General features: G+C 45.0%; 3 protein-coding genes across 8 annotated transcripts in view; 1 reads left to right on the top strand and 2 right to left on the bottom strand.

Annotated features, from left to right (window-relative positions):
• The window catches only part of EMP1 (epithelial membrane protein 1), a 14,741-nt gene extending 4,561 nt beyond the window's left edge, over positions 1–10,180 (bottom strand). The window contains exon 1 of the mRNA XM_038155026.1: positions 10,002–10,180. The gene's annotated coding sequence lies outside the window, so the exon portion shown is untranslated. The remainder of the gene's footprint in view (positions 1–10,001) is intronic.
• Positions 10,181–16,238: 6,058 nt separating this feature from the next.
• GSG1 (germ cell associated 1) lies at positions 16,239–47,577 on the top strand. 6 transcript variants are annotated; one of them, XM_038154504.1, is made up of 7 exons: positions 33,828–34,107; positions 34,816–34,990; positions 40,285–40,603; positions 43,098–43,145; positions 45,210–45,362; positions 45,479–45,590; positions 46,808–47,577. In XM_038154504.1, the coding sequence occupies exons 3-7, from the start codon at positions 40,285–40,287 to the stop codon at positions 47,118–47,120; spliced, it is 945 nt and encodes a 314-aa protein (XP_038010432.1). In that variant the 5' UTR covers positions 33,828–34,107; positions 34,816–34,990; the 3' UTR covers positions 47,121–47,577. The 6 variants fall into 6 exon arrangements, with proteins under 6 accessions (XP_038010434.1, XP_038010435.1, XP_038010432.1 ...); XM_038154506.1 differs by lacking the exons at positions 33,828–34,107; positions 34,816–34,990 and adding an exon at positions 16,239–16,371; XM_038154507.1 differs by lacking the exon at positions 34,816–34,990 and having other exon boundaries at positions 33,827–34,107.
• A 314-nt stretch (positions 47,578–47,891) lies between these two features.
• On the bottom strand, positions 47,892–69,989 carry FAM234B (family with sequence similarity 234 member B). Its single transcript, XM_038154502.1, has 13 exons — positions 69,908–69,989; positions 63,913–64,305; positions 62,851–62,949; positions 60,431–60,619; positions 58,431–58,561; positions 57,587–57,734; positions 57,101–57,242; positions 56,339–56,482; positions 52,896–52,977; positions 52,513–52,668; positions 51,807–51,924; positions 50,443–50,669; positions 47,892–50,017 (listed from the first exon to the last, which is right to left on the bottom strand). Exons 1-13 carry the CDS (start codon positions 69,942–69,944, stop codon positions 50,012–50,014), a joined length of 1,872 nt encoding a protein of 623 aa, XP_038010430.1. The 5' UTR covers positions 69,945–69,989; the 3' UTR covers positions 47,892–50,011.
• Between the last annotated feature and the right edge of the window lie 590 nt (positions 69,990–70,579).

The following is a 70,579-nucleotide window of genomic DNA, read 5'->3' as shown; positions in this document are numbered from 1 at the left end:
GATGCTGTCACCCTTTGTACAGGGTGTGGCAACATTGTCATGAAACAACACACTTTATGATATCTTTCACACAAACTGTGACAAAAGGCTTTGTAGTGTCCCATTCATGTGTCTTTTTCACTTGATGTCTCCACCTACTCCACTACTGTCTTTCCTCTCACTATGGCCATGAGTGGGAGTGTATTCCTGTAAAATGCTGCAGCTGTTCCTGGCATTGCTTTGTACACAGTTTCCCAAACCACAGCGGGTAGGCAGGCTTCTCCATCAGTGGCACTTTGACCAGTTCCACATTAGCTGGTGACCAGGAAGAACTCCTTGACTTTAGGATCTCAAGGAACCAGTTCTGTTAGGTCACTGCTCCCACCCAAACAAGGCTACTCATTAGTAAAACAAATTAGGTTTGGTGACTAGTCCCATCTCCTCAGCAAATCTTGTCTACTTTAAGGTTTCCTTCACCTCAAGAACTCTCTGGAGATGTTAAGCCCTGACTTGCTGAATGTGGGCCAGGTTTGCTTGTCTGCTTTGGGGTGTCTTAGCAAACTCTTGCTCTAGAGCTTGGTTTGGCTGGACAGCCTGGTCACTGTGACCTCTCTTGTCAAAGTACCTCCCTTAGTGATGATCTTGGAGAAAGCACAGCCTTCCTAGGACTTTTCCTCTGACTGTAGTGACAGACAATAATGATTTCAGCACTGCTAAAACTCAGGTTCTCAAGAGTATTTGCAGGCTACCTCATGAACATACTTGACCTAAGAGTTAAACCCCTTCTTTCCATTGTAAAAGGAATGAGGGTTTCAAAATGCTGGATGGCAACTGATGCAGATATCACCACTGCAACTCAAACTGAGAAACTATTGCTGTTGCCATGACTAAGTAACATATCTGCAGCAAACTCTTGAGTCAAATCTTCCTGTCCCTTTGACTACTACTCCTTTTTTTTTTTTTTTTTTTTTTTTTTTTTTGTTACCTTGGTTCTTACACAAACTTTAACAAGTGCTCTTGACACTATAGGGTGCTGGCAAGCATAACCCAAACTCTGACAAATTTACGTGCTCTGAAATTTGCCTTTACTAAACAGTGGCTAAACTTTCTTCTTTCTTAGATGGATGCATTTTTCCATGGCCTCTTTAAAATCTCATTCAGCACATTTTTCCCCTTATTATTTTTTAGGATGTTCAAACAAAGCTTTCTACTTGAAAGATTAAAAACCTACTTTCATGACATCCTTCATGACATCCTTTTAAATGCATCTTTTGCTTGCATTCAGAAATGAAAATGAGGGATAAATGTTACTTTACAATGTAAAAAAAAAAAAAAAATCATGACCCCACACCCAGGACTTTGACCAACACTCTAAGAAAAAAGTGGAATCCTTTATTCCCTTTGCTTTTTCTGCCTATTTTAGCACTGCAGGAGAGCACTGTTAGTTCAGGTGCTTTCAGTACACCTACTTCCTGAGAACGTCAGCACCTCTCCCTGAATACACACGCTATCAAATGCAAACTCCCCCAGGGGATATGTGCTCACAGCTTAGTTTTGATTCTTTGTGAGTTAAAGCACAAGCCTCCCTCTGTATTCATTTGCTTTCCTCTTTCTTCATCTCTCTCTGCCTGTTAAATAAAACACGAGAGAACAATCCCTGAGGAGCCGTGGGTGAAGGAATGGCACTGAAATAGATTCACTTCTGTCTCTGATGCTATGGCGTGGACATTTCCTCCCACTAGACAGAGAAATTGGCAGAGCATCAGGGACTGACAGGATACCGTTTCCATTTGTTAAGTGTGAGACATCTTTCTCCACTACAGGGTGGGGTCACATTGCTGGAGCAATAGGACAGAATTGCATGCAAATGCCTTTTCTTCCATTCCCCTACCTAAACTGCAGCTGCATTTGGAGTTCCTCAGGCTCTTCCTGGGCTATGAGTCAGTCTAAGCTTTCCTAGAGCTGCTAGCTTTTTCCACTGACTCACCCCAAAGCTCTCAAACCCCACAATAATTTAACCCTGAAAGAGTAAGTGCTCAGGACACTGTCAGTTTTAGGACTGCTTCTCAAGAACCCGTCAAGCAAACAATTTGTGAGTCTTCCCCAAGCATCCTTCAGAGGAGAGACCCTAATTAAGCCAAGGAAAAAAGTAATGAGACATAACAGTAGAAGGACTACTGAGGTAGGGCAGGCTGGTGGGGAAGTGAAGGTCATGCATGTGCTGAACAGCCCACATGAGTCAAGGGAAGATCCTGTGCTTATAATAGCAGGCTCACTTTCCTTTTCATGGGGTAATGGATGAAGAGAAATAACAAGCCACACCAACAGTAATCATGAATAGGTATCACCATAGCAGCCTTCAGTACAAAAACCTGCAGATAAGCATGACAGACTCTTAGCTGTGTAGGGACTATTTCTCTGACCATGCAGGAGTACACATACTGGGGAACAATACAGAGCTCTGCTGCGCCCCAGTTCAAGTTCGAGCAGGCTGGTACTATCTATTGCCTAAAACTAAGACAAAGTCTTCTCATGGAGGCAGATTGTTGCCGCCTGTATCGCCCCTCTGTCTATTTAAATGTTTTGGATCCTTCTGTCTGAGGGCAATACAGAGAAGTGAGTCCTTGCCCCTGGTTTGCTTCTTAGCAAAGGATCAGGATGGAATGTGTAGTGCCACTTGGAGATATGATAAAGGCCAATAGTATAGTTCCTCAAATACAGGGAGTGAGTCACTCAAGAGGGTAAGCCAGATTAGGTAGAGGTCCTTTGCTTCTGACAGAAAGTGCATTGCAGTGATAGGACTAGACGGTAAGTGTACAGATTGTTTCTGCAGGAACGGTGGGGTTGTTTCGGGTGAAAAATCAGGGCACTCTCAACTAAATTTGAAATATTTCAGATCTCAAGTATTCCTTAATGGATGTAGCTCATCTGACTTCCATTTCCATCTTCCTCTTTGAACTGAGGTCCCTGCTTGGGAGTGCCTCTCCCAGGCTGAGCTGGTGAGGTGTACTGTGAGAGATGCTGGCTGAGGTGAGAACCCATTCAATATCCTGTAGCTCCCTAGAATTTCCAGGGAGAAGAAGACAAGTAAATTGCACTGCCTGTGCACACTGGTGACCTCTGACTCCTTTCAAAGTGAAGTTTTCAGCTGAGGACCTTTCCGTTTGATACATTAGATTTCTCAACAATGGAAAGATGGCTTTTTGGGGGAAAAAAACAAATGCCTTTAGTTAGAATGTCAACAAAAATCTCCATAGATTGAAAACAACTAACACAAAAGAAATTCTGCCTTTCCCAGCTGCCAGTACAGAGTATAAGGAAGGCAGTGGTCTGACTCTCCCAGTCTCTGACGGGGACAACAGGAGGTCCAATATTTAGAGAAAGCATGTAAACTTGGCCACTGTCAGAGTGGCACAGAGTCACAGCAGGAATACTGGTGGTTCAAATCAGGGACAAGGCCACTTGGAAATGAAAGATAAAACTGGACAGTAATGTACAGAAAGTAAAAACTGTCTGGTATTGTTTGAGACAGCCACAAGCTTCCACCTCCGTTACCAGTGCATTCCTCAGTGCAAAGCCACCCCACAAAGAGCAACGCTGCCATGTTGCTACCAGTAAGGGAAACTTCAGTGTGGGATAAAACCTTCTGCAGAATTTGTACACATGCCTTTTGTCTCATCTGAGACCATCACTGCATCTTAGACCTGACACAACTGCACACCTTGTCCTTGTGTGGGCTATGAGCATCAGTCCTCATTGTGCCCAGAGTAATTTCACAGGATGCAAAGATGTGAATATCTCTCTGATATTTCAGTGGCATGATGTCTTTAGACATGTCACATTGTTACTAGAAAGCTCATTACAACTTTAAACAACAGGGAAGAATCCTTTTGCTTCCACCCTTTGCTCTGTCTCTTGCTTCAGATCCTGATGAATCCAGAGTCCTTGCTGACTCCAGACTTTTACAAACTACTGTATGTCAGCACTGCTGTTGACAGCCTGCTTTTGACAGACCAGCCTGACTCAATTTACAAGTCAGATGCTTTTTATAGACATGTGGATGAGTAGGCTGGTGCCTCTGGAAAGAGATTTCACATGTGTGGGAGACGGGTTGGGCAGGAGGTGTGTGTGGGCACACGGAGACTTTGAGCCTCTGGCTTATGGCAGTGAGATTTCACGTACACATGGGTAGTGGCTGTGATGACCACATAGGGTAGAGCAAGGCTGTAAACCCAGCAGGTTAATGTCAACCAAAATGAAAGTGTAGACCAGCCTGAGGGGCTACAGCTGAAAATAAGTTAAAGTAAATGGAAGATTTTGTCTGGTTCTTGTGAAGCCTTTCCTGGTGGTATGGATTGTTCCACTCTCTCTCCCAGAGATCAGTGGAATTGCCTTCCCAAGGGAGTGGTGAAACACCAGCATGTGAAAAATTTCTTATGGGATCTGACAAATTCCTCAGGAATCCACCCTTGGTGATGAAGCTCCACTCACTGAGAGATGCAGAGGGGAGTCACAAAAGATGACACATAAGGGTTTTCCAGCTCTCATGCTCATGATTCATATAAGAGTGGGGAAAATATCAGAATTCCTGGGGCAGACAGTGAGAAATTGGCATTTTCTCCAGAAGAAACCACCCTCGAGTGCTCAGCCATGTGACAACATCAACTGAAACTCCAATGCTCACTTGGTAGTGGGAAAGGGAAGAGACAGCTGCCTGGGGCCTGGCAGGCAGCCAGCAGCTGCTGCTGGAGGAAAACACTGTCACTCCTCACACTAGGCACGCCAAGGAAGGGCTGGGACGGATGGGCAGCAAGTAAGAGGGAGGGGTGGGGAAGGGAACCCCAGAGCTAATGCAGGCACCGAAGTGTTCCTCTGCACCTCCAGAGGTGCGATGCAGAGCACTCTCACCCCTTAGGGCGCTGCATGGTCCCTGGGTGGGTTGATTAGACCCCTGAGTTGCTGGCAGGGGTTCCAGCAAGATTCTGAGATACACGAGAAATATTTGTGGGAGGACTGACAGTCTGGGTGTTGACGTGTTGTGTGTAGGGTGTGCATCTGCAGTTCTGTGTGGCTCCCCCTATGAATGGGAATGTGCATCTGTGGGCTCCCTGTGAACTCTGTGTGTGTGTGTGTGTGTGTGTGTGAGTCTGTGTGCGTGCACAGCTTCCTTATGGGTGTACGGATCATCTACCTGTACCGCACTGGCAGTGCCCATGTGGGAGAAACTATCTGACAGCTCTGACAGCAAAGCTCAGGTTACAGAGTGGTATGACCAAAAGTATACAGATCACTTCTGGTGGGACTTCCTGCTTTTCCTTTGTGCAACAGCACTTAAGACAGAGGTTGAAGGACTGTGAAGCCCACATCAGCTGTGCTTTTGGCTGCATTCTTGGATTAAAACTGCAGTCCTATGATTTGCACAGACAGTTTAGTGTAGATATTCCTTTTTTTCTTTTCCAAAGGAGGGTAACTCAAAAAAAGAAGTTGTATCTTACAGTGTGTCTGTCTCTCAAAACTGCAAAACCTCTGAACATGCAAGAACAGCCTATGAGAGACTGAGGAAAGTGTGACTGGGGCATCTAAAGAGTGTGAGCTTTTGGGTCAGTTTGCCTTCAGGGTGCCTTTGCTTCTGCAAGCCATCTTGGAAAAGACTGTGCAGGATTCAAATACAAAATTGTGTGAAAGCTCCTTCTTTCAACCAAAGTGCACAAGTGATGAACTGGGGGGAGCATGTGTATAAAGCAGACACAGGAGGAGGCTGTGCAGGCTGGAGTTGGCCAGTGCTCTGTGCAGGGTGGGATAAAGGTGGTCGTGGTGTAAAATACCTCATCTGGCTTTCAGAGGGCTCCTTACACCTGTGAGCAGTACGGTATAAGCTGGTTCATGTTACGTGTGGCTTTGGAGACCTCCCCTGCTGAGGGCACACCACACTGGCCCAGTTGCAGGCCCTGGAGGCCAGCTCGCAGGCAGGCTGCCTCAGCTGCCTAAGCTGTCACAGCCAGTGGATGTGCCCAGCTCTCCTTCAGCAGTGGCCCACATTCCTGGAGCTGGTCTTCAGCAATCCTCTGACCAGCCTGCCCTAGGATCTGATCATTTTGTAGCTCTCCCCTCTTGCTCCCATGGCTCTCACTATCCTTCCCAGAGGCTGGCTGGAGCCAATACAGGGAAGATATCTCTCTGGAATGAGAAGAATGTGGACAATGGACCCTGTCATGGTGGTTGCTTTCACAACTCCCCTCATTCAGCAGACTCTGCCCTGCGAGGGCAAAAGGACAACAAAGGTCCTCACCCTGGATTTCCTCAAATACAAAAACATATTGCCAGGTGGCCTCACATCACAAGAGCTCAGCCTTCAGCATGAGTCACTGCTCACCTGTGTCAGCCACTCCAGTGCTCAGAGTTCAGTGCATTTCCTGCAGGACTGGGATGACCCAGCCCAGATCTGTCCCTGGGCTCTCGTCATGGGTGTCTCCCCATGCCTCTGTTACAGACTTGTTTTCACAGGGTAAAGGGGATAGATCTCAATTATGATCTTGGCAAACTTGTCACTCCTTTGGGCAATGTGGGTTCTGGAGCTGAGTTGTCCTAACCTGTCCCTCCCTTCTATGACAAGGCATGGGCTATATTTGGTCTAACCAAGAAGCAGCTTCCATATACTTTCTGCCCTCCTGAAAACAGTTCAGGAGGAGCAGGATGCATGAAGCTGCAAATTTGGCCAGAGTTTCCTTTGCTCACTGTCAAGCTGTTCTAGCTAAAGAGGTACTTTCCAAAACTCTCCCAGCAGAGTTTGAAGAAATCACACTCCAGATGGCAGCCCCGAGATGTGCTGCTTTGCTGCTCTCCCTGCAGTGTAATGGCAGAAAGCAGCTTAAGAGGCACTCCAGATTTCCCTCTGGGCAGTTTATACGGGGAACTGCTGCTTCACCCTGTGTCATGCTGTGGGATGATTGGGTGTGGACTGGCCCTGACAGAGGATCAATACAGGCATAATTGAGATGTGCTTCAGCATGTTTGTTCACTGCCACTGTTAGAGCACTGTGGCTATGAGTTAGTTATCAATCCTGGCAGGGCCATGGAGAAGAGCCTCCTTTTCTGTGAATGCTGCTTTGCCTCAGCAGAAAAGACCAATGAAGTATTAAACATCCATCTTCAGATGTGAAGACTGGAAATCCCCTTCCTTGCCCTCCGTTTTAGAGGAGTAGAAGACCAGCTCCCTGCCTTGAAGGAAGGGTAAATAAATTTCGTTTTTTAGTTTTATCTCATTAGGTTTTTTGCTGGAAAACAGAAGGAAGGAAAAAGAATTAGGAGTGCCATGCCTTGCAGCCTGCCTTATGATGTGCTGGGTGACAGTGCTGTCATTTGCCTATTGAAAGGTACAGGCACAGGAACCTGTTGAGATCAAAGGGGTCTAGTAGTGCTATTTCTTGCCTTATAGGCCACTTGGGCATCTGAGGGCAAATTCCAGCCCAGCATCGCGTGTCTCCTCCTTTGCCATCCATGTAGCACTCAGCGAAGGGAGCACTAAGTGACCTGGGGGCTGAGCAAGGGGAAACATGCCATGGGAGGGGTGTCCCAGCAGCCAGCTGGGGATCATGGGCCCCGTGAAGCCCCATGGGAGCAGGCAGGACTGTGGAAGCAGGCTCCCTCCTGCTTTTGCTTGTTTTGAGGAAACAGAAGCGGGCACAGGCTGAGTGCCATGTGCGAGCCTTGTGGCTGAGAGGGAGGGTGACGAATAGAGAGAAGGATTAGTGCTTGCAGCAAATCTCCCCAATCTCATTATAAGCAAGGCCCTGAGGTGGCTCTTTTACCAAAAACATGCTGGCTGTTATCAGCAGATCTCCCAGAACTGTTTCAAAATACAACCTCTGCTCCACCCCAGACCACCAAACAGTAACTCCTGCGTGCCCCGCTCCCACGCTGCAAAACTGAAAGACCACCGGCTAGGCCAGAAGGGCTGGTTTTCCAAGCCCAGGGCTCTGTGTCCTCAGCAGGGTCTCACTGGGGGAGCACTAGCAGCCCTGCAGCTGAGGCACCCACTCCAAAACTTGGCGCTTCTCCGCAAGATCCCACGTCACTCCTGCATTAATGTGTCCTTGGGTGTGGCTCGACTCCCTAGCTGTCAGAGGTATCCTTGGGGATGGCATGTGCCCAGTGGAGATCCCTGCTCTCACACAGGGGTAGCCGGGATGAATGGCTCAGACCGTGTGTCACATGTTTGGGTGGTTAGTCATAGCTGAGGGAGCTTCCACAGGAGCCTACTGACAGGAATTCCTTAGTGTGGGTGGGTGTGCAGAGCCTCCCACCAAGGCGCTGCATTTCAAGGGGTGCTTCCAGGCACTGCAGTGTTAGTAAGGTACCTCAGTTTTGATCCTTTTCCATTGCTAATCCCCACGGGAGCAAATAGAAATAAACTGCCGTCAAGCCCTCAGTGTCTCAGTGCTCACAGTCCCCAGGTAGACTGGGTGGAGGCATTTGGCTGGCTTAAACCTCTGTTATCGTAGGAAGAGTAGCTAATGGGCTTCAGGTTTTCACACCCTTCATGCCCACCTCTCTCGAGTGTTTGCTCAGAAAAGAATCCCACTACATCCAGAAATGTCGAGTGGGCAATTCCTGTGCAAATCTGCTCTCAGAGGTGCCTTGAGGAATTCAAAGCTTCTGAGTGAAAGTTGTTCTGTGGCCACAGCATTTTTTTAAAATATCAATATGATTCAATTGTTAATCATATTAAATGACAACTTCCAAAAATGCTTTCTTCCCATTCCAGTTTCTGATGCCCTGGAAACACTCACTGCCTCAGTCAGTTTCCCCACCACTCCAAACACATTTATTTCTTCGTCAGGAAGCACCACTGCATAACTGAGCTACAAGCAGCAGGGCCAGAGAGGACTTAAAAATTCCCAAAATCCATCCTTTTTCCAAAAAGTTATGGTCAGCTCAGCTTCTAGTTCATTCATATAGTAATTATCCACAGTCCCAGCCTGAGCCCCACCCATTCCTGGACATATTGGGCTAAATACTGTTCAGTCTCTTTCAAACCCTTGAAACTGTGCAGGGGCGGGCTGAGTTCCTGCAACAGAAACCAGCGTGGTGCCAACAAACTGGCTTTGCTTCACTCCCTCTCGCAGACCTCAAAAATAGTTCAGATTTGACCGCAGGATGCAAACCACAGCAGACAGACGAAACGAGATGGAGAAGGGAAAGAAAGAGGGGGTGGTTGTGTAGAAAAAGGCAGGTGAAGAGGGAGAATTGCCAGTCTCTGCAATCGTACACTTCCCATCAGTGTCTCTATCTCCTTGACACACCCTACCAGCAGATAGTGGTGCTCCTAGCAATTCCACCCGCTCCCCCACTCTGCCTCGCAGTGCTCCCCGCTCCTGCGTCTGCTGCCAAAGAAGGCGTAACAGAAATTTCTGCCCTTCACGTGGCTTTGCTCAGAACTGGGGCTTGGATTCAGCCTCAGGAGCCAGAACCCTTAGGAAAAGAGAGATTGTCTCCATTGTACCCCGGAGTCTGCAGCTTTGGGGCATCTCAGTCTTCACTTTGAATGATTGCTATTGTTTTAAATTAGAGCTTGGCAAACTAATTATGGAGGGGAGAGAGACAAGCAGAAGTATTTGCGCGCCAGAAAAACTGAGCCTGCAGCCCTAATTCCAAGCAGGCATTTTTCCACATTTGTCAACAGTGGTACTCCAAAAGCACACAGAAGCTCCTGAGCGTGAGCTGGCCCAGGCTGGGCACCCCATGCCTGCACCCTGGCTCCACGTGTCCTGGAGGTGAAAATAACATTGCTGCTGCCAGCACTCAGAGGCTGCAACCAGGGTGCATTGCAGCACACCTTTGACCCGTAAGGCAGCTGGATTTCGAAGCAAAAGATGAAATTAAGGTGCGTGCCATACCCAGCTTGAGTGCCAAGATGAAGAGAAGTGAAGGCGCAGAGGAGAAAGGCAGACTGGTGCTGTTAGGAGAGGGGAGCAGCCACTGAGGGAGAAAAGTTGGTGAGGATTTTCAAGAACAGCTCTTACCGTGTGGGCTGGGGCCGGTGCTGGCACCTGTGGAAGAAGGAGCGTGCTGGGCTGCAGTGCCGCTGTCCCGGAGCGCAGAGCTGGAGTGAAGGGGAGTGACCTGGTGGTGGTTTAAGTTTCCTCCGGTGGTGTGGGAGGGTGGTGTCTTTCCACTCTGTTTTAAAGGAGTTACTATGAATCAGACTGCCTTTAAAGAGAAGGGAAAAAAAAAAAATTAATGAGCTACGCCCTGTTTTGTTGGCAGGGTGTCAAGAGTCTCTGGGAGGAAACCAGCGATTCAAAGAAATCTGTGCAGGGCTGCCTGTGACTCAGTGTGCAGCGCAGAGACCACAGCCTGGAAAAACGGCTGACGATGATCCAGCTGAGTAAGAGAGGCCCACAACAGCATCTGTTTATAAAACTGAACTTCTGGTTGTCATAAAAAAAAAATAAAAACCGTATAGTTACAAATGTGGCAACAGGGCTTCAACAATAAAATCACTCAAACAAACAGTGTGTTGGCAGGGGGGATCCCGAGGCTGGGTGAGTCACTGCATCCCCTCCCCGTGCTGCGTGGAGAGAAGCCGCTGAGGCTGACTGCGCGGGGGAATTCAAATCGGACCTGTGAGGCTGGCATGGACAAGGCTTTTGGGAATATATTGAAGAGTAGAGATGCTCAAAATGCAGCTCTGGTCTGGTGGTGACTCTGGAGTGATTTGGCCAGATAGTGGTGGTTTGCTTCCACAGAGAGAGCTGGCAGGGAAGAAGAAATAAGGAGCTTGTTATTCACAGTTTTCTGGGGTCAGCATTTCTTGCTGTCTTAAAGACTTCTAAAAATAGATCCTTTACATTTGCTGAGAATTGGCTGGTGGATTTGTCTCATAGATGCTACAGGCAAGATTGAATAGGGATGTGCTTGAGATGTGGGTGAAAGGGGAAGAAGTTTGTCAGGAAGCATCCGTGTTAAAATGCGATCCGTGCTGCAATAGAGTTGGAGGTCTGTTACTGCAAGGAACCAACCCTGCCTTTGCAAGGCCCAGCAAGAGATAAGCAGATACTGACAAAATACCTGGTAAAGGCCTTTCAAGCTTTAATGAGGATGACATTGGATTGCCTTTATTTGAAAAATGAAGCTGGTTCTCTTTGAAATTGTACAGATTAGAAGATCTTACTGGTTTTCAGATTATTCCTTCTGTCTGGTGTTATTGATATGTGTCTGGTCTAATTTTAGACTATAGCAACCTGCTTAGAAAAGAGCTATGGATAAAACTGCAGCAAAGATGACACATATGGTGGGCAAAGACAATCCCGTGGGAATTTTTCCACTGATGGAAGGTAAAGACAGTCTTTTTTCCCCAAGGATAAAATAAGCCTTACTGTGTTTAATACCTGTGAATTAGAATGTGCTTCTTGTTGATATATATGAATACAATATTCAGGAAAGGAGTTTATTTGGAAAGGAAAGTTTATTTGCTTTCCCTGCAGTAGAAACTGGCATTTGCATTGTGCTGCACCATCCATTTCCCCTGCTCTGTTCCCCTGGCAGAGTTTATTGGAGTGAGGGATGCTCAGCTCCATACAAAATACTAGAGTGCAGGATCTCAAAGCAAACTCTGTTGACCAGAGTTCAGCTGTGGTGAAGTACCCTCTGCCCCAGAGCTGTTCACAAGTGACTGCCCACCTGTCAGGGACCAGCTGCCTGCAATCACAGAACTGCTTACTGGCACCCAGCAGACAGAACCCCTGCAGGAAAAAGACACATGGGGCAACAATAGAGCCCGCTAAGAGGTTGGGTATGAAGTGAGCCGTGACTGCAAATAGTGCTGTTTGTCCTAAGAGAGCAAACTAGTTTTGTCCAAACTGCTCTCTAACCTGGGAGGCCGTGACAGGCAATGGCCAATATCACAGGCTTCACAGGGAGGTGGAGGTGTTCTGCAGCATCAGCATCAGCTTCCCCACAGGAGCATTGCTTCCTAGCTCTCCATCTGGAAGTGCTGGTGCCCAGCCAGCAGAGAGAAGAGTAACCAGACAGGCCACACAGGCTATGACCGTGGCCCTGGAGGAGCACTGGTACCCTGCCAACCACTGGCTTCATCCCTGCTGCTAGACCTGTCAAGGGTATGAGGGGGGTAACAGCATGTGTCAAGTGAACAAGAGTGCAGATAGATGCTCCTGTTTGGAAGCAATGCTGCACATCAGCAAGATGGTGGTTTAAAGAAAAGAGGGTATGCCTTTCATGCCAAGGTACAATGAGGTCAGGGGAGAGTTCATCTTCCATTGAGCAGATTGGTAGCTCCTTGAGATACTTCCACCTTTCATCTGGATAGAGAGAAAGGGTAGAAGTGAGAAAGCTCCTACCAGTAGGTTAAGGAAGGAGAAAGTTTCAAGTTGATAAGATTGATCTCATTTTCTGTAGCTCTTTCTGTGAATGAAGGGTTAGCTCAATAAGTGTCTGTGTGTGTGTGATGGAGAACCAGCTCTATCCACTCATTCAGAGAAGAGGCTGGTCTTGCTATGTGTCTGCAGCAATTTCTTCCTGTATGGTGTGTGGTTTCCACAAGGCAGGTTTCAATAGAAAACCCATGACATGAGAAGTCTCAATATGAGATCAAAAGTCTTAAGCATTCTGCAGGTTTGACACAGTAAGGTTGAATTGCCAAAGATCCCCATGCCGTACTTCATGGTGTCCCTTGGCTTAAGCATCACTCATTTCACAGGCTTTTCTGAATGCTTGCAGTTTGTTAATTGGAGGTAGTCAGGTCAAAGCCATGAGAATTTAAGATGTGAGAATCTGCATTAGCATTTCCATGGGCAATGAGAAGGTGAAGATTTCCCACGCGTGCCTTTGCTGAAGTTCTTCCCAAACAAGCAGCTTGCAGCTGCTGAAACTCTGCTTGTTTTGCCATGCCCCACACATTTGCAGGCATTACTACTGTCTGTGAACAGTAGCCCTTGGCATTAAAGGTGAGTGTCTACAGTGACATTAGATAAGCACTAAGCCTCTGCAAGCCCAGATCAAGGGAGGATTGGAGGATATGACTGGGAAATGGGGTGTGAAGTTAGGAGTGGGGGAGGCATGGTCAGTCTTGGCTGGAAACATCTAGAAGAGATTGTTTTTAGAGACTGAGGTGCCAGGAGAAAAAGATCATATGTGATGTCTCTGCACATCTGCAGATGCAAGAATCTATGCTTGGAAAAGTTCTGTAACTGAGTTCCCATGCTCTCTGGGATGCTCTGAACAGGAATTTAACTATATGCCATTTGGATGTGCTTTTCTGGCTATCTGCCAACATGTATTGCATATTAAGCCCCCCTCAGTCTAAAGAGCATGTCTTTCCACCTAAAGAGTTCCTCTCTCTTATATGTGCCATTTACTCTGTGCAAAATCTTTCTGGCTGGTTGCGGGGCAAATGGAAGTGATAGGATGTTCACTACTTCTACACTTGTCGTGACATGGAGAAGGCAGGGTTGAGCCTCAGCTGGTGTGTGGGTTTAAAGAAATAGAAACCAGCGAGTTTCATACTGCTCTGTAGTGGTGTAACTGATGTGTTTGTGTGTGTTGTGTGGTTATCCACGTGATACAATAATTTGCAGAGACATAGGATAAATCTCAGAGCCGTGTGATAAACTGCATTTGTCACACCTGACTGTGCAGGGCTTCAAATGTGAGCAGGCATCCACTGGAGAGGAAAGGGCGGTGGTTCCCTTATTTATAGCTTCACTCACTTTTGAGGAAGCAGTTATTGGAAGTCCCACCTCTGTGGTTTTGGTCATTCCTCTAATGTGTCTTGTCATGTTCCTGTTCCTCCAAGGACTGCTAGATGTCCAGTACTTTGGGTGGCTGACTTTGCAAGCTCAATGGTACAAGAAAAGGGTGGATTACAATCAACACTGAACAGATGTAGCTCTTCCTGTTCACAGTTTAGTTTTTGGGTTGGGTTGCTGTTTTGGGTTTTGTCGGGTTTTTTTTTGTTTTGTTTTGAAGGTTTTTGGTTTTTTGTTTTGTTTTGGGTTTTTTTTGGTTTTTTGTTTGTTTGTTTTTGTTTGTTTGTTTGTTTGGGGGTTTTTGGTTTTTTGTTGTTTTTTTTTTTAGTTTGGTTAGGATTTTTTTGAGTTTTTTTTATGTCAGGGATGATCTCTGTCCTAAGTACTCTGGTAACTGTATGATGAACAAAACCCACAGAAACATCTACATATGATTTTTCCAAAATCACTGAGGGTTGCCAGACTGACTGATCTTTTGAAAGTGCAAGATAGCTATTGAATAGAAAATGCACAAAGCTTTAACAGGTAAAAAATGGAATAGTTCCCTCCAGGACCTGAGCAGTATGAGTGGGACCTGTGACAGAATATGTTCCCCACACTTCACTTATCACATCTGGGAAGGCCCGAAAGTTCCCTTGTTTCTTAACAGGAATAAAAAAATTGATATGGACATGAGATAAGGGGATCATTCCTACCATAGTTTCATAGTGATTGGAATTTAGTTTTGTCCTCCCATTTGGAAAGGACCATAACTTTGTTCTTATGTCAGAAAGGGGGTTATGATTCTGCTGTGCAGTGGGTGGACTTGCATCTGAGACTGTCTGACAATCACATTGTAGTCACTGCAGAAGATTCTGTGGGCTTGGGTTCATGGCAACCCATTTGGAACTGGTGGAGAGGTTTAAACATCTCAGGGGATGGGTAGCCCAAAGGTGCCTTGGCTTCCTAAGTGCTGTTGGATGGGATGAACATGATCCTTAGGCTGAGGTTCTAAACACATTGAGGAAGCAGCATGAGCTGGCTGGAGCTAGGAACAGAGACCCAAACCTGGAAAAAATAACTTTTTTCTGTGCTCTGGTGTAAAAAAAAAGGCATGGTGAGAGCCATCTGAAATGTAGTGGTTTTCCCCTGCTTCTATAAGAGCAGGAGAACTGCAGTCCCCATCTCATTTTCCTTTACTTTAATCTCCATCTTGGTCTCTTTTTTTCCATTGGTAACAGCTCAGCTGAAGGTATTTGCTTATAATGTGCAAATGGTACCTCTGCTCTGGCAGACCCATCTGAGCTGGCACTTTCCACAAGAACCTCTCCCACTCCACATCAAAGGGTTGGTGGTTGGTGGTGTTCTCCACCTGCACATGAAGGCCTTTCTTATTCATTCTGGCAACCAAAGAGGTTTTCTTTATTGCTCTCTCCTGCTCCTGGATAATTTCTAGCTCTGTCTTCTGAGACTGTTGTACTGTGCACTGCATAGTACTGATTGCTTCACCAACAGGTTTTACCATATTAGTAGAGGGAAAAAAATCCTACAAGCACCAAGAAATGGCATAAGTTGACAGTGTCTTACTGTTCTTCTTTCATTCAGTGACAACAAAGTGAATTAGCTGCTTGACTGTCCTGCATCCTAGACTGCAACTGTGTTAATTGTCCATAGAAATGGACCTTGGTTAAGAGGCCAAAGCAAGGGCAAGGTGCCATTTGCGCTGTGGTTGAGGTTTGATAATGGGACATATTTCTATTTATCTGCTGCTCCCATGTGCTGTATGCATGTGTTAGCTCTACTCAAGGTTTGCTGGACTTTCTTCTTGGAGCAGTTGTTGTAGAATCTCCTTTAGCAACCAGAGACAAGGTTTGGAAGGCACATGAAGACTTCTGTACTTGCTTCTCACTCTCCACAGTATCTTGCTTTTTTTGAATCTCAGCATTCCTTTATTTAAATAATGTTATAGTGTCACAGGCTCTACAGATATGCAGGAAGAGTGCTAGCCTGGGAATATAGATGGCAGAGACTGAAAGGGACCTGGCATATTAACAAACCAAGGAGGCAGATCATTTCCACAGCTAAATGGAAAGAAAAGCCCAGGGAAGGCTTCCTAGTGGTTACCTATACTGGTCTCCCGTTGAGGAGAAGGGTTGATGGGAGGGGGAAAGGCACCAAGCTGAATTCATAGTAAGAAGAAGAAGGAAAAAAAGGAAAGTGTCTCTGGGATGGAAAGACGGCTGAACATTGAAAAGGTCAGGGCAGGACAGAGAGGGCTGAACACCATGGGTGATGCAGCCAGTAAGGACAACGCCTCTGAGCTTCAAGTTCCTGAAGAAAGTGCAGACAGCTGGCAGGAAGCTGGGAAGTCCTCTCCTTTCTGTTGCCATTCATGGAAGAGGGAGGGGAAAATCTCTAGGTTTGCTTCTTCATTCCCTGAGGGGAGAGAGAGGGAAATGATTCCTGTGACTGCAGAGCAATGGTTCCCTTCTGAAAGAGGAAACATCTGCTTGTGTCACACTATGGGCCAGCTTCTGAGGTCATTTGCAGCAGGACAGAACCAGAACAACTTGAACTGACTTCATGGCAGTTTTTCTGATTAGTGAATCAGGGATTGAAGCAGTGCCACCATGTCAAGAAACTGGCGGTAAGGAGAGAATTTGTGAGGGGGAAAACCTCTCACCACAGCATAAAGACTGAACATTTAACTAAGCTCTCTTTCCTTGCTCCCTGCCCTCTTTGCTTCTTGCCAGCTCTTGATTGGACTTTGGAGAAGAAAAATAAATTGTACTTCGCTTCCCTTCATGCATACCCACTCCTTGTCTGTGCATTCTCAAACACAAAAATTTTCATGACTCCATTCCTTCTGCTTTTGTAATGTACAGTCACCGCTTGTGTGTCTCCCTCGTGCTTGAGGCAGGATATGGGCAGGAAATAATAGCACAAGATTCAAACTGGAAAAATGCAAACCTATTATCTGGGGGAAAATAAATTCAAAGTTAGCTATTCAGAGGGTGTGAGCCTTTGGAACTTGTAAGAGAAATAAAGCTGGAAGAAACTTAACAGGGACAGAAGAGAGAGAGCTGGAGAGGAGCTTGCAAAGTGATAGCACAGAAGAACACAGATCATGTCATTTAGAGCTCTTCAGATGTTGATGTCCCTCTGACATTCACAGATCTCACAGCCATATCTCACCCCCAGATATGCCCTACCAATGGTAATGACAGTGAAAGCTAAAGGTTTTAATTTTTGAGAGATTTCACTTAAATCCTACGACAAGGGATCTGTCTCTAGTGTAGTCACAAACGGTGCTGTGGGCCTAAGGAATTGCCTGGGTGGTCTGTGATACTTTCATACCAGTCAGAGTCAGAGGCATCATGTCCCTGTGCAGCTGCGTACTGGGAATATGGGGGAGGAAATGAGTTAGCAAGAGGAAGGAGAAAGGGAGCACTCACCACATTGCCAGGCTCTGAGGGTGATTAGAAAGCACAAAGTATTAAAAGCTTGGGCTTTTGGATTTCAAGTGTGCTTATTAAGGATGATGTTTTGTAAGTGTGAACAAAATTCAGCAAAACATCTCGAGGTCACAAAATGATTGCTTGGATTTGATAGATGTCACAAAGTGATTGCTTGGATTTGATAGGTGTGTCTGAACACCTCCATCCCTGTGAGATATATGACAGAAAGTGAGAATTAGTGAATTGAAGCAAAGAACATGATACAGGTAAAGAGTGCTCACAGGTGAAGAATAAAGACTTCTGGAGGTGAACTGAAAAAATGCAGATTTTTGAACCTTGGACTGAAGCTTAAGTGTTGCCCTAGGTACTGACTTGATGAGAAAAAAATGTTACATCTCCTGTGATATGCAAAAGAATGAGTCTACTTTATAGTACTCATCAAAATTGGACTAGAGGGTCAAACTGAGCTAAATGAGGCACAGGATGAAAAACCTGCAACAACAGTTTTGTGGTGGCCAGGTTTGGTATGAATGCTGAGTTTTTTGGGCCAAGTGAAGCACAGAGGAATGAGAGACACCATCATTTTCATCAGTTCCAGAAGAACAGGGCAAAAGTTTTCTGAGTGCGGGGTCTGATCCTCCCCACGGTGCTGCTGTGAGTGTGTTGGGGCAGGCAATGTGCCGGCGGCTGAAAGGGCACTCCAAAGTTCTATTTCTGTTATTGCAGCTAAAGAGGCAGCGAGACACGTGTTAGGAACTTCTGTGTGGTACTTGTGTTACATCTCTTATAGCTGGTTGTACTCCTTAAAATGACAATGTTTTCTACGATGGTGGGGAAAGAGGCCCTTCTGACTCATGCACCACTTGCAGGACAGCTATTCCTGCCAGATCACCACAAACTCCATCTGGCTGGCTGTGGAATCCTTTTGTCTATAGGAGAACTGCTCAGGGTGAAGGAGAAGGGAGGTATTGATGTCCTTTGAAGTCTCCATATGTTACAGCAAGGATGGACTCATCATGTGTCAGGAGCCGTAGTGTGGCAGGGCAGACCAGGCCTGATCATGCAACAAACGTTTATGGGTTGCAGAGCTTGTGGGGGTCCCTTGTGCTGCCTCCTATCCTTTTGTTCCAGTCCAGTGCTGTCACCTTCATGGCTCCATGCAGAGGTGATCTCCATGCTGTGGGACAAAGAATGGGCATGGTGAAGTGTGGTATGGTAAGTTAAGAGAGATCTCTGCATGCCACAGCCACCAAAATAAGTGATTGCAGAGTGAAAGCAGGATGGAAACAGCAATGACAAATGGAAGCTGCAAAGTCTTTGGTTGCTGATGTGCATCTTCATCTCTCAGAGGGAGAGAGAAGATTGTTGTCTCTGCTGTCCCCTTTTGAGGGAGCAGGATATGTGGCTATGTTGGAGACATGAATTCCAGCCTTTCTCTTTGCTGGAGAGTAATCCTGCCCAGCAGTCATACAAGTGGCCACTGATGGTTCTCCACTGCACTTTGTCCCAGCAGCAGCTGATGCTGCTCGCCAGTGTGGATCACTGGGTATGCACTATGTCCCTCCCAAAATGCCTGGAGAGGGTTGCCAGGCTGAAAGGCTCTGAGTCAGAGATCTGTGCAGGTTTTTGCTTCCTAGGAGAGCAGTCTCTGAAGGCAGGCTGTTGCTCAGCCCATGACTTGCTGGGTACCATGCAAGCTGAGTTCTTAATACAAGAAAGGCCAGCTTGTCACTGTAATTTAAAAATCCTTTTGCCGTCTAGGGAAATGTCAGCAGGCAGGAACAAGTAATGGGAGGGCTTGACCCTTACACAAAGAAGCTTCTGTTTTTTGCCTGTTCTGGCTGTCAGTGGTGTTAGGTTGCTCAATGCTGCAAGGAAAAGCAGCTCTGGAAATTCTCTGCCTTCCATGAAGGCTGAAGACTCGTAAAATGAAATGCCTCTGCCTGAATAAACACCTGTCATGGGAAGAGCTGGGATGCTGAAGTGCAGCAGGGTGAGAACTGGCAGTAGGCCCAGACTGGGAGTTGAGGAGAATCTTCTGGCAAAGCTGACACCTTGTTTTTGATTGCTTGTTTTCCACCTTCAGGTGTAATCGATACCCAGGTGCTGCAGTGACTAAACTTGCCCGCTGTTGCTGCTGCTGGTTCAGCAACTGCACAAAGCAGTGTGGAGGAATAGAGGGAGGGGATGGGTGTGAGAGAAATTCCTGTCTTGAGAACCACTGAGGCATTTTCATGCCTGGGATACTTTCCTATTTGCTTTCCCCCAAGGTGGCCCCTCTCACCTTGGAGACAGTGTGGCACCTGAAACCATGGGGCACGTGACCGTGAGGTTTTTGGCAGCTGCAGAGTCAGGAGCAGAAGGCATATTCTGCAGTTTGGAATTCTGACTGGGGGATTCTGAGGGGCTAAATGTTGAGGAGCTGAGGTACTTCAGAAGAGGATATCAAGGAGACATCCGGGCTGAGCCTGTGGTTTGGCTCACACTTGGCTCACTGATCTGTTTCTAAGCCATCCTTTTCTTGGTAGATGGAGGTGAGGGGTTGCAGTGGAATGGTGCAGATCTGCAGCCAATCTTCCACCGATGTGAATAGCCTCAACTTTCCTTGTGCAGTAACCCTGCTTTTTCTGTGCAGCCCTCAGATGCCCTGAAACTCAGTGACACAGACACCAGCAAGCATCTGGGCTCAGTTTCTTGCATCCCTGGATTTTTTTGATTTAAGGTCCATGCCATTAAAGCAACTAGGTCTAATTATCACAGAGTGGCCTCACATACCTGTTGTCTGAGCACACTGCATCTGTAAGGGCTGGTGCCAGGCACTCGTTTGCACTGGACCAGTCTCAGAGGCAAGCCCTGGCTGTGGAGAGCTCTGTAAATGGGATCATAAGTAAGAAAACAAGCGTCAACCTGAGCACTTCAAATGTCAGTCTCGACAAAGAGCTCATCAGAAGGACTTCACAGGGCTCTGTGGTAGCACTAGTGTTATTCAACACACTTGTAATGGTCTGGACAGGAACATGAGCAGCGAGTTTACTTGAATCCCACAGTTATTCAAGAGAGGCAACATCAAGCTGGCTGAAAAGGGTTGCAGAAAATCTCCTGGCAGTGAGTGCCTAGGCTCTCCCTGGTAGACGAAATTAAGTGGTGGCAAATGAGAGGGAATTCCACTAGGAAGAAAACAGTCTGGCTGTACAGATATATTGAACGTGTCTAAGTCAGCTTCTACCAGCAAAGAAAGAAATTCTTGGATTCATTGCAGACAGGCTGCTGAAAACAGTCTCTCAGGGCTCTGTTGAGGTCAAAAAACCAAAAAGAAATGTTAGGAATGAGTACAGAAGAAACAAAGAACATGATTGTGCTTCTGTGTACTTCATGGTCTGCTGAAAGTCTGAAAATTGTGAGTGCTTCTGCTTACTACACTGAAGAGCATAAAGAAACACTAGTAAGAGAAGAGAAGACATCAACAATGATCAGAAGTAGGAGAAGTTTCTGGGTAAACACAGATTGCTAATCTTGAAGAAGAGATGCCTGAAAGGGAATCACAAATGGTATGGAGAATGTCAACAAAGAACTAACATTCATGCAGTTCCATATCACAAAAACTAATGGCACCTGATAAACTGGTTAGGCAACAGGTTTAAAATAAACAAGCTATGGACTTTTCCACGTAGGCATCAAGGAATAATGGAACTCTGCCACAGACCGTTGGTGGAAGACAATCCATGAAAGGGTTGGGCACATCTGTGCAGCGCATTTCTTTTGAAGAGTGTCAAATGCAGCAGCACAGATGTTACCTCTGCATCAGAAGTGTCCTAAACAACAGGCTGATGGGAGCTGAGAAGGCAGGCTGGGATACACAGTTTGTATTTCCTCTGTTTCTCATACTTCTTTCCTAAGTGAGGTGATTGCAAGACAAGAGATACTGCTTCTTCAGTCTGGGCTAGCACAGGTCATCTTACATTTCTAGTAAAGCTGTTTCTTGGGGTTTTTGTTCTACAGTAATTTCCATAGTATTATCTGACCACTGGTGACATAATGCACAAGTGGAAAGTGAACTGATGAGTTGGAAAAGAGAACAGACTTCCAGATGAAGAGCTGACATCTCTTAAGGACATTCCTAGCACTGGTATGCGAGGACATGCCATAATCCAGAAATAGGTACTTTTGAGTGAAAGTAAGCAGAGATTATGGTAATGTCCTTAAAATGAGGAAAACATTGTTTTCCCTATTAGTTTTACTTTCCTTAGATTTCCTTTGTAGATTTCCTGAGACATTTAGAAGATAGAAGAGACATAGTCTTCCCTTGCAGTAAATGTACTCTGTCTGATCCAAACAGTTACACCTGTCCAAGCAGGAAATACCAAATTTTGTATCAGCAATTAAATTTGGATTCTGTGTATTTGCAGTTGGGAGTAGTACATTTGCAGAAATAACTGAGAGTAAAATTTGTCCCCAGGGATGTTGGCCTTTCCAGCTTGCACAGATTCATTGCTCGGAGACAAATTTCAATTAAGGAGAATAATTTTGCTCGAATAAGCTGAGAGGAGGTAGAAGCTGTCCACAGACAATCTTTGCAGAAGAAAAGATAACTAGATACAAGTCCAGGACTGTGGGGTGCTGGTAAGAGAAGCATGTTGTTTGTGGCTTAGCACAGTTTCACCTAGAAGCTGTCTTAGACACAGCCTCCCTGGAGGTGTTTCCCAGTTTAAGATCCTGTCACAGCTCTGGGGAAGGAACGAATATTCTCTCTGCAAACAAAGCTATGTTTTGGTTTATTTGGCCTTTTCCATTTCAAATGCCTCGATTGCTGATGCTGCCATATTGTTTAATGACCAATCCCTCCTCAGAGAATACAGCTTTTAGGATGATACACATCCTGAACTATTTCAGCTGTGGTCCTGCTTTTTTTTTCCTATTCTGTTCTGCCCAGTTTCTGACTCCACCTTCTCTGCTGCCCAGCCTCCTCAGTAGACAATGTTTTTCCATTTAATTTTATGAGACTAATGAAAGGAATTTTCATCCCCTCCCCCAGGACTGGAGAAGAAAAGCCCACATCTGGAGGCTATTCACAGCTGGAACATCTCTTCTGACCTTCCTTGCTTTGAAATCCAATCCATGTAACCTTCTGTCTAAATACTCTGCTGCAGACATGGCAGAAAGAGGCTTTGTGAGGAGAGTCTGTGAAGAAACCAGTGACTCTGACATCCTTTTCCAAATGAGAGACTTCAAAACTTTCTTCGCTACAAGGGAATTTTTATTTGGGTTTAGGGGTTTCCTTGTTTCGAGGTCTCCAAATACACATTTTGGAAGCAATTAGAAAAGGGAGCCTTATTCTTCTGAGGTATTAAATGTACCTAGAAACAGTTAAAATCAGTTTTCTGAAACATTGCATAGGCTCCAACATCCACAACTGACTTTGTCCAAATGGTCCAGCTAGTGGCCTGTGGGTTGCATTTTGTCTGTAGAACAGTTCGCCCAGGCTTCTGGTGACTTCCACCACTGAAGAATAAAACTTCATGTTTCTTGAATTGTCATTGCCTCCTTAGAGTAACTTGCTGTAATCTGACCCCTGCTTGCCGGGAAGTTGGATAATTTGTAATTCAATTTTAAATACCTCAGAACAGAAACTTACTTGTTATCGCTGGGTTTGCTTAGCCTGTATAGGCTTTCTTCTATGACTACATGGCGGAGTGCTTTACAATGCATACAGCCACTCATCATTGTCATAAATGCCCCTGTCATGACTAATAGGACAAAGATCATAGAACTGGTGGTCTGGAATTTAAGGCCTGGCACAGAGGACAAAGGTGTATCTTTTCCCTAAAGTAATTTTTTAAAAAAGCAAGGGGGGTGTCCTTTTTTTCCCCCAATGGGACTCTGGCTGGTTTTATGTCCTGAGAATGGTCCGCAGCTCCCTGTGCCCTTCCTGTGGGAGTTCACTGGTTTTCACCAAGAGCTTCAGGTGATTCACCCTGCATTGGATCTCTGGGACCTGAATGGGTCCAACTACCTTAACTTCTGGCACCACACTAAGGTACTGCTTGCTTCCTTGCCTGGAAACATCTGCCTTGATGTTCCTTCTTGTATTGCAAATATGAACAGACTAGAGAAGCTGTATTCTATGTTAGTATAATTTGGGACCATTTGTGGCTGGTTGTTGAATTTTTACTCTTAAAGTAAGTGAGCCCTATTCTGAAAAGAATAGATGTATTGTGTATGTACATGCACTCAAGAGCTGGAAGAATATATTATAATAGATCTGTCTCAATTTTCTAGTCCTCAGTCCCAGAGAGACTAAAGGCATCCATTCACCTTTTGATAAGTTAACTATTGCAGGATGTGATTTATGCTGTTCTGTTTCACGTCATACCACTACAGGCACTGTTCAGCTCGTGTGTCATAGCTCAGAGGATAGCAATAAACCACTGAACAAGAGTGGCTTAAACCACGGCAGATTTTATAGGTACTTGTCTGACTCAATTTAGCTTTCCAGGCTGGCCCACAAATATAATGTAATTTAATGGTCTGCACATATCTGGGCCATATTCAGCCTATGTGCTACCTCAGTTTGACTCACATATTGTGACTGTTTCCCTGGTAAGCCTGCTGAAGGAACAAGGGATTAATAGCTCTGGAGAATGTGACGATTTATTTTCTTTTCTCAATCTTGAATTGTTCTTTTAGTGAGACGAAACATGTGGAATAGATATGCATTTTGGGGAATGTGGCTGCTTGTGCCTAGAGCTAGTGTCTCTATATCCTCATAGAGCCAGGTGAATACCTTTGTAGCACTGGAATTAAATTTGCACTGGCATGAAAGGCAAGCACAATGCTCATTACTCTTACTGACAACTTATTCTAACGGTCTGAGGAAACAAACCAAACCATATTATTACTAATGATTATTACTGTTATCTGCTCTATGGAAATGCTGAGAAGCCAAGCCCCAGCCAGTGCCAGGTGCTGCTCAGAAATATAATCAGCCACCACTGCCCTTGGAAATCCAGGTGATGTTGAAAGGCAGTAGTCATCACTAGCATGGCTATCACGGAAATCTGTGTCCCTGTTTTGGAGTGCAATGATTGGCCTGAAAGAAAAACATTTTATTTTCATTGTTCTCTTCAGTTTTGATACTTTGGGGAGTATCTCTATACATGTGATGCTGACCTTCGTACCGCGGTTATTCTGTTTCTGGTGATCACAGTGCTGTCATCAGGAGCAGCAAGACCTGCTTCTGGAGGTACCCAGTCCTGTCCCACCGGGACTGTAGCCTCTTTGCCTGCTGTGGCAGCTGGACATGGTCATTGCTGCAGCTCCCACAGACTGCTCTGGGACTGTGATTCCTTAATAACTCTGAAAATCTGAGTCTTGCTCCCAGCACTGCAAGTGCTGTGCTTCCTTTTGACAGGGTAGTGAACCAAGGCAGGGCAGGGCTGGACAGGCAGTTCTGCTGAAGAACTGGATTTGCATATACAGTGATGAAACCTTGTCTTGGAAGGACAGAGGCACATGGAATATGCGGCTTAAGGGAGAAGATCCAGAAGAAAGTATCTGGTGTAATGGAAAGAAAGGAAATTTTTAGTTGAATATCAGGACTGACTTTTGTTGGTGTGTGGAGTAGCTTCCCAAGGGAAACCCAGTAATGGAAGCCTATTGGTTCTGGTCTCCAATGCTGGACTGGACACTGTGGGACATATTGCAGGCCAGGAAATTAATTTGCTTTGTCTGGGATTAAGACTGTGGGTGTCATTCTGCACCACAAAAAAAACAATGTTAGGGTTGCCAGTGACCTCAGGGAACACAGCTTCCTTCTATCCAATAACCCAGTGCTGATTTTCCATCTCTCCTCTGTACTCTTAAGGCATTTCTTATCAGTGCAGCTGTGTCATGGGTATATCCAAACCCATGCCCTTCCATTCAATTCTTCAGGCAGATGTTAAGGAATGGTTCTGAGAGTTTCAGATGCACAGAGTATTAGAAGAAGAGAGCCAGATATACTTCTCACCTGCAGGGATGGGAGGGAGCACATCCCTGTTGTGCATGAGGCTTGCTACACTGTGTTTATTTCACAGAATCATAGAACGTTTAAAGTTGGGGATGACCTCTAAGATCACCAAGTCCAACTGTCCAGCTAGCACCACGACCATGTTCACCACTAAACCATGTCCTCAAGTGCTGTTGATTAAGTGAAACTCACCCAGGCCTCTGATGTGGCAGAGACAGGGAAAGGCAAAAGCAAAGGAATTGATGCCTTGCTACCAGGCTTGGTCTTACTTCCCTTCACTTGTGCCCCCTGCTGCCCTGGGGCTGCTCTGCCCAGCAGCCCTTACAGCAGAGGTAGGTGACTATTTTTGCTCTTTTGTGCTAATGACTGTTCCCAGGGAACATCTGTCTCTTGCCAGGTGCATCCTGGCACAGCTATCCTCCTAGTTCTTCCCAGTGCTCCCAAATGTTAAGGTGTGTTAGTAGTGGGGTACACAGGGCAGTGGTGAGAAGGGTGGAGGCAAATAACTGTGGTTTTAAAAGTAAATAATTTATGCAACAATAACCTCTCCACCCAGGTAATCACCTCGAACAAACATTCTGCATGTCAAAGGTGTTTCTGGAGATAAGGGTTAGCACAATGAGACTCCTGCTTTCTTGGCTTTATCTAGTGCTCAGAACTTAATGCCACCTTGCTCTCTGCTGAAGGCAAAGTTGTCCCTTTAAGTGCCCCAGCAGAGGTTACCAGTCAGAGGCAAAACTTGAGGGGGAAATCTTTGCACTGACAATAAGGACAGTAAGCTTCCAGTATTGTGTGTATTTTCCAAGAGGGCTGAACATAGTCCCTAAAACTTTGCCCATGGTATGGATAGTGAAGTATTTGCCTTGGGGAGAAAATGGACAGATACGGAGAAAAATACATTCTGATGGCTGGGAAATTAGGCTCACAGCTGCAAATTGTACTTATGCTCGCAAAGCAGGCTGAGGCTTTCTTTTTTTTCTTTTTCTTTTTATTACTAACACAAATATTGGTTGATGGAGATAATTTCTGTCTCCTGGGTAACCTGACCAGGGAGAGCTCAACAAAAGAAGTCCTGGAGTTTGCTGCTGAAGGTTCAAGACTCAGCCTTGTGACCTTCCCGTGGTACATTGACAGGCCATTACCACGTTGTGATGGTTGCCTAGCAAGGTAGTGACACTTGTGCTGAGGCACAGTGACAGCTGTGTCACACCTGCGGGCTGGCGAGGCTGAAACTCCGCAGTATTTGTTTTGCAACAGCGCACAGCTTGCATCAGTGTATCCCTAAGTCAATGGGAGCTGGTGTAGTGACACGGTGACACTGTCTACGTGCTTACCTAACTTGTAGCACAGAGTGCCCTGCCGTGGCTCCCTGGCTTGGCGTGACCAGCGGCCCTGCGAACAGAACTGACAGAGTCTTGCCGCAGTCGCAGAGGCAAAGAGACTGAGCAGGAGCTATTTTTGCTTTGGGATGGAATGAACAAGACCGTGGCGTGTAAGAGTCTGTGGGCTGTGATGCAGAAACGTTCTTGTGGGTGTCAGGGTTAGAGGCAAATAATCAACACCACTTCTGCTGTGCGGCTGGAAAGCGTGTCGATGGCTAGACCTCAGAAAGTCGATGGCTAGACCTCAGAAAGTACCTGCCAGGGGAGATCCTCTTGTTAGCAAGTGCTTCTAGGGGGGTTCCTATGGATGTCATCTTTTATCATCTCCTGAACTCATTTATCAGGAAAATTTAATTTCTGCAATATTTGTGTATCACATAAATGACAGGGAGGAGGACAACAGCAAGTAAGGTCAGCTCAACCTGACAGATGGATCTCTTAAGTGCATTTAAACAACAAAATGCTGTGGCTACCTTCTTATAGCAAAGTGTGTATTGGGATGTGACAGGGAGATTGGAAACAGTATCCTGTCTCACAGTGTCACTGTAGAGCATATGGGAATCAAAATAGTCTTCTGGCTAAAAACCTCAACAGATTAGGAAAGACATTGCTCTGATAGGTATGAGGGGAGTAGTGAGTGGGACAACATTTTCATTTTTTTCAATCCCACTAACTTCTGTTCAGGCTGAGCAGTGGAAGTATAACTTGGTACCCTCTAAAGTCTTGATCCCCTGAGAGCTCATATCAGGGACAAGATTAGTGTATTCTCCAGTTGGCACAAATCTGTAGGATCCCTGACCCTGGAGATGAGGCACACAGGTGAGGACAGGAGGACTTGTGCCTTGTGCTGTGCTCCTAAGAGGAAGGCAAGCTGGGAAGAGGAAGGCAAGCTGGGAAGAGCCTGCAGTACAGGCCTGGCTGGTGAGATCATGCTGGAGTACTGTCTTCTATTTCCCCATTTGAAGTTCTCAAAGGATGCTAAAAACTGGAAAGGACTCAAAATGTAGTTTACGTAAAAGAAAGTTAGGAATTGACTTAATCAAAGTCCACAAATATTTCACTTGAGAGATAGATTTCTAATAGTAAACAGTGCTGGAAGAAAGGTCTTGTCGAAATCTAGGTTACACCTACACTGGTAAATAAAGTGATCCAGGGTTAATTCTCTGAACCTGAGGGCAAGTGGCACAGCATTCATTTGAATAAAACTCCTTCTCCCTCAAAGAAGGTAGCCTTGCCCAAATAATCTGTTAGGAACGATGCCCTGACCCACGTTGTCAGAGTCAGCCCTGCTGTTAGGAGAGTACCCTCCTGCTGTTCAGAGAGCACTGGCTGCCACAGGCCAGAACTTGCCACGAAGCATGCGAACAACATGGAAAATTGCCTGTCAGGGCTTGTGCATGTCTTGAGCTGCTTAGGTTGCCAATGGAGAAGTCACCTCACTGCTGGCAGTTAAGACCATCTAGAAATTGGGTTTGCACTCCGAACTGTGAGGTTGGTTAGCTACTGGGAAGTTTAGGGATAGTAAATTCCTTGTCATTTGAAGTTTAACAGCCCAGCTTGGATGTCACCCTAAAAAGACAGAGATTTAAGAGAAATCATGGCTGCAGTGTGGGCAGGAGAAACCCCAAGGGCGAATGCTGTGCACGGGGTCAGAGCAGCTAACTGCTGTGTCCAGCTGATGCCCTGCGTCCCTGAAAGGTGTGACCACTACAGGGAAAGCCTCTGTGAGAACCTCCAAACCATTGTAAAGACACTCAGTCTCCTTCATCACAGCTGGGAGCCCTAAGCTCTGTGGAAAGCACTCGATTAAATCTGCCTCTGGGATAGGAGATTGAAGTGGTACTCCCTGCATTCCCTGCTGTTCTCTTCTGTGGGAAGTCTGAGCACCCACACATAACCTAGTAGCTTAGAGAGGCTCTAGGCTCAGAAAAAGAGAGAGAAGCTTTTTGGGGGTGGACATAGGCATCCTAAGCCATGGCTATTTTCCAAGCAGTGGTGGAATAAGCTGGCTAAGATCCTGCAGACATCAGGTCACCTTCCCTGCCCGTACATTTTGGTTATAGGCTAGTGAGCTGGGCATCTGAGTCAGGACACCAGTGAATGCCTGGGAAGGAGGAGAAGGAATAGTAAAGGAATCTTCCCATTAGGAAATACAGTAAACAAAGCCAGATTGTATGCATGGCTCCTCTGACACCCCTGCCTACGCCTTCCTGGATACATCCCCAAGGCAGCACTCAGTGCTGTCTGGGACAACCTGTACCTTACCAGATTTGATCTGCGACCCACAGGTTTTTTCTTTAGCAACAATGAAAAGACATCAGTAGCTCTTCTGTTCTAGAGGATCTCAAAGCTTCTTGAGGACCTCAGAAGAGCTTTTGAAACAACAGTCTCTAGATCTTCAGTGCAGAGTTTAAGCCAGCTGTAAAAATGGCTAAGAAGGTCTGTGGGGAAGTTCACTATAGATTTTAATTATCATTTAATAATAAAAAAAAATGCTTTTTAATCTATGAAAAGAGGGGAACAGCAGATCTGCTCTAACAAAGCCATGGAGTACACATTTAAGGTCTGGAACAGACTGTGGGTAGAAAGAAACACCAGTAAGCTCAGGAATGGTTTCATTTGGAATCTTAGCAATATTGTACTTCCCACATCACCTTTGTACCAAACCTGGAGCATGATGGTTGCAGAGGGAGCTGTTTTCCTGGTCTGCTGTGTTAGCCCTAGAAGTGTTCCAAGGCTGGAATAATAAATGTGGTACAGTAGGATTGACTGAACTCTCCCAGGGCCGATTGGGAAATGCTCAATAAGGTTGGACTTCAGGTGTCCCTAAGCAGAGCCCAAGGGCATCCTTAAGATTGCAACACAGACAGGCTTTCCAGACGGTAAAGGGCCCTAGCACAGGCCAGTCCCCTGCTTTGAACGGGGCGTGGCTGACCTGTGGCTGTGTCCAGTCATGAACTGAAATGCTAGGGATGTTGAAAGTCAGGATTGCATGGGTAAAGCTGTGTGTGAGGCTTCATGACTGATGAGAGTAATTGAGGATATTTATTTTCCAGCACTGGATTGGAGTGAAAGACCAGCTCTTCAATCCCTTGTTTTAATCCACCCCTCTGAAATCTGAGTTCAAACCAAAGCAAAACAGAAAATTCTTGTTTTAAAGACAAGAAGAGTGGGAGAGAAGCCCCTGATCAAAATGTCATGATAATTGAAAAATCTGCTGGTGAAAACTAATACTGGAGAGTCATGCAGAGAGCAGGAGCTGAACCTTCCCACTTCTTACCCAGAGCTGAAGACTGACTGTGAGTGGTGACAGCATGCTTAGGCAGTGTCACTGCTCCCTCAGAGCCACCCTCTTTACCACTGACCTAGCCCCTAAATCTTCACCAAGGTGTCCTCAGTGTATCTCACCCATGTTTCAGCCTGGTGGGAGCAGTCCCTCTGAGGTGTGTTCCCTCCTTTTCTCTCCAGCCAGTCTCCTAGCCTGTTCCAGGCTGAAGGCTTCTTTTTTTTTCTCTTTTGGGTCATCCAGGAAACACACGCACCTCTCTTGCTCCAGCCTCATATTCTGCCTCAGTCAGAGATTCTGTAACTCATGTGAAGGAATTTTAAGCAATGCTAACTGTGGCAATTTTTTTAACCATGGAAATTAGAGATTGGAAAATCTTGCTAGGTCATCCAGTCCATTATTTTGCATTCTAGCCTAACCCAAATCCTACAAGATTCTTGCCTGCAATACATTTTCCAGTGCATTAACAAGCCTGCATCCTTTGCTTCCCATGAGAAACTGTACCACAGAGGTCTACTTTTCACTGTTTGGAAGATGTTTCTGAAGTTTTCTTTCCATTCTGCCTGACCTAATTTATTTAAGCCCTGCCTGTGGTAACATGCTAGCTGGGTTCTCCTGCCTTCGTGCTTACCTTGTTCAGGTGATGGCAAATAATTCTTGTTCAGTCAAGTTGTTTAGCCACAATGCTTAATGCTTAGTTGTAAAGCTCAGCAATAATAGTCCTTGGCTACCTGGAAAAGACTAATATTGAGATTAGCACGTTAATGGGTACACAGAACACAGCAGACGTTGCTGGTTGTGTTGCCTCTTTATTGTAACAGTCACTTGACACACTCCATCACAAGGTCTGGCTTTGGCTGCTTTTGCCTTTGCCAGACTTGAAACCAACATCATCTAGCTCATGACTGCTTCATGAACTTTACAGGGTTCTTTTTGGTTTTGTTTTTAATATCAGTCATGACCACTTTGCTATTTCTTGAGAACAAGGCTGGCAGGGGAATATTTTGTTTTATCCACATTTTAAAAGTCCTAATTACTTTTTCTTCAAAAAAACCCCAATAAAACACATTTTGAGCAATGTCTCGCATTAAAATAAGTCACACTTTTTCTGTCAGAAACAGATCTTTTGTCATCTATGACAAAGGCCCCTGCAAAATTGGCTAAATAATGAGCTTTTTGAGATGTTGCAGCTTGGGTCTGCTCAGAAAAAAATAATGAGGGCTACGAAGGACTGTTGTTTATCTTTTTTTTTTTATCTGTGAGCCTGATGGAAAAAATAGCACATGGTTTAAGATGCAGGTTATAAGGTACTTGCACAAAGGCCCCTGGCTGTGGCTGCAGGGTCTCCTCATTCTGGCCTCCCTTGGGCCAGGGTGCTGTCGCTGTGCCTGGCCCCTCCTTTCCATGGCTGGGTCACCCTTGGGAACTGATGTCCTTGGTGGCATGGAACTGGGGTTACCCGGGCATGCGGAAACCTGGCTATGAGGAAACAGGGAGGTGTGGAGAGAGGAGGAGAGAGAAAACAAAACAAAAAACCTAACAAAAATAAAGGCAATCAAAAAAAATACAGCAGAAGAGAGGCAGACGCCCAATTTCTCTGCTGGCTGTCTCCAAAATATTTTGTGTTTTTGTTTTCAACCACTGGGGCACTCCTTTCCCTCAGGCCTTGTAGGGAAGCCTGGGTGCCCCGAAACTCCCCTGGGACAGCATACACGTACTGTATCCACCCCATGCCCATGGCAGTGACACCATCTGATCCCGGCATTCCTTGCTCCCACTGGGCCTCCAAGGCACGGGGCCAGGGCCCCAAATTGGTGTCACTGATGCCTTGTTGACCTGTCTCTCCTCCCTGGTGCACAGGTGGCTTCAGTGTGCTGCCCACCACAGCATGCAAGGCCATGGGAGGCATGAGCCATGGAGATTGGATTTGACAGCAGGAGTGTCTGTGAAGCCACAGCTCCAAAATGCCATAAAGGAATGGAAAGGAATCCCAAATCCGCATCAAATCTGAGGAAAAAAAGGAGATGCCCTCAATCCTGGATAATTATCAGGACATCCAGAAAGATAAAAGATGCAATCGTAATATCTAGCATGATTGTTTTCAAAGCACCCACTGTGACAAAACCCCTCTGCTCAGCCCTGTAAGGAAAGCTGGTCTCATTTTTCTCTTCAGACAGTACATTAGACCTTGCCTCCTCTGATCTGTGCTTGCTAGCACCCTTGCTCTGTCAGGGAACTCAGCCTGAGAAACTTGCTCGTGCCTTCTGGCCACCATGCTTACTTGCCATGCTGCCTCTTTATTCATTAATCCTTCCCCTCCCAGTTTTCTCTTCCTCCTCGTTGTTTTTTTTTTTTTTTTTTTTTTTTTTCTTGTCAAAGCAAGGAGTTTTTAATAGCTAAAGAACAAAAACACCTCCCACGCCTTGCCTTAAAAAAGCTAACTCTCTGTCTTACTCACTCTTTTAGATTTCCAAACCTTTCCTGCTAGCTTAGATGTTTCGTTTGAGGCACTGGTTCCTCAAATGAGTAGAATGTGAGTAGAACCTTAATGAACTGTGTAGCTCCAATGGCCTTGAGAGGGCAATCCATGTGAATAAATAAATAAATCAGATGTGGAATGGACACCATGGCATTTTGCAGAAATGGAAAAGGTTTCTGGTTTACACTGTGATTTTATTAGAAAAATAAAATATTACAAAGGACTGTATTCCAGGATGGAGTGGCATCTCTCTCGCAAAAAATGTTAACAGTAGACTTGAAGTTTTTCAGGGTGCTAAGGTCACAGTGATGCAGATGGATTGATTAAACAGTCTTTGGAGGCTTCCCCTAACTCTGCTTATTCTGATTCCCCATGGTGAAATAGAGGAAAAGATAAATTGAAGCAAAGAACAATTGCTTTCGCTTTCTCATTTCCATGAGTGAAACCAAAGTGCAATGTGGTTTAACTGTATTGTTTCAAATGATTTTTTTTTTTTTGCTTTAAAACATATTAAATATATCCTTGACTCCAAGATCACCTGCATCTGTGTCAAGTACTGTCTGCACAGATTAATTTTAGGCCCTCAAATTTTTTCATTACCAAAACAGAATGTCACCCACTGTCTTTGTGATGATTCCAGTATCAACAAGCATCCCCTGTGCTGTAGATTTGCATCTGTGGGAATGACTCCAAAGACCCAACTTCACAGTGTGTGGAAACAAGGGCTATTTTGAGCTGTCAATCCAGCCATGGCTATGTGGAGCTTAGCACAGTTTGCTTTGTTCCTGGACTTAGGTTTGTACCCTGCATTGTGCTCCATATGCTGAAGTGAAATTCCTAGCAACACCCAATTAAAACAAGCACTGAATGTTTACTCCCCATCACTGCCACTGCTTTGACTGCAGTGTAAATGCACCACTAATGACTTGGCCGATGGGAGGGGAAAATGATGTGTCAGAGCCAAGTACAGAAGTAGGAATTTGGGCCACCAGCCAGCTGGTTAGATCACAGTGTGTGCCTCTAATGAAACACATTGATTTGTGACTCTTTCAATAACATTTTTAGGAAATCACTTCACTGGCTATTTATTTGTGTGCTGGAGCATCCTGGTCAGGTTGGGAAACTAAAGCAGACACTGTTTACAGAGCAAGAGTAAAATTTTAAGAATGAGATTAATTAATCATTGAAACTTTTCTAAGGATGTGATAGGTTCTTCATCATATTCTGCTGCAGTCAATACCAGATAGTTGTATAAAATATGTGCTATAGCTCTGGTAGGAGTTCTGTGTATCACTAGAAGTGATTATCCAAAGTTATTTGGGTTCTGCAACATCTGAGAGGAGACTATGTTGTTGCAATGGTTCCTCTTGATGATAAAAAACCCCAGGAGCCTGTGGTAGTCATTGAGTCTGTGTGTTTGTGATTCTGAGTAGTAACAGACTGAGATCTTGTCAGTGGTAGATTTAAATGTAGCAACAATTTTCATAGAGGGGACTACCAAATTACAAAGGCTCATTCTGCAGAAGTGGACGCCCTGCCAATCTAGTCACTGATATAATGTGCTGTGATGAGTTAGCGAGCTCAGAAAGAATTAAACCATCAATACAATGACAGACTTGGTACATTTCAAAGCGTCTGCTCAGATCTCATGGAATTTCTTGGCTACTACATGTTCAGTCAGACAGAAAGACATGGGGGTGAATCCATGATCACCTTCTAGTATTTCACTGGATGCCTCAGAAGAGCAGATGGGAATAGTGAGCAGTGGATAAGGTAAGCATTTATCTGCTTGGAGTTTTGTACAGACCCTTTTCTGGACTGGCACCTTTTTAATATCCTTATAGATCTATGTATAAATTTGTGGTTTTCTTGTCTGTTTACAGTTTATGGTTAGCTAAATTACATAAATACTATTTTTTTCTGTTTGCTCTGGTGAACACATCCTAGAGTTTAAGTGCTATGTGAAAAACAACCCCCAAGCCTTATATATACTATATAGTCTTATATTTCCTATCCAGAAATTGAGACACCTAGAATCTCTAGTGAGTCCTCAACGTCTTTGTTGCTGCATTTGATTTTTTTTCTTTTCATGTCTGCTTTCAGAGTGGTTTTTGAGTGTCTGACAACCATAAAGATTAGGAAAAAAATCCAGCAAACTAAGACTTGTTTTGAGAAAAAAAAAAAAAAAAAAGAAGGAAAAAAAAGTAGTTAGGTCCAAACTGACTGACTGGTTTGTCCATCTTTAAGATGCATTTACTTAGTCCAGTTCAGTCTTTGTTTATGCCACAGTCTCAGTGTCTAGCAATGTAAGCTGATCATCTTAAAAACAGAATTCACCTTTAAATGTGCTTAGACTAGAAAAAAATATGCCTGGTGAGGTCATTTTCAGAGCAAGAGTTAATGCATCATGCAAACAGCTAAATAAAGGTTACAATCTGAGTGGAATTATTCAGAGCTCAGGGAGAAATCTGGCATTTGCAGTCTGTCACTGGGTTTGAGAAGTCTGGCTCTCTCCATGTCACTGTCACTCGGGAGACATCCTGCTTTCTGCGCGGCAGTAAGGGAGGGGACTGCGGCTCCGAGCGATCTTCCTGTAAAACCAGCAAAAACAGGAGCGGTGGGAAGTGTCATGTGCGAGGAATGTGTGGAATGAGGGGTGAGTATGAGCCTGTCTTTGTTCAGTTTTCACAGAGCAGCTCTATGGGTGTAAGTAGCCACCCTTCCTGCTCTCCTTTCCTCTTAAGGTCAGTTGAAGAGCCAATGTCAGGATGGCAAATGGTCCCCGATATCCCTGGAGCATCACTGCATGGGGGGCTGTGGGGAGTCGTGTGCCTCTTGAGACCCACCAGTTAAATATTGCAAGTTTTGGGCCCTGTCTGGCAAGGTCTACTTGACCTTGTTTTCCGCCAACATCCCTGGGAGTTGAATTTGTCACTTTGGGGCAGGATACACCCAAGCCAGGGTGTAGATGGTGATAGAGCCAGGATAAAAATGCATCATTTGTCAATGCCCGGGCTTCTTTAGAGTTGGCAATCTCCACAGTGGTGCTGTGCGACGATTTTGAGAGTTTTTGCATTTAGTTTCCTTGTTTAGTTTCTATAAGTCAAGCATTTGGCTGATTGCACAGGAAATCAACTGCTATGGGCATTCACTTCAATGGGCGAATTTTAAACAAGTCACCAGGGACTGGCTGCTGCTGAGTTCAAAGAGAAAGAGGCATCCAAAAACTCTAGCCAAGCCAAATTATGGTGGGAAATATCAGATACAGAGAGGAGAAAACTGAAGGCACAGCAGGATGAAAGACAGATCCAGATGATTTTCTTGTCTATAATAGGTCAGATTGAGGTAATATAGAAAATGTTAAAAAAACAACCAACCAACCAAAATCTAAACCAAACCCAGATAAAATCTCCATAATTTTGCGAAGGGAAGTTTGTCGAAAAACATCAGGAAACATGCTCTGGTGTTGGTGTTCTATGAGATGTGTGCAATAATCTGGGGAAATTTAATGTGATACTTGACAAAATATTGTGAAAAGTGTTGGAAAGAATAGTTTCATGCAGGGCAGAAGGTGAGCAAAAGCCAAGCTCCTGCAATTATTTCTCTTTTTTTCTTTTCCCAGTGATTTCTAGTGTTCCCATACTCAGATAATTCCAAGACACGGATCCATGTCCCATTTCAGAGTCAAGGTGAAGAGTTTGTGTTCATAAAAATGTTAAAAAAAAAGGAAGGAGATGGGGGGAGGAATTTCAAGGGAAGGAATAGAAGTCTAAATTTCAGTGTTGCTTTCCCCCAGCATACATGTGAGCAGCAGAGACTTCCGAGAAGAAGACTAGAGAAAGATTGCCATCTTCTGGAAGGATAAATATCTGCCATTATTCAGAATACTAAATCTGCTATAAGCATATTTTTTAAACCATAGCATATTTCTGATCAATTTATTTTCCAACATGAATTCTTATTCGTATACAACCAATTCAGTTTAATTTCATTGATATATATGCCATGAACCTAGCTTTAGAAACTGACAGCGAACCTTGGGTTTTAATGATACTCTAACCAAGCTTAAAATTAGGAAGGTGTTAGCTCATAAACAAGGCTTTTTTTTTTTTTTTTTTTTTTTAAACCAAGCATTTAGAAGTTAAATTTAGGGTGTCCAGATGCGGACAGACTGAAAAAAAGAAAGCAAAAAAATCACCCTCCTTTTAAATGGCATCAGCTGTTGTTCTACCTACTCCAGTAAATTAAGCACATCTGTTTCAAACAGAACCTTTTTATTAATCAAAAACCTGCAGGTGGTCTGTGGAGCACAGGGACATTCAGCATTGCTTTCAGTTAGTCCGTCTTAGAAACGCTTATCTATATTAGAGGAGTTCATGCAGCGACTGGATTAAAATAACCACAGAGCTACTGCCCATTCTGCTCAGGGCAGGAAGGGCCAGGAGCCCGGCATAGCACAGCCTATGTGCTGGACCGTGAACTTCTCCGTCTGCTGCCCGTGCTGTGTGGGGCTCTCACAGGCTGTGCTGTCACCCAGAGCTGTTCCTGCACCTGCTCCAGCCTCTGCGCTGTGGTGTTGGACACGGGGCATGACAATGGATGGGCCACTGGTTTCCTCTGTCTTGGCAAAGCAGCATGCAGGGAATCTTCCTCATTCCCTCCCTGTGGTGGTACGAGCTTCACCTGCTTGGCACTGGGCAAAGTGCTTTTGGGGAAGACAGGATGTGTCTTCCTTTGAGATGTTCCCCTCCCTGATGTTCTCCTCCCTTGCAGTTTGATTCGGTGCAGCTCTGCTCCATGGCATCTAGTACATTCTTATGAGAGGCGATGTCGTTCTTACTTTTCATGGGTTTGATACCACACAGGTATTTTGAGAGCCTTTAAACTTTCAGAACAAGAGCTCAGAGGGGACTTTGTGTCTATGTGAATCTCTGTCTTCTTACTAGGTTCCCAAATTCATCCAATGTGAACCAGCTGGGATTCCCAGTGACCTGCACATCTTGGTAAAAGTTGCCACTACAAGTGACACTGACAATCTACCCCATTCTCTTATGCTTTGACTATTGGCTTGACTTGGTGCTGTTTCAAATATCCCCTTTGAGGCAGTGATGCCATGGTGTCAGTCTGCCACTCAGCAACTCTTCTGCTAAGGGGCTCCTTTTGGCATCAAAATTTCCAGTGCCCATGATGGGGAGAGCTGTATTGGTATCTCTTCAGGGACTGAAATCCTCAGTCCTCAGTTGCAGTTGCATAAACTTTCCTCTCCCCATTTATTTTATTCTGCCCTTTCTGCAGCTATCAGGTGTGGCCAGGAAGATATCCTAGGATGCTTTTGGTCTTTGCCATTCCGCTGGGATAGTGCACAGTGCGAGGGGTGACCTGATGCCAAGGGTGCTGGCAGCTTCCCAGCTAAGGTCACTGCTCTCCTGTAAGCTGCCATCTTCCTCCATACAAGCTCCCAAATAGCTACCACATGGGGATGGCTGGAATCTTTCAGTGTTTTAAAGAAACTTTCTACTCAGTTAATACAGGTCACTCTTCTGCACTTAATCTCAACCCGCCGCACCAATTGCTTCCCATATAATCTCCCAGAACAGCTGTGCTGTGATTGCATTGTGGATTACAAAATGACCATTTTCCACAAAACAGCTGCTGATCAGAAGGATAGCATTTAATAATCACTGGCGAGGAGAAGGAGGAGGGGACCAGACAAAGGAGGAAGGGATTTTGCAGCAATTGGGTTTCTTGGAGGATACAGAGATGAACAAAACAGCAGACAAAGCATGAGTCCCACTTCTGTGCTGTTCATCCAAATTAACAGGACTTCAAAGACTTGCTGCTAAGGTAAATTCAACTATCATTCCTTTTGGGGCTATCTAGATATTATGGTTGGTTGCTATCAGTGAGTACTTGGCTTTTGTGGAGGGAAACTTTTCTAACAATGTTTTCAGGAAGTAGTTCAGATTTGCTTCTCATTCCATATGTCTTCTGCATCCTTGATCCACTTCCTACTTCTGACTCATTTGTTTCTTGTACTTTTTATGTCTTTTCCTTAACACTCTTCCTGAAATTATATGTCCTTTCAACTACTATCATAAATCAACTGGAGAGGATATTTTTTCCAATGCTGAAGATTTAAATTAGAAAGAGGATTTTTGTAAATATTGTGAGTGGATTTTTTTTTTTTGTTAAATAAAAGCATTAGCAACCCAAAACCTGATGACAGAAAATCTTATAATTAAGCATTGATGAAAAACTGAAAAACTTTGTGTGCTGAAGGTTTCATTTTTCAGGTGAAAAGCTGTGGTTTTGAGAAGAGCAATTTTGTTTGCAATTTCCTTTTCAGTCATAAGCCAAATTTTCCACCAAAAAAAACTTTCAGTGAGAAGTTTGCCACTAATCATAGCCAGGAACTCTTCCTAGTAGGTGTCTTCTCTGCGAAAATGGTGATAATCAACATGCCTTCAAATCATGAAAGCCATTAGTTATGGCATCACTAAGACGTTACCATCTCCAGGGTGCAGAAAGAAATGTCCTGCTGACAAAGGAAGCCAGAGCATGAAACAACACAGGAAAATTTCAGGACCCGAGTATTTTCTTGCTTTCAATGAGGGTTTTTGGGGTCAGGCACTGCTTTCTCAGTGTGATGAGATGCTAATAAGGTCCTGCTTCTCAAGAGGAGCTTCATCACTGTCTTTGTTGACTGTGTTTCCAAGCTTGCTGGGTAGAAGAAAAAATGATTCTAACTGCGCCAATTTTATCTGTGGTGCAGTCACAGACAATGCACAGACAATGCTGGGTGTTGTGTTGTTTATTTATAGTGATGTCCACAGAATGGTCTTTCTCACACATTCAGCGTTGGGTGAGTCAGCCCAAGTTAAGGGAAGAGGACCCGCAGCAGGCAGCGTCTGTACAAACTGAATCTATTCATGGGTAAATAGAGTTTCAGAGTCATAAATAGGAAAGGGTGGGAGTATCTGGATGAAGTTGTGCCAAACATAGGGAGTGCCACGTAGGAAGAGACATGCATTGATTACATGAAAGTTGATGTGTGGGTAGATGACATCTAATCAATCTATGGAATGATATTTTGGGGTTCTCAGGAGTCAGTGCAGGGTTTTGCAGGAACCCTAAAGTCTTCACCTTCCCTCTGAGTGAGAAAGTCCCTGGTTCACAAACTGCATTCTGAATTACTTTAAATGATCAGTAAGAATGTTTGTGGCAACATTTACCCTTATAGGAAAAAACCTTTGGCACTTTATGTGAAAGCAAAGACGCTGCCATCCCACCACCCTACCAAATTTCTGATGTAGATGAGAGGTCAGGTGGAAGGTGCTGCTCTGTGGCTTGTACTTAAGATACCAGGTCTGGATAGCTGGGTGTTCTCTGTGAGCTGGTCACTGCTTTGATGTGTGACCTTCAGCAATTTGGGAACATTTTCCTGCCTTTTCCCACTGAGAAATCACTATACTCTCTACCTCCCTAGGTACAGTAATGATCTGCTTGAAAAAGTGTTTTGGGACACTTGGCAGCAAGATTTCTCATTTAATTGGAGAGAGCATTCATATTTCATGTAAAGGCAACACATGGTATTCAGGGAAGTTGGTTAACAGTTTCTCCCTGTCATCTCTGAGATGGAAGAATGTGATGTTACTTTTGTTTTGCTCACACACTCAGACACCTCAATGCACTCAGCCCTGCTATGTCACCCTCTCTTCCCCAGTACAGATATTCAGAATACTTTGCTGAATATGGTTGAAGCTGATCAAGTCCACAGCCCTGGATTTTCAAGGAATGGTTCTTCCATGCTGGGTGCATGTTGGGATGTTGTGAGGAGGGCAGAGTGCTCATAACCCCTCCCCACATCTGCAGGCTGGGAAAAGGTGGGATTCATGAGGCTGTGTGGGACAAGTAGCCAGTGTGATGGTCTCTCCTATTTGTGTGTTGTAGATGGAGCTGCTGAAGGGACTGCCATTGCGCCGTACTTTCCTGGCTGTCATCCTCAACCTGCTGGCTCTCACCCTCTCCACCACAGCCTTGCTGGGCAGCTACTGGTGCACTGGGACCCAGAAAGTACCCAAGCCTTTGTGTGGAAAGAGCAAAGCCTCCCAGTGTGTGGGTGTCCCCATGCCATCTGATGCAGATGCGAGCAATGTTTCGTCTGAGGACACAGTGCACTACAGCTGGGAGACTGGGGATGACCGCTTTGCCTTCAGATACTTCCACACAGGGATGTGGCTTTCCTGTGAAGAGAGCATGGAAGGGCCAGGTAGTGTGTTGCTCAGGCAGCCACAACTTATTGCCTTGTATTTACTCCACAGAAGTTTGTAACTGAAAGGTGGAAGGCTGAGAACACATGGGAGAAAAGTATTCTTCCTTTTCCTAGATGGTATCAGCCCTGTGCACTGCTGCGGTCAATATATTTCTGTCCTTCCCTAGAATGTTCACAGAGCAGGGAAATGGAGAGTGGTTGTCTCTGGTGTGGCCTTTGGTCCAGAATAGGGCCTGTGAAGTGCAAGTGATGGTGGTGGTGGCAGTGACTTTATGATAGCACTGTTCATCCTGATGGGAATTTCCATGAGCCTTCTTTCCCTTTTCCCATATTTCCATTCCTATACACAGCTTACTTCATGCTCTTCAGGGTAAATTTGTGCATGTCCTCTCAGAAATCTCAGTACAGTGATTTTATGCAGATGATAATTTTTAGCTATCACTGTGAGGACTACAATAGTTGGTGTTCTTAAATCATCAAACTAAGTAGTTTAGTGTTATTAAACAGAGACTGGGCTTTTCTTAAAAAAACAAGTAAATGAAACAGAGAAAGGGAATTACTACCTTATAGATACAGAGAAAACCTGGAGGATCTGAACCCAAAGGAACTAAAGCTAGGATGTAAATTGACCTGAGGATTAGAGCTGCAATATTGTAATTGTTTTTAGTTTTTGTGATATTGTGACAGGTTTCATTAGTGATTTTTGACCACATGGGATTGGCACTGTAAATCCTAAAGTGCCAGGGACTGGTTTTGCAACCTGTACTAGAACCCTTTGGTGCTTCCATTTACCCTTCACTTGTTCCTGCCCAGACCTGCTCAAGTCCTTCTGCTGAAACCTGTGCCACGCCAGCACAGGTGGGTGCTCTGCAGTGCTCAGATGCCCTTTACTGCCTGGCACACACATCAAGGATCAGAACTAATCCAGAAGGTGGCCAACACAGAGATTTGTATCTAAAAAGAGTGATGAAAGTCACTTTCATCAGGGCCATTCCCCTGAGCCCACCACCCTCCCTTCAGCTCTGCCCCAAGTGCAAACTTCTCACCTTCTTTAACCAAGCCATCCTTCCAGTATAGTATTTTCCATCTCTGTTTCTGTCAGTTTGAAAATAAATAACTGGTGAAGAAAAGCAGACAGAAGGAGGGGTTGGAGCAGAAGGGAATGTGCTTGAAGCTCTCATGTCCTAGCAAGTGGGCTGCTTTTTGTTATGAGCATTTCCAGAAGGGCTGTGGAAGGAGATATATTTATTTAGGACTGGTTTGGGTTGGGTTGTGTTTCCATGATGCTTGTGGGAATGAAACTACATCCCTTGACTGATTTCTCTAAAGAACTTTTCTGTTCACTGGGCAGTCCTGGAATAACCCCAGTGCCTGAAGGAACAGAGAAAGTATGTAACATCTGGATCACAGCAGAACACGGGATGGAGCACGAGATAGAAGCACAGTCAGTCTCAGTCTCCTGCTTCCTGTAAATCACCCACCCACTACTGTGCATCTTTGAGGCAACTGCATAGACCATAAAAACAACAAAGAAGGGACTACTCTGAACAAAAGGAGTTTGAGTTGAGCTGGAGAAAGGATTTTATTTTCAGGCTAATCGCAGGATCAGTTTAGATGAGCCATTACTGAATATCCTCATTAAAGTTCTAGGTGAAGTAGCAAATTGCAAGTTAATGAGAACCGCAGATGGCACTGAACTGGGTAGCATCCTGAGAGCTGTGGATGACAGAAGTAGCACAGGAGATTTGGAAAGATTAGAACTGGGGATAGAAATTAAGAAAATTAGATTCTTACATGAAGCGGAAAAGTCTGGGAGAAAATACCGTGCCAAGTGGAGGAGAGGACCCTCAAATGCAGTATGCAGGGACAGAGACTTACAGATAATAATGATGGACCCTCAGCTGAGACAGTAGTTTGCCAAAGCAAATATTAACACAATTTGTTGAAATAGCATGCCTAAAATGTGAGGACCAAGGACCATATTTCTGTATGAGTCTCTGCCACAGAAGGGGGACTTACATTTCTGTCACAAAGTATTTCACTTGGGAAGTTCTGTTTTTGCTTTCTTCTTTGAGAAGCAGTGCTAGAAATGCTCTTCCGAGATTAGGGTGTGTGGGAATTCAGCAGAAGTGATGGATCTGCAGTCTGTTACAAGCTACACCCTTAATAGACCTGATCATCAGTAATGTTGTGAATGAGTAGCAACAGAGTTTTATATTTAACAGAGGCTAGAAAGATTTGAAAACTGTTGAACCTTTTTTTTTTTTCTGAGAAGGTAATTTCTAGTTTTGCAGGCAAATGTTGCCATCCCTTCCTTTGCCTCAGTGAAGGTCTGGAAAGATAGAAAAAGACCGGAGGTGAGAAGGTCTAACGGGTAGATTCAGGGATGACTGGGTGTATGCACTGAAAAGAGAGTGAGATGAAGAGATTTTCTTTTCCCCTGTGTTCCTGCATTGTTTTATAAACTAAAAGCTTTGGTTTTGTGTTTCAGAAGAGAAATGTCGCAGCTTTATTGAGCTTTCGCCACCAGCAGAGAGAGGTAAGAGCAAATCTCTGTATTTAGCTGTAGCTGCACAGTGCTCCTCCTAGGGACAGGGGACCTGCAACATTTTGCCTGTGTGGGGACAGCAGGGTGGGTCCCCAAAGAGCCAGGTATGAAATCCTGTCTTCGTGGTTGCTAAAAGAGCAAAGATTTCCTCCCAGATGTTCGCATTAAACCGCTGCCATTTGTGAAGTCAGTGCTAGAAACCTCAGATTTCCTCCAGTCTGAAGTGGGATTTCTCTCATGTAGTAAGTTGCCAGCTCTGGAGTTGTCATCTTGCTGTAGTAAAGGGGAAGAGGATGGATGCAGCCTCAGGGCAGTCCCTCCCACACAGGCTACATGTTAACTCAGTGCTTCAGTTTTGGGGTCTAATACAATGAATCTGGAAGCGGAATCACCTCTTACTTTGTGGTAAGTGAACAGGACATCTGAAAGTTACGCTTTCAAGGTGAAGTCCCTGCCTCATTATATATGAAACTACATTTGGGTAGAAGAGATCACCCCTCCTGTCATTGTCACATGTTTCAAATCACCCGTGGATAGCTTCAGTGTATTTTGATGTAAGTGTACATATGCTACGGAGATTCTGCTTAATGAAGGCTTTTCAATTGGTGTGGGCTTGCTAACTATTCCCTGCGATGGAGGCTGGTGACAAATCATTTCAGAAGATGTTCATATATGAAGGGAAAAGCATGGGGTGCAAAGCCTGTCACAGCATTCAAACCCTGAAAGCAAGGGGGTAATAAATGCTGGGGATTTGCAAGCACCATTTTCACCCCTTCCTGCGCAGAGTATAATCTTTACATGACCGGTGCAGGTGCCCTTGTATGGCTGGGTTAGCACTGCACAAGGGGGTGTGACTGCTGACTGTGGGATGGGCTGGCTGAGCTGAGTGTGTGCAGAGCAGCTCCACAATACACAGGCAACATTACAAGATGAAATTACACATCATCAGTGGGATGCCTGGACTCACAAGGAAAATGATGCAAAGGTCTCTGTGTATGTGTGGTGCCTGCAACCTCCAGAATACTTTTGACAGTCTGACCTTTAATGAAATATTCTTCTTGATGGTGCTGCAGCAAGCAAGCCAGCTCCTTTAAACAGGGAATGCAGCTCATCTATTTCTGCTAAAGAGCTGGGTGACTCTATGGCACTAATGATGTTGAGTATTCAAGTCAGTGCCACATTAATGAAGGTTTTCTTCACACTCCTTTTCCCCAGCTGAATGTCTCCTCTACAGCCATTAATAGTTGCTAACAGTAGTGTTCAGAGTGCTGCTTCATTTGTCAGATTAATGTTTCTTCCTCAGTGGATCCTGTGCTTTTCCACAGCCCAGCATTACAGAGTGCCTTTCTTCATCCTCCTTCAATTCTTACCACACAGCTGCAGAACTCAGCTCAGCTTCAATTCTTACCACACAGCTGCAGAACTCAGCTCAGCTATGGACTCTGGTATCACTTAAATGCCATTTGAAATCCCAGCATGAAAGTACCTGTACTCTGTTCAAGAAGCACGGTGGGTGGTCAGTGTTACTGCCCTAGCTGGATATCAACCCCAAGGAATGCACTTTCATTTTAATTGGGGATTCAGTGAGAAATACAGGCATGCAAGAGGCTTCCTGAATTCCAGAGGCCATGTCCCAGACAGTCATGGATGCACCTATATGGTTAAAAGTTGTTTGCTTTCGTTGTTGTGATTACAGCTTGGATATGTGCGTGGCCAATCTATGACCATTAGATTTTATGCTAATAGTCAACAGCTTCCCCTGTCTTTTTCCCTTTGCTTTCCTCCTTGCTGTTTATGAATAATGCTAGCTTGTTTACAGAGGACATTTTAGATCCCCTCAGCTCTGCCATGCTAGAGGAGCCAAGCCATCCTCTGTGACATGTGCTCTGTCCCCTACAGCATCCATTGATCCCTTGCTCACAGGCTGGGGACATTGCTTTGGGGTGTTTGCTGTTTTCCTTCATTCCCTTCTATCCAAAGGGCATCCTTTCAGGATTGCGTTGAGAGAGAGGAGTACTCCTCCTTGAATATGGTTGCATCCTGTATTTCTGGCAGGAATCCTGTGGCTGTCACTGGGATCAGAGATGCTGTACATCAGCTTGCTGCTCATCAGCTTCATCCTCCTGATGGTGGAAATTCTGCATACTGGCAATCCTGTCTGTGGGATGAAGCTCAATGCCTTTGCTGCTGTCTCGTCGGTGCTGTCAGGTAAGTGTATTACTGGAGTCTTGGAATCTCAGCACTGGAGAGCCTGATTTTCCACTCGAGGCTGAAGTATGCTGCTCTGGCTCCTGCTGTAACTTTGCTTTGTCCTTTGTGTCCAGGTCTCCTTGGCATGGTGGCACACATGATGTACTCTCAAGTCTTCCAGGCAACAGTTAATCTGGGACCGGAGGACTGGAGGCCACACACATGGGACTATGGCTGGGCGTTCTAGTACGTGAGCTCTGAAGCCATCTTCACCCCCCAGCCTTTAAAACTTCAGCCATGCCACCCGCTTCCTCCTCCTTTCTTGATCTTCTGTGTGTTCCAAAGTCAGGCGTATTAAGGTTCTCCTACTACTAATCTCCTGTCTTTGCCTCACCCTGTTTTAATAAATGGTGGCTGAGCTACTTAAATGAATAGTTACCAAAGGACTGGGAAAACAATGGGGTCACACCTAAACAATTGCCTTCAGCCCTGCTGACTAATTAGGCTTGCCCCTCTGCTGGTTTGCCCTGTTTGGTCTCAAGTCTTCCCTGTGTGCAGAGGCCAGTGTCACACTTGTAATGATGCTCTCAAACACACCTTGTTTTTCTGCAATTTTAACAAGTTGCATGCTGGTGTGGCATCTTCACTAACCAATGTTGGGCCAAAAGGCCTATTCCTGCAGCACCAAGCCTAGACACGTGCCTAAAGATGTGGGCACAGCTCAGCCCCCAGCCAGCGGTCACACCATTTTCTCCTGTGCTGGTCCAGTAATATAATGGCAGCTAGAGGCCAAGGCTATCTTCAGGTGGTACTACGTGCAGGAAGGAGGGAAAGCAGGCAGTACACCACAGGGTCACTTGTGAGCCAGGAAGAGGAGCTGCGAAAAGCAGGTGGCTCAGTGTGCCTTTCTCTAAAGGACAAAGCAGCCAAACACAGCGGACATGACATACTTGACCTGAAACACAGTTGGATGAGCCTTGCAGGTGCCCATGGAAAGTGCAGGTTCAATTTCAATGCTATATTGATGATGACCACATTGATTCTTAAACACTCCAGTGCCATGTGCCACCCATGGATATCAAATGCCAGGATGGCAATTTGGTTACGCTCAGGTAGACAAGCCTCATGCGCAGTAAGACACTGAGAGCCCAGCAATAGAGAACTTGCTTCCAAGCTGTGCTCCTTTGCTCTGACCAGTTACAGATGTTCCTGCTGCCCTTTTCCCTGTGTCACTCACACACACCCTGTCATAGAGATGACCAGTATTTATCCCACTGATCTAAGAAGAATTTTGTGGTGGGTAACCCCTAAGAACTGTAATGCTATGAGCCTTAGTCACTCTAGTTCATGTCTGTACCCAGTAGATTCTGCCTGGCTAATCAGGAAGAATAGGGGTGTGTCATGGTGTTCCTTACCCTACGTGGCTTTTCACAGCATGTGCTTCTTCTGTGTGTCTCTGGCAGCATGGCCTGGGCCTCCTTTACCTGCTGCATGGCCTCTGCTGTCACCACTCTCAATACCTACACCAAGACGATACTGGAGTTCAAAAGGAACCACATAAAGGGATACGATGGGAGCCTCAAGGATCACCCTCAGCACCACCAGTGCTTCATACAGCAAATAAGCAGCTACTATGAGCCCAAAGGCAAGGTCTTCCATTCAGTCTCTGAGGGAGTCGACTTCTACACTGATCTGCAGCAGAAAATACTACAGCGGGAACCAGAGCTGGACCTGGATGAAGTCTTGGGCCAGACAATCGGGGAGGATCGCTGTTAGGGATGAGCGTACAGGGACAGAGCAGCGGGGTTTGGGAGGAACTAGAGCTCTGAACCAAGCACTGGAACCACTGTTAGCAGGTTTTAGGGAGTTCTTCCAGTCTCTAAAGGGAGTAAGGAGGCAGGTACAGGGTCAGGGCAACTAGAGTAGAAGTTTGGGGGTCCTTCCTGGTCATATACAGTGTGATGGGTGCCCTCTTCTGACAAGGGTGAAAATGGAGGAACTGGTGCCAGCTGTCTCCAAGCACTTTCAGAGTTGAGTCAGATGTCCTAATCCCAGTATTGCACTGGGGAACAGATAGTCAGCACCATCCAGATGGCAAACTGCACTGCTGGGTGGTGTCACATTGACCTTCCTTCAGTACCTCCAGTTCAGTGCTATGGTGAAGGCCATCAGTGTTCATATTGATCAGCTGTCACCCTCTCTGAACACCCTGTTTATTCTTAATTTCTTCTCCCTGCCCCCAGATTAAGTCCTGCTGCAGTAGGAATAGGGGATAGCTTTCAGACGTTTCTCTCCTCCTCTTTCCTATCTGTAATGACTCACACATGTTCCCTTCTTGCTTTTTGCCCAAAAATCTCCCGTTCTGAGGTCCTTTGCTGTCTGCCTCTTTTTACTGTTTCTTCGTAACCGTTAAGAATTTGGCAGGACTTTTGCTTTTTATGTTACTTCTATTCATCTGTTCCTTTTTGTCCATTGTAAAAATATTACAAACAACCCCTGAATCAAAACCCCAAGCAAACTCATAATCTCTCAAAGGTGAAACGCTGGTTCACGTGACACATGACGCTGTACACAGTATTTATTTTGTTTCACTGCAGTTCAAATACATTTCTCCAACAATATACAGACAGACTCATTATTCACAGAGGGGGAGGGGGGGTGTGTGGGCAGGGTGAATTCACATTAAGGAGGAGCTAACATCACTGCTCTTGAATATCAGTTCTCTCAGGAAGAATCTCAGAAGTAACTACTTAGGTAACAGCTGATTCACCTTTCCCAGCAAGGTGGTGGCTGCACAGGAGGGAAGAAGCACTCCTGTTTAATCCCTCATATGTTACTGGTCCTCACACTTTCAGTCCTATTATGCAGCTCTATTAACTGACACTAGCTCTATTACAAACACTAAATCCGGTCTGGAGGAAAATGCCAGGCCTAGAGCCATTGCTACAGTTGTGCTAATATATACAAAGCTATTTACACAAAAATACCATTAAACATATACAAACTGTTCACAGCTCTGACATTAGGAGATCAGGGCCCAAAGACCAGCCTTGGGGCTTGCAGCTAAACCTGAAGGGCTATCCTGGAAGCTTTATATAGAAATGTGGGATGATGGAAAGGGTGATACGGCAAAGAGAGGTGTCAGGGGCCCAGGAGAGGGGGCCCTGGCTAATGTGCCCATCTGGAAGGAGGGTCAAAGTCTGCTGTCACCTCATAACTCATGGGGAAATGTGGGGAGGCTGGAAGGGCACATGCTAGACAGAAAAGTTCTTTGCAATCCTCATCTCAGCCTGGCTCTGCTTAATGTCAAAGGCCAGGCTTAGAATGGCATACTAAGAAAGGAGTTCCTATATTGTTGCCCTAAACTGTGGGGAACTACTGGGGCATCAAATTGTTTCACTTTTATATGGTCTTTTCTACCACAAGAAAATTCATACAGATGCTCCTCAAATGCAACAGAGAGTGATGGCACACTCTGGGACACAGAGTGGGACACACCTAACACTGTGAACAAATGTGTACCAGGGGTAGTTTGCTCCTCCTGGAGCTACACACAGGGCTGGGCTGGCAAGGGAATGGCAATACTGAGCTCAGAATAGGGTTAAAATGCACAGAAAAGCTTTCTAGTTCTGTCTCTGTCTGAACCTTTAAACCCTGGAGCAGCAGTGTAAGAATCAGCTTTTCTCTAACAAGACTGAGTAATCTTTACAGTGACAGTCAGGATCTGCTGGATCTCCTATCCTAAGGGACAGAAGTAAGAATCAGCTTTTCTGTGACAAGACTGATTGACCTTTACAGTGACAGTCGGGATCTGGTGGACCTCTTATCCCAAGGGGGCCATGATACATTGGCAAAGGGAGACTCTCCCCAGTGTGATGTTCCAGTGATAATGTGGGTTCATACAAACCTTAAGGATGGAGAGAAATAAGCTGTGAAGCTTTCACTTCTACATCACTCACATATGCCTGAACTTGGTGTCCTGAACTTGGAACTGGGAGAGAAAGAGACAAGTGCAAGGAGCTGGCAAATGCTGTGGAGACCATCTTTCTCTAGATCAGGTAATTCAGCCAGAGAACTAGTTTGCTTGTGAATCTGGCAACAGCATGGACAAGAGACCTGAGAGCACGGCAGAAGTCATAAATAAGACTAAACCTGCAGTAGCCAGAGGCTTCTCTCCAAAAGTAAAAAGATTAAGGGTGTCCTTTAGCCACACCACTTGCCTTGACTCATCATGGCCCACTCTAGGCATAGAGCTTGTTAGACTGCTTGGGAACACTGTTTGGACATAAAAAGCAGTGACCTAAATCTCATTCATAAATTAAACATACAAAAAAATATACATACATTGTATAAATTAACACATATATATATAAAGCCTGATTTAATATATATATGTTTATAACCTCTAAATTCACATTTCTGTGTTACCTGGAAGGAAGCATGCAAGAACAGCATACGGAGAGGGAGTTGCTGAACAAGGTTTCTCTGGTACAGGTCTGTCTATGACAAACCTGCCTCCAGCAGCATTCCCCAGACAGCTGAAGAAAGGGGAAGTGCTTTTAGACCCCATTCCCTCTACACAGCAGTTTTCCTGAAGATACACAGAGCAGCTTCCTATATTCCCAATACAGGCCAAAGGTCCAACCAACATCTGAGGAACCACCAGGCTAGAGCTAAAGAAGGAAAAGCAAACAAACATTAAAGCCAAAATCTATTATCATCCAGTCTGGTAAAGTAGTAATTTGTAAGTCAGCAACAGAACCTGGGCACCATTATATGCAGGACCCTTGCTTGCCCATGTCAAAACAAGTGATCTCAGTCCCACCTCTCTGATCCCTCTGCAAGTCTCTCAGTCTTTTATGATCTTCATCCCTGTTTCTTTCTAAGATCCTGTGCTGTGTTCAACTGCCTAAGTACATCTTTGCTTCACAATCTGTCTATCTTATGCCCAAAGGGGCAGCCAGTCATCTTGCAAAAAGTCATTTTGCATCCCACCAGTCTCTTTCCATCCCAAAGAGCACGTTAACCGTGTCTGGAGGGAAGAGATCAGATGATCTCAAAGGCCTGGATTTCATGAGGGATTCCTGCACAATCTCACCTTCTGAGGAAAGTCAGCAAATTTCATCCGGGCAAGAAATCGCCTCACTTCTCCACGGCTGATTTTTGGAGTCCTGCTGTCCTTTAACCACACCATTCGGCCTTGACTCATCATGGCCCACTTCAGGCCCAGCTTGCTGACCGAGAGAAATCCTGGCTGCTTTTCAGAGGTTGCAGTTGTTGTCACAGTGATGTGAAATGCATCCTTTTGGAGATCATTAATTCCAACTGGTCCATCAGAAAAGGGCAAGAAAATGGTGGTGAGGAGGAAGTTTATTACAGTTCTTCCAAAAGAAATCTTATAGCCCTTACTCAGTCAAAACATCCACTAGACTGATAGTATATTCAGTCTGACTTCACAATTTCACGTACCTTAGTTGATAAGGGAAAATTATTTTAACATTTTTCCATGGAAAGAAACTGAAATATAGATCAGAAATGGAAGGGTTTGGTTCCAGGTTTTGCTTTTGAGCTTAACATAGGATATGAACGTATTTCAAGAATACAGTTCACTCTCAGCTTTCCTTCCCACACCAGTTAGTAGTTATTCTTTACCTCTATAAAATGGAAATTTGTAAGGCACTGGCAAGTCAGGTGACTCCAGTCACTGCAGAATGATCTGTACAGACCTCAGAAATCCTAGTTTCTAAAAAAAACCCTGTAACAATAGTATTCTGTTTGTTCTTGCCTGAACTGTGTTTTTGATTCAAGTCCAATTAGATGTTATTACTATGCAGCAGTTTTTCTATACTTCCTGGCCTACTTCTCTTAGTTCTGGATGAACTGATCTTTTATCCCACACTCCCATGCACAGGAGGGTGGTTATCTGCTGAACTGCTTTAAAAAGAGCAAGAAAATGGAATAGGGACTGTACAATCTTGTATAGATATTAAATCCAGATCTACTTTTTCCTGAAAACACACTTATATATTTTGATTCCCCCTTACAAAAATAAAGAGGAAGTAGAACAGCTCCTCTCCCAAAAAGCAGGAGATGGCCAACAAAAGCAGAAGTGTATCTGAGGTGACAGAGAGAAGTTTTATAGTGTTTTTTTATGCACGGCATTAAATTAAAAACAGCTCCATGGAAAGCAACACAACTTCTCTGGTGTAAAACATGCATTAAATCAAACTTAAACCTGTCATTGGTTAAACATGTAAGAAACTTTGTGGGTCATTTATTTGCAAAGTAGGGGGTAGACAAGATGCTCCTTTAGAAGGAAGATGAATCTTATTTCCCATTGTCATGCTCTGTGTGGTGGACCTTAGGTCTCCCTTTAAAGGCACAATAGCAGCCCATTGTTTCTCACAGCTACTTCTCCTCCGTGTTTCTAGCCTAGGTAGTTTCTCCTTCATTTGTACTCACCTGCTGAAGCAATGACTTTGTCTGTTGCATTGGTGAGGTCCAAAAGGACTGTAGGAAAAACAGGATGGAGGAGATAGAGGTGGTGCAGCCCTGGGCGCTCAGGTCTGGGACCAGGTTGCTGTTGGAATGCAAGACACAAAAATATAACAACTCCTAGCAAAGGGAAGTCTAGCTTTGTCAAAAAAATAAAGTTTTCTGACACTGTGTTATTTTTATATGTATCAAAGAATGAATAACTGTGGTTTTACAGAGATTAAATCCTGAAACCCTTTTTTTCCCTAAAACAGAATTTGCTCTACAACTTCTCTTTGGTAAGGCTGAAATCTAGCTGTCATATGCAGCTTGATGGGCAAAGCTACAGTCTGGAAGTTTGAGTCTGCATGCCAAACTGTGTGCCTGCATGGACAAAAGGAGCACTCTGGGCTGGGAACAAATCTGCAGTTACAACTCCTCAGTGCTGCACGAAAAAATGAAATTCACAGATTTTGGGGTTTGTGGATGCAAAATTTGTCTCAACAAAGCTTTATGATGAAAAACTTACATAAAAAAGCTCCTGTGTTCAGGCTCAGAGAAGTCAGAATGTCAAAGTAAGAGATGATAGCCTTCTTATATGTTAGATTCAAGTTCAGTGACAATAGGAATAAAAGACAGAGACTGCATGTGTTTCACAGAGAGACCTCAAAGGGAAGAAAAGATGTGTGCTCACCCAACTCTGTAACACAGGCTGCGTTTCATCAGCCCAGAAGAGAAAAACAGACTTCTTGTCCAAAGTCATGACTGAGAGTGCATCGAGTTGTTGCCTCTGCCATGGAAGCTCCTGGTTCCAAACAGGGAGGCCAGATTTGCCATCTATCACTACCACCTCAAGGCAGGGAGAGATCGAGCATTAATGGATGTCAAGGCATGGGTATGCAGAGCCCCCTTGCAGAGGCATGGTCTTTACTGTTCCCTTTCATGCCTGTGGCCACATGCTAATGAGTGCTGACCAAAGAGATGGGAAAAGCAAGGACCAGAGAATGTTTGTCTCTTTTTACCCAACCTTCCCCACTCCTGTGCGGCCACTGCCCTCCCAGCCTTCACCTGTTTTACCTTTTTGTTCCCATCTCCCGTCTGTGCTTGCAGCATGAAGTCCAGAGTCTGGTCAGCACCAAAGTAACCTGGTACAGGCTGGCTGTAAATTTGGAAAAATAAACACTCAGCCCCATGGTAGAAAAAAAGTAATTTCAGATGGGGGCAGAATAGCTGCTTTCGTCCTCCATTCTGCCTCTTAAATAGGCAGGATTTGTCATGCTAAATAAGGTCTTTCATTCACTCAGGACTATTCTGACTGTCAGGAATCATTTGTTGGTGGATCAGAAAAGTGCAAAATGGTTAAGTGGCCCATGGTGCTTGTCAGCCATTCTTCAGAGTTTGTCTGTGTGGGGGGCATTGTTTGATGGGCTGTGCAGACATCTGTTTATCTCCCTGTACAATACTCTATCATCCTTTCCTTTGCATGAGAACCTGTACTGTTGTTGCTATAATTATATAAAATTACCCAGCCCTTCCAAAATGCATTGGCACATTTGGCCTCCTGCAGAAAGTGGATTTCCCAGGCTGCCTTAGCTGTGTGAAATGGATCTTAACAAACTCAACATTAATGTCAGCCCATGATTCCTTGTACTGTATTCTTCTGTCAGGTTTACAAGCCTTTTTTATGACCTTAAGCAGGTTAAATGAAGTCCCTTCTCATCCTCTCAATCCTGGTTGACATAACATATTAATATCTCTCATTATAACTATTTTTAACCATATTCCTTGCTTTTGGCTTTCTAAGCCTTGCCTCTGTCTTCCTCCAATTCACCACAGCTAGACACACAATTCTAAATAAGCACAGTTGAGTCCACAAAATTCACAGAACCAGAGATTTTATGGCAAGGCAGGGTCAGAGTACATCCTCTCTCCTCTTATTTATGACAGATTTCTGTATTTCACCCAATTAACCAAGTATCAGTAGGCTGGCTTTGTCTCATGTTTGATGAGATGAATTCATCACTTCTCATGAGTCAGTTCTAACTATTAATTTCACCCAAAGAAACATTCCTGTGTCTTCATTCTCCTAAACATGAATGGCTTTTGCTCCAAGGCACTTGTTCTAGCTATGCCTGTTAGCTTCTATTTCTTACACATGCTTATGAACTCACCTCTCAGGCTTCTCTTTGATCATATAAACTCAATAATTGCCAAACTCAATCCATGCCAAAGCATTTTTTCCAGACCTTTTCCCAATTTTTTTCCATCTTCCCCTTTAAAACATACATGACAGAATGGTTCCTGAACAGTAATACCACAGCACCGCAGTGGCTTGACTTTATACTTATGACATCAAAAGTCATTTGCTTTACAGACACCTTTGGCAACCAGGTGTTGCCTTCGAGGCAGCATCACGAGACACTCCTATAGCTTGAAAGTTCTCCAGTAGCAAAAGGAAGTAGCAGGCAATTCTACCCTGTGACCACAAACTGAAAGCATCTCCTAAGGTGCCTCTGCCCTTATGGGTAACAGCCAGTGGCAGATCCCACAAACTGAATGCACACAAATTTAAGTACATTGGATGCTACCAATCAAGCGAAAAATCCCCTGGGCACTTTCTCAAATGAACCAGAAGGCTCGTAATTATTCTGCCCAACACTAATCCCCCCAGCAACCTGCTATTAATCCTCTCTCATCTGAAACATCCATTTACAACACAATTTGCAACTGCTTACTCAATTTCATGGTCTCTGAACTTCGCCCTTGTTTTATGACTACTGATTCTCCTTTATGGTTTTCCAGGGATCTTGTCAAAAGTTATCTGGAAATGCAGCACATCTGCAGTAGCCATGTTGGTTTTCTCAGAAATTGTTCCCACAGGTGTGGACTCTGCCCGGATGAACTGTGTGCTTGGGGCAGGTTTACCCAGGGAAAGGAGTGCTCACAGCTGGCTTTGTAAGCTTTATTTAACAAGGAATTCAGTCTGTTTCACTCTGTGGTAACATCCCTGACCTGAATTTGTCCCCCAGTCTGTGATGCTTAAGTAAAACTTAAGTTCTAAAAAATCCAAACAAACCTCTAAATTAAATGCTTGCCCACAATACATTCAGTAAATTTTCAGTAGTAAATTTTGTCTTAACTCTGAGAATACAGGTAGTCCAGGACTTCAGCACAGTGGCCTAGAACAAGAGTTGCTTTCATTATTTTTCAATTATTATCTGCCAGCTCCTCTATATGTATTGTACTCTGTCCCTTGGGAGGTCAGGGAATGGAAAAAAGCAGCAGCTTTGAATACTAGCTGCCCAGAGATGTTGTGAAGTCTCCATCCTTGGAGATATTTAAAACCTAACAACACACAGCCCTGAGTAATTTGCTCTAGCTTGTCTAGAGTCTGCTTGAGCAGGTAGGTGGGATTAGGAAATCTCCAGAGGGGCATTCCAACCTCAACCATACTGGTAAAGAAGTTTTCAACCCTTCTTGATTCGTGTATTCCAGTTTATTGCTGCATCCATTTAGAAATTTCTTGTGTATAACTGATTCTACAGCACCTACAAAGTGGCTTTGCTTAGTCACTTTACACACACTTACCCTTTAAACTTGACGCCAGACACATTCAGAAGTCTGCAGATTCTGGACCCAAAACACTTCTAGTCCATTTCCTTTCCCCATAGCATGATCAACTACACACAACTCATTCCTAAAGTTGTGGCTTATGTCACTCATCAGCCCTCAAGAATGTGGACATTACCTGAATATCAAAGATAGCTGAATACACTTTTTTTTTTCCTTAATGAAGTTCCAGTGCCTTCTTCCCATTTATGCTCTTGACAGTTAGGTAACACAGAGCTGAGAGATGCTCTCTTTATTTTCAATACTAGAGCAAGCAATTGTTTCCCATGTAATTTCCCTCAACTGTGCCCAACTGCCCTTTGCAAATATTTAATACTGGGCAAGCTGAAATTGCTGGTTATTACCAACCCACAAGATCTGGAAAATTACTTAATTTCCATGTGTGAAATTAGAGGACGAGCAGTATTATTTTAAAGTTTACAATTAGTATGGATGCTGATTGCCCTCAAAATGCTCATTTTCAACTTTCAAGGAACATTAAGATCTCTGGGCCATATTCATTCACCTGCTCTAAATTTTCAACATTCCTAATGTAACTGATCCTCTCCACTGAAGCCCTGGACAGCAAGTGGGCTGAATCACACATCAGTAATCCAATTCCAATAAATTCCAATGCCATATCATTCGCATGACTTCAGTGTTGGGTACCTGAATCAAGCCCCTTATTTGTGATCATTCACAAGCACACAGCTCAAGTTCCAAGTCTTCTGTTCCTTGCTCCCCCTGCCCTCCTCACTTAGCTCAACAACACACACCTCCAGTACATAGATTCCTCTTCTGACTTGGAGAATTACTGTCAATTGCTTTCTAAGGAACACATGTGCTTAGAACTGAAAGATGAGAAATGGTACAGGAAGAACTAGAACAGAAAAATGTTCCCAGCAAGTAACCTGCTGATATTCTGCAGCTCCAGGGTCCAGTGGCGCTCCAGGTCCTGTCCTCTCAGCAGAATCAAGCTCTCTTTGGTTGTGATGAGCAGGTTGCTGCAGTTTGTGTCAGGTGTCTTCACTGTCTGCAGAAAGTCAACACCCCCACTGGCACAAATAGAAAAGAGAGGAGATCAAGGCTTGTATCTGCACATCTCAGCACTAGCTGCCTGCAATTCCTACAAAAGATGTGAACTATACTTGGAGAAGTCCTTCTTTTCCCCAGTGATGTGGGTTCCTCAGTTAAGTGAACTAAATTCAAACGTGGGGTCTTCTGAATATCATGAGTGACTATAAAAAGCATAAAGTTTGTGAGTTCACATTTGCTCCCTCCCTTTATTCCTATCGAGACCTGCCCCACAGTTTGGCAGTAAAGAAGAATGAGCTGAGAAATCCAGGCCCACACAGACTGATCTTCCCAAAGAGACTCCATTAGCTGGGAACGCCTCTTTTTTCCCCTTCAGCAATGCATATTGGGCTGAAGAAAGGAACAACGAGCAGGAGAAGCTAAAGACTCCCTTTTATGATACTCTGCACTTCTTTGGGTAGGACAACCAGAGGACAGGGAGGAAATGACAGGTTTCCCACAGTATTCCCCAGTTATCAACTGGACAATGAAGAGAAGGACAGTATTGAAGTAGAAGCAAGCACCTCTAGGAGCACTAGTAAGTGCCTACCCTTCCCTTCCTCTCCCAGAAAGAGCAAGATGACAAGTCCCTCTTCTACCTGTAAATGTCAATGAGCTCTGACAGGTTGACAGATCTGCGCTTTTCCCACTCTGGCTCCTCCTGCTGCAGCATTGCAGGAAAGTTGTCCCGGTTTCTGGCTTGGGTAAAGATATCCCTCAGGGCAACAGCCTGAACATTACCTGCCAGGAAGAGTAAAGATGAGGAGTCCTGACTGCTAAAGATAACCCAGTAGAACAGAGGGTAATTGGGACCACTGCAGTTGTGGTAGAAGGCAATGAAATGCCCAGAGCTGGAACTTCCCTGGCATGATGTGCTTTTAGGAAACTCCAAAGTATTTGAGACTAGCAGGTATTGGTGCTCCTGTACTTTTCCACACCATGGCAGTGAGACTTGTGCTTTTGCCCTCTTAGACTTTACAGCAGAAGGCATGGCACAAGTATGACAGGGACACTGTGGACCATTTTAGGTAAAACAAATGTTTTCTCAGGAAGGTGAAGTGCTACAGAGGCAAGGTGCATCTTACCAAAACCAAACAGGATGTAGATGGCTCCCCGGCTGGTGATGTGGACTTGGGGGCCAATTACTTTCCCTTCTCCATTGGTGCTGTACCTGACAGGCCCACCCAAAGCAGTTCCAGTCTTTCCTGATACCAAGATGAAAACCACATCAGGCTGCAAGGAGAGAGAGGTAGAGATTTTTATCAGTGCTTTCAAGCAGCTCTGCACTCATAATCTTCTCCCAACCCCACAGCATGAAGCTGCACTGATAATTTCCCCCTCAGCAAGGTCTAGATAGTGTTTGCTTTCTCTTTGCTCACTCTGACTTCCTAGGCATCTTACATTCATGTTTTTCTCTTGACACAATTACATAAAATATGAAAGGGAATTCAAAAATCTGAGCTCCTCTAATAAAATCTATGTTAGAATTGTGGGGAGGGATGAGCATAAAGGAAATCTGCATCTGAATTAATCACGCAATTAATCTGAATTAATTAATAAAAGAAATTTTTCTTTCTTTTGGATAAGCTAAATGCTCCTTTCTCCAGAGATCCATCCCTACACTGCTGCTAAACACTCACTTCAAACCACACATTCACTGAACAGAAACAGATAATTCTCAAATCTCAGTCAGGTGCAAATAATGACCCTTCTGTTCATTCCCAGCTGTCAAGAACGCAGGTAGTGTGATTATTGTTTGATCCCACTGCTCTGAGCTACTAGAACTAAAAGGGTGCTTTTCAGCAAAATCCAAGGGAATGAAAATTAGGAGCTCTTGCAGCTCTGGTTACAGTCCTTCCACACCAGTCTATTTTTCCTCTACACAAACAGTAAAGATCCTTCCAAACCTTGAGTAGGGATGTACTGTACCTGTTCCTCTTTGAGAACCAGAACAACAATATCCCTAATCCCATCTCCATCTACATCTGGAAGAGTTGCAGCTGGTGCAGCCAGGATCCCACTTGAAAGATGAATCGAGTTTAGTGTCCAGATGGTCTTGCCTGTGGAAAGAACAGGATAAAAGAGAACTGTACTGGGGAACCAGAGGGCATCCCTAGAGGGTTCCACAAAATCTTCTTAAAAAGGGAGCAAGAGAAATTATTCCTCCCATCCTGTGTGACGGGGAAAGACACATCTGCAAATTGAGGCAAACTGCAGTGGGAAGCAAAATTCTTCTCCCAGCATTTCTTCAGACTGCCTTTAGGTCAGGCCTCAAGTCTGCTGTGCTTCCTTCTCAGCACCTCTTTAAAAGACCTGAGCCCGAAATAATTTCTGAAATAGCAGAGAATATTTAAGGTTCACTTTACAAAGGAGAACTCAAGTGAGAGTGTTGCTCGGCAGGACAGCAGTTGTTTGCCTCAGCCAGCATTAAAGGCTAGGTAGATGTGAGGAAAGGAAACAGATGGACAATTCTGATATTCAGAGTGCAAATCTGTGTCTCAGTTAAATTCCCAGCAGCAAATTACCACTCCAGCATGACATGCTCACTCCACCTCGGGGGGAAAGCACGTTAACAGACATAATGTCAAATGGTTCAGCAGTCCAGCACAGACCCAGCTGGAAACACAGTAAAACAAGACTTGCAAACTTGCAAATAAACATAAAAAAAAAAACCCAATTAAATTTATTAAATTTGATGCTTTTACTTTTTCATCATTCTTTTGCCAACATTTCTGCTTTTTCAATCTCTAAAAATGTTTTGCTGCTGCTGCTGCTCTGTAGGATAAGGTTTGCCCCTGAATGACAAAGTAAACCAAGGGCCAAACTTGTACATTACTACTGCTGGTAAAGGAAGCAGCTCATGGTCCTGACCATGCAAACACTGTGCAAGTAACCTAGTCCCTAAAAGCATTTGAAAAGTGTGGGAAGACAGCTGGGGGTAAAATTAGAGGAAACTTGAGAAGTTATATTCACATCCAAACAGAAGTTCTAACAGTACAGAAATTATAGGGTAAAATACAATTGCTGCCCCCTGGATGGAATGTGATTGGCATGCCTGAAACCTATTCCACCATGACTCCACACACCCACAACCATAGCACCTGCCAAAGGGGATGGAACAAAGGGTGGAGTGGGAATACCACGGCCAGACTGTAGAAATCCTTGCAGGAAGGGGAACTTGATGGTCCTTTGCAGCTGATAAATGGCACAGCACCTGTCAGCCAGGGGAGACAGGAGAAGGTGTCATGCTGCTGAGCCAGCAACTGTGGTGAAATCATTGTCCCTGCACAAACCGGGTTCATTAAAACCTAACCGTAACATTAACACACACCTCCATCCCAAAGTTACCCACCTTCAAGGTACCTTTTGGTTGATTCCAGAAGCAACCCTATACCTACCTTTGGCTATCTCTGCCAATGAATTAATGTGGGAGAACAAACAGCAATCAGAGAATCAAGGTGCACACGATCAAGTGATTAAAAATGCAATATTCATTCACATCTAATCAATTCAACTATGGGCCTAGCTTCTCTGCAAGGTTTCCTGGATGTTGCGTATATCCTTATGTAACTTCTCCAAGAATGCTGTTCAGCTTTGCAGCGCTGTTAGGTAGGTCCTGAGTTGTACCAGCAGCTCAATGCTAATGAGAACAGACTTTACATATTCTTTATGACATGGGGATGCTACAGGGTAAGATTAACACTTTGAATTATTCTGAGATGTGGGATGAAGATGCTGCCACAGAGATGAAATGTTTTGGATTCTCTTATCCTGTGTAACTAGAAACACGTTAGTTTTGACTCCATTCTGTATGTCACAAAGTAATAGCCACCACGATGTGCCAGAACCAAATTATTCATGCTTATTAGTCCTTTAAAGTAAACAAAAAAGCAACAACACATTTCTAATATGCTGGTAGTTGACTTTACCTGTGGAGGCACTGAGAAGGCTGAGGAATTTTGACGTTCCTGTAACAAGGCAGACAGGCCCTGCAGCTGCCCCCAGTGACAGCCCATTGCATTGCACACTTTGCGTCTCCTCTGGAAGCTGGATGGACCACAAGGTGCTGCCATTCATACCAGAAAGTGCCACCACAGTTACAGAGGGTCTAGAGACACCTAGAAGAAGCAGGAAAGAGAGAATGTAATCCCTTGGTGTCAGAGGGATTACTATGACCAAGTCGCCTTGAACTGGAGATCCAGCTCTAACTCCTGCAGCTGAGCAGTTCAAGACAGACAAATCCACACCACCTGAAAGCAAAGATCAAATGTCACCTCATGGCTGAATTTCTCTGCTGCAGGGCTTAGCAGTGATCTCCAAATAAGTCGGGCTGAAAATCAACAGCCCAGAAAATCATGAAAACCTGAGCTCATAGCAAGAAATGTGGTCAGCTGGGCAGACAGAATCAAGTTCCTGGGACAATGTGCTCAGTTGTGGTGTCTTCCTCCTGTGAAATTTACTGCTGTCAAATCAGACTGATTCTTCTGATCCCCTCTCCCTCAACAAAACAGCTAGCACCAAGGGGAAACCTTAACTGACTCCCAGGGCAGATGTCACCTCATATGAAAGTGCTGGTTTATTTGTAATTCTGGAGCAACAGAAAGTGACTGGTGGTCTGAGAGCGCTTTCCTTTGTTTTCCAAAGGAGTTTCATTATTGTGAAAAACAGATTGAATGCAACTATTGGTGGAACTCAGCATTCTTTTTCTAATTCACCAGTTAGCATAAAATAATTGTAAAATAAAGTAGTCTATGCTGTTTCAATTGTTTGTTGTTTCTGATTCCAAATGTGATCAACTTTTAGCTCAGCCTGCCCTCAGACTTCAGTGTGGTTATTGTAATTAATCTTCACCTAATAGCGTCATATCACAGCTTAAGATGAACTCCCACACATTTCAAAATAACAACAGACCCAGCCAACTTCCGTCTTACTAGCAACACATGCAACATATGACCTGATGACACAAAGGGCATATATGAGCCACTGACTAAACACAAGGCTGAGTCCAGTCTCTAAATCAAACTCACTCTCTTCTCAAACTGAAAATCATGTAGCATATGCTAAGGGGTTGCCCCAGAACAAGTTATCTTCGTTAAACATTGATAGGGACCAAGAACAACTAATTCCTGAATGCAGCTCACAGCTGTTGTGGGGACAAGCTGGAGAAACAGTTAACAATGTTGCAGATTACTCCACTGGGTGCCTATTCCAAGCTTATCTCTACTTGGCACTGTGTGAAAGCTCCAAGCACAAGCTACAGGTGGGCTGATATCCAGCTATGTGAGTTTTGGATTGTGATCTACTTACACCTGTTTTAGTGTCTGGTTTTTGTCTTTCAGCACAGCTACAACCCAGGATGCAACTAGGTATGACTAGTTTCATTCAGAGCATGCTGACTATATGTATATTTGGGCTAAAAAATAAAAGCAATGGAATGGCAAAAATATACAGTGCAAGTACAACCGATATAAATGGAATACAGCCTCTATGTCAACCGCATCGTCCTCTCTCACTTTTTTTTTAAGATACTTTACAGTTTTCTCTATGTTCATAGGTTTCTTTTTATAGGACTTGCTGTGAAATACCACGGGCCTTGCTTGGGCCATGGAGAAAGGCATCTTCCCTATCCTCTAACAATATTTCTATTACCTCTTTGAAGAGCCAAGGCATTTTGCTCCAAGAATTTTCTTCAGGTTGTGCAATGTATGCCTGCTCCCTGAATACATCTCTGAGGCAGAACAGATTCACCTGGTACCGGGCGATGCCAGGATAGGCAGGTGCAGTACAGCAGGCAGCTGGGAACCTCCAGGACAACAGGATGCCACTGGATCTGGCAGCCCCTGTGTAATGGTGGCCAGCATCAGCAGGTTCTGCTATGTTACCTGAAGAGTGTGAGGACTAACAAAGAAAGCAAAGCAGCCAGGAGGAGGAAGCAGGGCAGTACCTGCTGAACAGCTAGGCACAGTAGCTGCCGAATCATCAGCCTATTACTTGTGAATTAACAGTGATTTGGAGCCTGGCAAGTATATGGAGTGACCTGGAGAGAAAGGCAGCAAAGTGAGGGTGTTTCTAAAAACAAAGTGAAGTGTGCACGAATGCAGAACAAAGAGACAGAGTTACCCCAAGATGAGATAAGGGCAAACAGATAATGCTGACCAAAAGGTATAGGAGCACAGGCTTGTAATGAAAATTTTAAGCATGACCAACCACAGGCACAGTACACCAGTAATTTTAAGGAACTCTGCAAAGAGCAATGCAGTGGATTTGCAGTGGCAGGGACTCTTCCTGTGTGTAAGACAAACACGCAAAGGTCCATATAAGAGGAATGGAAAGGAGCTGCAGTGCTTACCCATGACACTGGCATTCATCAAGGCAGTGAAGACAATGAGGATGTCAGGGAGGCCATCACCGTTCACATCACACAGCTCCAGTGGGGATAACACACCACCTGCAAAAATTACAGTCACTGCATGTCAAAAAGACCACCCAGCTCATTTCTCACACTGGTAGAGGAGGGCTGGCCCAGAAATGAGACTTGTGCATAGGCAAGCCTCACAAAGTCTGCCAAGGAACCACCAAGGGCAGGCAGCTCACACCACGGTAAGATCTTTCATTTCATGAAAAGGCAGAAATGTAGCATCTGGGTCAGAGAAAGGGAAAGGAAAAATGGAGGAGCTAACAGAGGAAGATTCATGTTTCCCACTTCAATTTCTGAGGCAATGTGGAGCCACGTATCTTATGAAAAGCTTGGATTTGGAAACCAGGAGCAGAAAGCAAGGAGGCAGAGACATATGGCAGACCTGGCAGAAATTATTCCAGAAAACAGTGTTACTTTATTGCAGAAACCAGAATGGGAGATACTAGTGACCCATACAGGATAACATTTTAAATGATCTTAAATGTTGATTTGTGGATTCAAGCAGGACTAAAAGACAATGGAATAAGGTTAGTTTAGCTACTTAGAACACACAAAGACTTCTATCCTCTCCTGTCGAACACAACCACATACTTCAGCATGGAGGTACTGGTAAAGTCCAGGCTGTAGAAAGGGAGGCACTGTATTTTAAAGTGGGCTGGGCCATCTCCACCTGGAACAGAGCACAGCATCCAGACAAAAAGGCAGGATGGAAAAAGAGTCAAAATAATTTTTGATGTTGGCAGAAACAAAATTTTGTGGCACTGTAATGTGCGGATGCCAGATTTCATATGCCTCAGCTGGACATTCAGCTGGACACTCAGCTGTCCTGAGTGATCAGGACACAGCCACCTGTATATTATTTTGGAGCATCTATAGTGGTGAGGAAGGGTCTCTGCTCTGACCTGGCTCTCCCAGATATGTCTCTCCCACCGATGCCCAGCCTGGGAGCTGCCACCTCCCCCATGCCAGATGCTGTTCCTGGGGCTTTCTCACCTGCTCCCTGACCTAGGTTGCGGTTCCAGGTGTTATGCAAGTCTCTAGGGGGACAGGGAATTAGAAATGCGCACACCAGCACAAGAATCATTGAGATCACCACAGTGAGCAAAAAGATCGCAGTGCGCAGGTATGGCATGAGGGAGGGAGCAGCCTTCTGCTCCAAACCCCCAGCCGTCTCGGCAGGATAACCCTCGGGCGCGCTCTCTGACGTGTGCTGCTTTGTCATCCCAACCTCCACATCAGAATCAGGGTCCTGTATCTCTTCAGGGGGGCTCTTTCCATTCTTGACCCCCCCATTCTTCTGGATGTTGAGTACAAGGTCATCTTCACTTTCATCACTGTCAGCCTGAGTGAGGGGATCATATTCCCCAAGGTCTGGGCTCTTCTTTCCTGAGAAAAAAGATGGAGAGAGACAATAAAGCATGAGTTTTTGCAGGATCTCAGTGGAGAAAAGGCTGCAGTGGAGAGTCATACAGAAGGGACGACAGAGTAGTCTGCATTTTGCATGGCTCCAAGTGAGAAGTGTGAGAGAAATGACAGGGTCTCTCTCTCCATGTTTCACAGTAGCATCTGTGGGAGAAAAGATGCTGACAGTTTATTTTCCTCAGATAAGTGTGTGTGTGTGTCTGTCTGTCTGTATACATATATGTATGTGTATGCATACGTCTATATGGAATTCATAGCTGATTTATTTCTAATACTTTCTTGATTAGTAATGAAACATGACATCTCCCTGAAGATGAGGGGAATGTAATTTTGTCCCTTTGGGCCAGTAACATACTGATGTCTGGAGCAATCAGGCTGTTCCTTCAAGACACCACCTTCTCTGCATGGCTCAGTTCTGTGAGAGGGAATGCTCCAACCCCTGCCCGAGGCAACCACAGTGCACCTGTTCTGTTCCTGCTCCCACCAGAGCCAACCATCTGTGCTTAGCCTGGCCAAGATAGATAACTTGGTGCTGATCCCTTCAGGTGGTGGTGCAGGAAGGTAGCTTAGCTTCAGGTGTCTCCCGCACAGGTGCCCGGCACACTCGACCTCTCCCCCACGCCCAGGACAGCCGCAGGGAGTGTGGTGAGGGCAGGTGTAGAGGCCAGCCACAACCCTGGCACAAGCCCAGCACCATCTGTTTATGGCACAGAAAAGATCACGCAGACTCACTGCCCCGAGCTACGAGTCGAGGGTCACGTCTCAGGGAGCTGCCCCGTGCCACAAGGCTGGGCATGGAGCCATGGCTAATGCTCTGAGTATTCCAGAGTCTCAGTCTGGTTCCCTCCCTCTCTGATTACAAGGTGGGACCTTGCTATCCCAGGTATCTGTCTCATTTCCTTTTGTTTAAAGCTGATCTGAAACACGAACTAGCTTGTGCCCGAAGATTCCTGAAGCGATACATGCAAGGCATAACTAATAAGCAAAAATATGCAAGCTGTAACCCCTCTCAGACACTAAGATGATGGCTTTACAAAGTGGAAATTTTAGGGCTTTCATGATTATTCTTCCTGATTAAAGACAGTATATCTTACTTTTGGTTTTCCTGCTAAAGACACTCAAGTTACAGATGTACTGTAGTACCTAGTTAGTGCAACACACCTATTTTGCATAATCTAGAGTGTATGTTGCAGCACGTGTATCTTAGTTTTTCCTCATTTCTCACCCCACAAAAGGACCTTCACTTTCACTTTGTCTACCACTTACAAGTGGTATTCAGCTTCATTTTTAGGATTTGAGAAAAACATACAATCCCACTAAAAACCAAATGCCCCACACTAGGTGGAACAGCTGAGACAACTCACCTGCATTGAACAGAAGGAAATAAAAATATCCAACACCTTCACATATCTAAGACAGACTCTTCCTTTCTGAATTAGGGGCTTCTACAAAAGACTCAAAAACCTGGTGCACATATACACTCCAAAAAGCAGTTACTTGGGGAGGCAGGAACCAAGAGATACTGCGTTCCTACGGGTCAGTCTGGTGTATCCCTGTGACACACTGTTTCCTTTCACATAGGTCTGCTCTAAACATGTGCTCAAAGGGTGGGCTTTTCAGCAAGTCTTGATAACCTCGGTTCCATCCTGAAAGTGCACAGAAGGCCACCGACCCTGGTGGCACACAACTCTCTGCTCAGAGGTTGCAGTGTAATTTCACAGGTGTGTATTACCATAGGTTGTGTTAAAAAGTGACTGAAAGACTACTCAGTCAAAACAAAAAATTCCAGAGAGGTCTCGCTGCCAGGGTACTTGCAGTTTATCACAACAGATCCAGATGTGCTAGTTCAAGCCAGGTCAGAATGGCATGAAAAACAGACGTGGCTGGCCCAAGAGTAAATGGTATTAAGCCTGGGAAGTCAAAGTCAGACAGTTGTGTTAACTAGACTGCTCGCAGTTTTGGAAACTGGTGACTTTTGAGTAAAACAACTCAAAGAATAATTATGCTTCACATATACTATATTTTGTTTAATTATTTTAATTCCAAACAGTCAACCAAAAGACTGGAACCTGCTGATCATCCTTGATGCAGCTAAAAACATTGGTATCAATTAAATTTATCTGGAACAGTTTTGCTCTGGATCCCTTTCTGGAGACAGACAGGACCTTGAAAACATGGCTCACCCACTCCTTGAACTGGCAGGGACTGAGATGCTGGCAACATTGACAGTGGTATCAAACCACAGCCTGCAACAGGAACACCTGTCCTACTGAGAACCACTGAGCAGGGGCCAGGAAACAGCTGCTACACAGTAATGACAGCTTCTGACGGTCTACATAGTTAAGAAACTGGAGAAGCATAGGAGAGCTATAAGGCAGAGAGCTGCTCAGCCTTAATTCATGTCTAAGCCAGAGTAGGAGTCAGAAACTGGCTCTCCTTCACCCTATCTTTCCCCAAAAGGTCACCCAGCATACCCACAAGGCACATACCCACATAGGCACCCAGCATACCCACAAGGCACACAAGGTAAACTCAGGCATAAAGTGCCCTGGAGTTCTTTGGGTTTTTTTAAGCCAAAAGAAGGGAAGACATTGCCCTTTAAGAAGGGCTGTTGGAGCACTCATCTAGCACATGTAAAACCCAATTGTGTATCTCATCTCAGAGGATTCAAACACTTATCTCCTACTGTTCAGAGAGAACCTTAACCGATCTGTAGGTGTTTTGGGAATGCGTTTGGAATGCTGGCAAGCATGTGGTCAGCTCAGCCTCCCAAGGTTGTTCTGTGGTGCAGAGAACAGGCAACTCATGATTCCCCTGGCTGGAGGGAGAGCAGAAGGAACATGACTCCTCATCCGAGTTTTAGGTCACTAGCTGTGGGAAGGAGGGATAACACACCTGGCTTTCACTAATCACTCCCAGATGATTTTTCAGCAGAAAAGCACAAACAAACATAAAAACCAGTAAAGAATGTATGAAAACACAGGCAGTCTCACACCTTTTAGAGAATGATGATTTATTTTTAAGTGCTTCAGAAGTGAAATTCTTTCCTTTCTGGTCGACAAGGCTCATCTGGAGGAAAACAGTTAGTCCATCAATGGAAAGCTAAAACTGCCTCTGTTGCAAGCAATCAGCTGTCAGGGAATATACAGCTTTCAGTTTTCCATCATGGAAGTAGAAATGGTAAGATCTGAGGTGGCCTCTTGGTGAAACTCTCACCATATGTCCTGAAAGGATAACCACTGTGTAGCCTTCACGAGAAATTAGTCTCTGTGCTAAAGCAAGCTGCACTTCTGTGACCTTATGTAGGTACCAGGTCTCTGTAACTCACATTTTGTTATCTGTCTTCCAAAGAGACTCCAAGTGTATATAAACCTTGCATCCACTTCACAGGTATGGAGTTAGTATCAGCAAAGTCAGTTTCCCCATAGCTCTGTGTTCCCTCCCTCCTACAGGTAGAGTCAACAAAGCATCTTCTGCTCTGACCTGCTCTAAACCGTATTCCATTCTTTCCATGGCATCAGTGATAAAACAGAGGCTCCCATTCAGTGGCCTGTGGTTACAATCACAGCAAGTAAATGGTCACATCACCCCGGATTTTCTTTTTCTTTTTGCAGCCACTGGAAGAAAAAGCAAATACTGATGATGGAGGCTTTCAAAGACAGAACTGAGGGAAAACACCTCAATTTATTGGCTTTCAAGGGCCAGGTCTCTAAATCACACTTTATGACTTTGAAAATCCCCCATGTATTTGCCAAATGCTATTTTCACACAGACAACTATTGCAGTAGAAGAATGTGACCTCTCAGTGAAGAACAGACGATCATTGTGTGATCACAATCTGGAAAGAAGGCACCCATTAGGTGAACTGTGTTGAAATGAGGTCCCAGTGACAATAAAATATTCATTTCTTGTGCTGATGGCTTCAAGGATTTTAATTGTAATCTTATTTTTCCTGGTTTCGAGTGATGGAGAAGGCTTTTCTTTGCACTCACTTTGGAGTGAGAAGAGCAGATTTTGGACTTTAGAAGAGTGCAATTTTCAGTGCATTATTCCAATGATGGCATACTGGTTCCAGTACCTGTTGTACTAATTTCATGTTCTGTTTATTTTCCTGGCAGTTGGCAGGCACCAGTCACTGGGTGCTGCAGACATATCTCTAAGCCCGTAGTGATTTTTAATTAATTTAATAAGATGCAGCAAAAAAACCCCCAGATATAGCAATAAGCTTTCTGCTTTCTCATTGCTGTTGGAAACTGCATTTCTCAATAATTAAACACACAAGAAAGGCATGATCTCTGCAATTTAACCTGAGGATTGATGCAAGAACTGTTCTCTTAAATGCAGCTGCAAGGCCTGGTACAATCCTTTTCCAAATCAGTGTTTCCCAACAGCAGACATCAAATAGATCATGCTGGTTCCAAAAGTCCCAGAAGAAATGTGCTCTTCTTATTGCAGTTCCCCAGCGGTCACGCCCTAACGCACACACCTACACCAACGAGTCTGCACTCGTCCTAAACAGACCTCATGGTAATGTACTCCCTCCCGTTTAGACAGACATATATATATATATATATGTATGTATGTATGTATAAAACAAGGAAGAAACTCACTTGCAAACAAAATTTCTTTGAATGAGACTCAACAGACACCACATAAACTAAAAGTAATGACTCCTGATAAGGGTTCAGAAAAGATGGCAGGAAGGACTTTCAGGGACTGATAGAGGAAGAAAGGATGATCAGGGCAGCCTCACAGGCTGGGGCCCTGCAGGACCACTGCGGTGTGCAGTGCCAAGGAGAAGCCCTCCCCAGCAGCACACAGCCGGGCCCTGTCTCTGTCCCAGGGCTGTCCCAAAGGCAAGGCAGGTTAGGAAGAGCAACGAGCTCTTCCCATTGAAGGTAATGCAGCCTGGTGCATTGGCACCGTCTACAGTACATCCAACAGCAACCAGCATGCTCCCAAGATCTGGTTTGGCAAGGTCTTTTAATTCCCTTTTAATCTCCTTACTGAAGAGAATGGCTGTTTGACTGCTGCTCACCGCACACAATAGCCCCTTATGCTTGAATATCCTTTCATCTCGCTGAAGATCTCCGGCTGGAAGGTGCAGAGGCGGCAGGCAGGCTTTAAACATTTACCTGGATAATTGCATTGGCACTTACCGAACTCCTGGCCTGGCTTCTGTGGGTAAAACGCGGCAGGAGCGCATCTGAGAGGTCTGCGCTTCCTTTCCCCCCGCGCAGTCCCCTCACAGGGCCGCGGCCCAGGCCCCCCTCTGCCACACACGACGCTCTCCGAGCCCCGAGTCGCCGCCCCGGCCCCTGCGCGCCTCCCACGGCCGCGGGCCCCGCGCGGAGCCCGCCGGCCGCCCCTCAGCGCCCGCACCCCCGGGCCTCACCCCACATCGCCACATCGCCACATCGCTATGGCAACGCGCCCCGCAGCCCTCAGTCAGCGGCACCCGCGCCTCCCGCGATCACGGCTGCCCTGGCCGCGGCTGCCCCTGCCCTGCCCGGCCCGGCCCGGCCCGGCCGGCGGTGGGTCCGTCCCGCGGGCGCGCAGCCCTTACCCGGCAGCTTCAGCGCCCGGGACAGCACCGTAGCCATGCTGGACACGGCAGTGCGCTCGCGCGCCGCCCCGCGCCCCGCGCCTCCCCGCGGCCTGCTGGGAATTGTAGTTCCCAGGCGGGAGAGGAGCCCGGGCCCTGCGCGCCCCTGACGGCCTGAGGGGCAGAGGCCCGCGGGGAGGGGCGGGCCGGTGGCAGCGAGCCCTGACCCAGGACAGCCCTGATCTCCGCAGCCTGCGCGACTGTGTGGGCACAGACAGATGGCAATAGGCTTGTCATCCTGAGTGGTTTGCGCAGAAAGTGCCAGTCCCCTTAAATTGTTGCTCCTATAAATATATGCCTTCATTCTTGGAAAGTTTTTGGTTGGAAGAAATCTAGTTGTTTTCTTTTTATTTTACAATTTTATTTTATTTTATTTTATTTTATTTTATTTTATTGTATTTTATTGTATTTTATTGTATTTTATTGTATTTTATTGTATTTTATTTTATTGTTGTCATTGATTAATTACAAAAGACTGCCAGGTTGTTTTCCAAAGCTGTCCTCAATTGTCACCACAGCCTTTTGAGGTGAGGGAATAAGTGAAGTCTCCCTTTCCCACAAGGGGGAAGTTGAGCAAAGAGGGTTTTGTGGCTTCCCCAAAGCCACAAGGCTTCCTAATTCCCAGGCCCACAC

Source organism: Motacilla alba, chromosome 1A, assembly GCF_015832195.1.
Source record: "Motacilla alba alba isolate MOTALB_02 chromosome 1A, Motacilla_alba_V1.0_pri, whole genome shotgun sequence".
NCBI classification, from domain to species: Eukaryota; Metazoa; Chordata; class Aves; order Passeriformes; family Motacillidae; genus Motacilla; species Motacilla alba.
The sequence above is the reverse complement of the archived record's forward strand: the minus strand, read 5'-3'. Positions and strand labels throughout refer to the sequence as shown.

Bases quoted from the DNA above. Each gene is read 5' to 3' on its own strand.
- GSG1 (XM_038154506.1), top strand. From the start codon at position 40,285: ATGGAGCTGCTGAAGGGACTGCCATTGCGCCGTACTTTCCTGGCTGTC. The intron at 40,604-43,097 runs GTAGTGTGTTGC...TTTGTGTTTCAG, and splicing joins AGAGAGCATGGAAGGGCCAG to AAGAGAAATGTCGCAGCTTT. The intron at 43,146-45,209 runs GTAAGAGCAAAT...TATTTCTGGCAG, and splicing joins TTCGCCACCAGCAGAGAGAG to GAATCCTGTGGCTGTCACTG.
- FAM234B (XM_038154502.1), bottom strand. From the start codon at position 69,944: ATGGCTACGGTGCTGTCCCGGGCGCTGAAGCTGCCGG. The intron at 62,950-63,912 runs GTGAGAAAGCCC...TAATTTTTGCAG, and splicing joins CAACCTAGGTCAGGGAGCAG to GTGGTGTGTTATCCCCACTG. The intron at 51,925-52,512 runs GTGAGCACACAT...GCATTCCAACAG, and splicing joins AGCCTGTGTTACAGAGTTGG to CAACCTGGTCCCAGACCTGA.